Source organism: Coffea arabica, chromosome 11e (genome assembly GCF_036785885.1).
Source record: "Coffea arabica cultivar ET-39 chromosome 11e, Coffea Arabica ET-39 HiFi, whole genome shotgun sequence".
Taxonomy (NCBI): domain Eukaryota; kingdom Viridiplantae; phylum Streptophyta; class Magnoliopsida; order Gentianales; family Rubiaceae; genus Coffea; species Coffea arabica.
Genome location: NC_092331.1, coordinates 49,070,123 through 49,126,287, shown reverse-complemented (window position 1 = coordinate 49,126,287; position 56,165 = coordinate 49,070,123). Strand labels below are relative to the sequence as shown.

Genomic DNA, 56,165 nt, shown 5'->3' with positions numbered 1-56,165 from the left:
GCCATCAGATATGTACAGCACTGATACAATTTCGGGAAACATGCTACATGATGTGCTTCGTGGACTGCCCATTGCAAGCCTATACCCAGATCCCCCTCCATATGCTACGTATGAGGAGTTTGTGTGCAGCAGGCTAATGAGACCAATGACTTCCTCCACGTTGGCACCCAGTGGGAAGGAGTGCGTAATTCATATATGTGACCAGTTGCCACTAAGTGAGGCCACAACACCGTCACTGAAACATCCAATTAATTACCCTCCCTGGTCTGTGTTGTGCATACAAACTGATGGATCACTGGAGCAAGAGGGCATTCACAGAGTTGGTGGCGATGTAATAGGGTTGCCTCTTCCATGTGCTGTTGGTGATGTGGTATGGCATTCTTCGCCCTGTACTTCACCCGCCATTTAATTTGCGCAATTTGTGTACAATTAATACAGCCATCTGTGTTGTTTCCGCTTAGGTGCCTAGACACTGGTACGAGGACCTGCTTGTTCAGTGCATGGGCCTGAGAAAGAAAGTCTTAGAAAAAAGTGCAGAAATATTTCGTTTGGCATCCAATGTGTCGGACAACACACAAGTGGTGGACCAAAGGCTACATCAAATACAGGTAATTTTGGAAAGTGCATTGAAGCTCCAAAAGGGGACAGGGAAACGCTGCCTTCGCGGTGAACTTGGTGGCCGGAAATCCTGTGTTTGTAAGCGTCCCAACACAAGTGCCGGGACGCAGACATTTACGGATGAGCTTGGTAGAGCCAAAGCTCACGAAAGTCAGGGAATTCATAATGCCAAAGACTGAGCACCCATGGCCCCAAACCGCAAACAAGGTTGTGTAGCCGGAGGAATGAGTATGCAAACTTCTTGGTACTGCCCACCAACAAAGCTAAGCTGTGAGCAATCGCCACGTGTGTTGCGTAATTCTGATACAATTTTAAACTTGAACACGGAAAATGTTAACAGTTGACAGATAATTCCCACAACTAATTTATAGCCCTGTTCTTATATTTCGTCTGTCCCAGATTGTTCTTCACCTACAATTCAAGTTTGCAGTGAAATTAAATATTTACAACAAAACAATTTAAATGGAAGTTGTTGTTATTATAAATCTATCACATTTAATGCATTACAATTTTCGAACTTATTTATATGAAATGACGGAAAAGCCTTTTGTATGAATGCAACTCCAACACAAGAATATGAGTTCAAGTTTGTGCAAACTAGTTACTTGAAATATTGTACTCCATTCGAAATGTACAAATGGTGTAAAAAAAATTAATCGTTTTCAGCTCTGTTTCGTTACTTTGTGCACAAGACACATTTCCCTTTTTCTTTCACTTCAACAACTTCCTCTGCAAATTTCCGAGACTAAGCTCCTACTGCAGCAACATCCCTATCTATAATTACATAATATATATAATTACTAATTAACTAATATTTTACACAGTTATAACGTATATAAGATTAAATTAAATCATTTTGCAACCTTATATGCATAATAATAAACATATTTATTATTATATGAATTATTAATCTTACATACACATATATATTGTAAGGGCTAATTTCAGAAACATCCCCTGAATTAGCTTGTGGAAAAATGGGAAAACGGATGATTTATGGAGAAAAGGCATAAAGAGCTGGTGTTTTAGTGCAGACCTGGAGTACTTTTTTTACCCGATACATAAGCAGGGTCAAAAATTCACTGCGCTAGTTAACCAATTTTTCATATATAAACAAATTTACTAAAATTAAAATAGCGTGTTTCAAAGTTGCGCTTCTATTTCAAAGTCAACTACTCTTAAACAGCTTTTACTAAAATTAAAATAGCGTGTTTCAAAGTTGCGCTTCTATTTCGAAGTCAACTACTCTTAAACAGCTACTGCTTAATTCATATAATGGAACAAACCCGTAAAGAACTGGTATATTATAGCAAACAATTTTTGTTGTTTACTTTAAAATATTTCATTTACATTAAATAATTCAAAAAATGCTAGTTTTCCTTTCGTAAAGATGTTTCTGTAACGGCTTTTGAATTTTATTTGCAAATTTTTATGAAAATTAAATGATTTATAATAAAAGGTTCATACAAAACGTGGTACTTCATTCATGTAATACAGAGAAGGCATAAAGAGTTGGTACTTTATGGGATATTTCCTTTTTAAACTATTCTGAACATATATTACGTAGATAACCTACCATTTTTTTTTACATAACAAATTACTGTACCATTTTTTGAATGGCATTTCAAAAACATTTCTAACTGAAACAGCACCCACAATAATGGCACAAAAAAGGTGCCTTACTCCCTAATCCAGCTTTACTTCATGTATTACTCTCACAGTTTGTGTTATTGTTGTTAGGCTTCATTAATCACTGTACATTCCTTTTTCTCCGACTAAACGGTAATAATAAACCCCAACATCAGTAATAAATCCCAAGTTCATACCATATATTTGTAATTTTGGCCTTCATGATGTCAGCTAAGGGACCCAATAACTCAAAGGCAAGGGAGGTCAGTCAAATTTTGACAACTTCAGGGGGTGCCAGTGAAAGTGTCACAAATCTCAGGGGAGGTTTCTTAAATTATCCCTAATAAATATATTACAAACCACATTGTAATTGATAGTTATTGGCTAATTAAATATGTTGGTACAAATGTATTACTAAAGTTACTCGAACTAATTAATAATTTCTATTAGTAAATATGTATAATTAGTAGTATAATTCATAATATTAATTATATTACATAAATTAATGTACATATATAATACATATAACTAATAATACCATTGTTATTGGTGCACTGAAGAGACGCATAAGCATTGTGAGCAATGAAAATAGATGGGGAGAAACAGAAGTTACTGTTCCTACACATGAATGGAACGATGGGCAAAAGAAAAGGCGTTGGGCCTTATGGTCATTGGTTAGGATAGCAAGCCGAGGAACAAACAGCCCAATCGTAAAAGCAGTTTATAGCAGCAGCGTACGGCACCAGTTTACAAAAGCTGGGCAACTGAAGCTGATTCCCAGGTAGCCACTTCGGAAAACGTCTATCCCACGAAGAGATTTTGCGCAACATACGATTCCACTTAATTTCGTATTTACAAAAAAAGGAACAAGTTTGGCTCGTCTAATAAACAATTTGTCAACTACTTACTCTCCTATTAACCAAGTGCAGTAGCGGTATTTGCTACAGCAGTGCTTACGACGCAACCTTGACAGTCATGCATCTTGTGATCCTTCTGTGCATGACCCCTTCGGTGGAACTACAATGACTTACCCATCTACACCTAGCAACCTTGAATAATCTTCACCCCACCGATACATAACAAAACACAATCCCTAAAGCCGGTGTTGCTCTATAACCTGTCTGTCGTCACGGCTGCTACTTCCATGCACAACCATACCATCTCTTTCAACCTCTGCATTTCACACCTAGAAGAATATATAATAGGATTTACACACGCAACGGCAGTGAAATAAGAACAACAAAGCCATTTACCAACAGGTACTGCATCAGTACAATGACTGTTTACAACCTTTCAGTGGCTGTGGTGATAACAGCTTACAATGGCCCATGACACATTCAAACTTACATTATTTACACTTCAATGGTAACGGAATCAAATTTTTTTAAACAATATACCCAGCTTTCCCCGCATTCACGAATACCTTGTAGCCTTCTCATGCTCAAGACAAATTAATGCGAAGGAAAGATACAAACCCTTCCCCTTCTACAATTTCGTACTTGTTTCATGGAAAGACTACTCTTGCACCTCGACTCACCAAAACCTGCCTTATTTATTGCGTAACTGCAAACCGAAGCATCACAACAGTAGTGCCTCATCTTTCTCCTGGACTTCTTTGTTGGCCACCTGTGTCCCTTCCACCGCTACCGAATGGTTGTGGTACAAATGCTTGTCCTCTCCATTCGCCTGAGTCGCTGCAGCCCGTACCAATTTCAAATGATTTTTCCAGCGAGTCATCCAAACAGTTTTCCATATAATCATCATCAACTGCTGTGTTGTGCGAATTCTTTTTGTATGGGCATGTTCGTTGGTTGTGGCCTGCCTGCAATCTTCAACCCATATATCACATGTCAAATCATTTGTGACTGCAAGTAATCACGTTAACCGAGCACAGTGCTAACATTACACCACTTCAACTTTCTTGCATTGCCAATAACTTTGTATACTTTGTATGCACTTTTAATTATGTGTTTATTTACTACTGTTGTTAATAAGAACGAAAAATACCCACTTCTTCATTATTACCTTCGCTGTCCACTTCATGTATTTTATCAATTAACTACTGTATAACTACGTATGCAATTCCGATAGTACCTGCAATGACCACACTTTCTTTTCTTCTTTGCTTCTGCATGCTTGTGATCACCTTTACACCGGGACACCCTAGGATCTAACAGCCCGAATGTTCTTCTACTTCTATCGTTCCTCACTCTTGAATCCATTGCAAATCCATCTCCCCCATATCCCCTATCAATCCACTTCTCCTTTAGGTCCACAGAATGCTTGTCAAACATCTGTTGCAGGTCATTAAACGCATCATCCATGTAGGAGGCATAGTAACACATAGTATTACAGCTGGACTTTAAAGTGCCATATCTGGCCATTTGTGTCAGCTGTTCGTCTGCAACAAATTCTTTCATTCCATTATTACTACAGTGAACTCCCTTTGTCCACCGCTTCGAAATGCATGCTTCTGGGATCCTGTTCATTCCTTCTACCACCATCACGCGAAACATGTGAGCACAAGGAATCCCCTTTGACTCGAATTTCATGCAAGAGCAGATTAGCTTCTCCATTGACCTATCATAATCCACCCTCCAACTTATTTCGTGTCCACCATATTTCGAGTAATAATATGTACGATTCCCTCCATCCTCGCTCCAGCCCTCAGAAATTAGAAGTCCTTGCCTGTTCAAATGCTTCCTCACCATGAAGAACACATTCCTTGTAAACACCTCCGCTGCGCTCCCCTCTAATTCGGGCAGGATTGTGGTTAAGACTGGTTTTGTGTTTTCGCTTGTGTGAACTGCTTTGCTCTCGGTATGTCGAAGCCATGCTATTGCCAAATCAAAACTTCTAACGAATTCATATAGTCGCATTTTTTCATTCAAGTACTCGTTCAAAAAAGCATTCATTTTCTCACACCTTTGAGTACTTCTCATACCTGCAAAAAAATGACCGCGTAAATAGGCCTCTGCCCATAACCTTCTCCTACGGTACAATTTCTTCACCCACTCATTCTCTACCACCCCACATTCATTAACCAACCTAGCCCACCGATCCTCAAACTCAAGAGTGCTACACTTTCTCGCCATCAGGTTATAGAACCTGTTATTAAACTCCTCGCAGCGAATATTACTCCGTGCATTTCTATGCAAGTGCCACGAACATAGCCTGTGACAAGCATCCGGGAGAAGATTCTTTATAGCTCTTCTCATTGCACTGTCCCCATCTGTCATCACTGCTACTGGCTTTCTACCTTTCATAGCCTCTACAAATGTACTTAGCACCCATTCATATGTTTCAATCCTCTCATCTGATAGCAGTGCACAGCCAAAAACAGTACTGTTCAAATGGTTGTTTACCCCTGCAAGTACAACTAGTGGCTTGCGGTATTTATTTGTTTTGTATGTTGTATCAAACACCAATACATCTCCAAATACACTGAAGTCCGCACGAGATTTAGAATCTGCCCAAAACAACATTGCCAATCTTCCTTCGTTATCTACATGATATTTATAAAAGAACATGTCATCGGCATCCTTCTTCGCTGCCAAGAACCCAAGTGCCCCTTCTGCATCGCCATTAAAAATATCTTTTCTACGTTCCTCGTCCATTCGGTTATACAAATCCTTAATGCAAAATCCCACGTTACTATACCCTCCGGCTTTGATAACAAAATGTTTCATTATCTGGCATATTCTGGCCCCAACCAACTTTAGACTTTTTGCCTGCGCATATTCTGCATCGCTCACTTTTCTATGCGACCTAATGTGTTGCACACTTGCCTCTGATGCCAGCGGGTGATTGTGCTCCATAATGAAACGTGTCACCACATACTTTACCGATTCTATGTCATATTTCACGCGAAAGCAAGCCCCACACCCGGTTCTTGTGATTGGTTTTGCTTCTCTTTTCCGGTCTTCATAATTAAACCACTTTTCATTCCTGTAACCTTCACAGCAACATACCCATTTTCTAAATCTTGAAATGCCATCTGCATCTCGTTTGGCATTACTTTTACGAATCCCAAATCCGCTTAGTTTCGCATACAAATTATAGAATTCCCCAGCTTCTTCTTCCGTGTCAAATGTTAATTTCATTACGTCATCCACGCCTATTGCGCCCACCAATTCATCTGCCTCCTCATCTTCGTGTCCTCCTATTGAACCACCGCTTTCTTCAATGAATGTGTCTCGGTCACACTCAGGTTCTTGGTTAAGGTCAAATGACCTTAACCTGCCGCAAACATCCAACGCCATTTGATTAATTCTCTGTTTCCTGCACCATGTCATGAGTTGAGTTTTAAGCGCCCCATCCTGCCCCATAGTTACAACCCCTGTGTGGTTGTTCAATGTTTTTTCTAACCATGGTCGCTTAACATTTTCTTTTCAGCCTCCCCATATGCTTTCGTTTGTAACATAAATACTGCTCGTCTACTAATGGAACAAAACATATATACACGATCATTTCAGTTAACAAACCATACTTTACCTCACAACTTTCACAAAATGCACCCGATAAACATTACTCTCACATTCATATACACAGTTTTTATAAGTGTGGCTGATGCAATTATATCAACCTTTAGCATAAAATACCACTATCGACATGCATTTTCATTAACACCCACAAACTCAACCTCTACTGTGTGTTTCTTTAATTCTTTTCACATAAGCATTCGCAATGCAGTATGGGGGCCATTATCCATGTCCACACGGCCATCCAAATCACTCTGTTTTAAGACTTTAGTCCTGTTACAACGTCTTCTTCACGTCTTCACTCATTTCTGCTTAATTTCCTTTACACAATTTAATACAAATTAGAGGACCAACATTTCTTACGTACGTACACAAAGCTCAGTGCACAAACAAACTACGATAATATCCCGGTTTCGTTTCATCTTTGTTCGAAGACGCAGGGTCTTACACCCCGTATTTCGTATTCCTTATTCCTCTATCATTTCCTCTTACAACAACTGTAGAAATCACCCTACTAGACGTACTTTACTCGTTATTCTAATCCATTTTTCAAAGTTGTGGACAAAAGTACTCACCTTTGATTTCTCTGCTTCTGTTCCACGCCGCTGCAGTCTGTCACCACAGCTTCGGAAGGGCCTTCCTCAGATGTATCTACCGTCACCGCCTGCGCCTGAATTTACGCCAGTAGACACCACCTCTTTACCAAATTTTTGCCTACCATTCCGACCTCGCCACCTGTCTTCAAACACACGCATCACCGCGGGCCCCAACATGGCTCTGTGTTTAGTATCTAATACGCTTCCTCTTCGGTGGCCCCACCATGGCTTTGTTTAGTACCGCTTACGCTTCGTCTTCGGTGTTTCATACAACAGAACCGACACCGCAATTTTTATGCTTTCCGATAAATTATTTTTTTTTCAAGGAAATTGGGTTCTCCTAACTGTGTGATGGACGAAAGCCGTAAAGAGCTGGTCGTTTATAAGACAACCGTTTTAACTACATTTTATCCCATAACCCAACATTTGTATTTAAGGCACGTTGGGTACTCTGTCATTGTAATGGTTGAAAGGCACAAAGAGCTGGTCTTTTACTCACCAACGGGTTTAATTGCATTTCATCCGATAAATCAGTCTGTCTTTATGGCACCTTGGGTATTATGTTGTTGTAATGGAAAAAAGCCAAGGGGAGATGAAACTTTTGAACTGAGACACACGTTTGAATATAATAATGGTCCTCAAAATGGATTTAATCTTTAGTTGTAGTCCAGGAAAGCCGTAAAGAGTTGGCTGTTTATTCAAAAATGCATTTAAATATGATATTCCGTTGTTAAAATGCATTTAAAATGCAATCGCTAACATTTGTATTCAACGAAAATGGGTTATTCCGTTGTTATTATGGACGAAAGAGTTGAAAATTGGGGTTGTTTTAATAAAGTTACGGGTTTATTTTTACTCCTTAGCCCATTATATTTATGTTAATTCCGTTTCACCCCAATGCATTTCCAGCTTGTGCAGTACGCTACATTTCCAATGTCCAAACCGCGGTTAAAGGTCATCACTTCCTTTTCTGGAATTATTCCCTTTCGGGTCCGTACTTGTCAGCCTGCAACGTGGAGGCTTCTTTGCCATATTATCTGCTTTCCACACGTATCTTCTCCCTTTGTGAATGCACTACAGAAATTACCTCAAATCATATCATGAAATAGCTAAAATCACCGAAATAGACGTGTGTGTTCATATATCGATTTAGATTTCCTTTTTATAGTTGGCCCCATCAAACTTGCTCTGGTTAAGTAAAACATAGATCAGAGCACCTTTTGAAGAGTTAATTTGAAAGTGTATGAAGCAGTTAGTGAAATTAGTTTGTATGTATAACCCCTTTTGAAGTCCAAAGTCCAGACTTGAAGGTTCTTGTTGCATTTCTTTTCTTTTCTTTTTTTCTAAATTCTCAGTCTGTATGCATGACTTTCTCAAATGAAATTTGGTTCTTGATCTTAGAAATGCATATGATTTTTATTCTTGAGCTAGTTTCTCAATCGTGAATTTGCCAATGGAAAAATTTTTCAGAAAATAAGGAGCATCTCAACCTTAGCCACAGATTAATGTGCCTTTAGTCAATAAACAGGTTTAGTAAGCACATGCTAGTGCTGTCAGTGCCTTAAAGTGTTAAGTTTACAATAAAAATTTAGATCCATTTAAAATTAGTGGGCTGTTTTGGGTGGGTTATTAGTGGGTGGGTATGGACGAATTTACGTAATTGGGCTGTGATTGACACTTTCCTCCATCAAACTTGTTCTGGTTCAATAAGACATAGAACAGAGCATCTGCAAAAGAAAAAAAAAAAGGGCAGTCTTCATTAAGTTAATATTGAAGTGTATGAAGCACAAAAGATGAAGTTAGTCAAATTAGTAAAGCGTGGATAACACCTTTCAAAGTCCAAAGTCCACACTTGAAGGTGCAGCGTGCATTTATTTTTTTCTTCTAAATTCTCAGTTTGTATGCATATTTTTCTCAAATGAAATTTGATTCTTGATCTCAGAAATGCATGCCTGAAAAATATAATATTATTCTTGAACTAGTTTCTCAATTTTGTATTTACAAATGAAAAAGTTTTCAGAAAATAAGGGATTTTGCCCATCTTAACCTTAACTGCACTAGAGATTAATGCCTTTAGTCAATAAACAGGCTTAGTAATCATATGTAAGTGCCTTCGGTCCCTGGAATAGAAACATATATAATGCAAGAAAACAAGCGAAATATATTTCTTGACTGTTAGCGTCAACAGAAAGCATGCAAAATAGGATCATAAAGGAAGGATAGCTCAAGTATTATTTCACATAATATTACGCTTGTATTATAAACACATTTCCCAACCTACCTTTGATATTTTTAACTACCTTTTTATCTCACATACATCACATCACAAAAAGTGTTACAGTAATTATTCCAATTAATATTTCAAATAATACTCTATCCAAACACACTAACTATTCAAGCTTATTTACAACTTATTATTTTCTATTGAAGTGAAATTAGAGTCACCGTTTCTCCAAAAAAAAAAAACTACAGTCACCTTACTCAAAGGAAATTATAATACGTTGCTTGCATCTTTGATCTTTCTTGATTTGTACTCATGCATAGGTTTTTTCTATCAAACAAAAAAATTGCATATAATTTCATCCATGCCATTGAAAGAACTTGATAAACAATATGTAAATAAAAATTTCATCTATGCCATTGAAAGCATAAGAGAATATTTATTCTTACTAGAAAAGTGCATGTGCTCCGAACTTGTCCAAGTGACGATTAATTAGAATGATTCAAAATATAATGAATAAATAATGACATTGTAGGCCAAAAAAAAAAAGGCAAAATTGATAGAGTGACATAGTACGAACTATGGTTTGATTGAGTAAGGTGTTCTCATGGCTTCTACTTTTGCAATCCTCTAGGAAATTATTTTGACTATATGATCATTACTTTTCATGTTTTGGTATTTACGTGGTCTTTTGAGTTTTTGCCTTCATCACCTTTGATTTCTCTTCGCTCTTCCTGTGTTTGATATGTTTTGTTTTTGGATGCAAATTGTTGTTTCCTTTGGTTGTTTGTTTTAGCTGTACTTCTGCAACAACGGCCAACTATACTTGTTATGGTGCTTGTGTTCTTTATCTGATTTTACCCCAAAGGGCCAAGCAATCTGATGTTTTACAAAATTGAATTTGAATCCTCCCTCGATTTTGGAAGTAAATAACTCTTAAGCAATTCTTTGTGATTTTCAATAGGAGCTACCTTAATCTTGCCATTATCACAACACAGAAACTTGACAGGGTCGCAATGAACACTGTTTGGAACATGTTTCATTTCATGCGATTCAGATACCTCAGTAACATCTTAAATCCTACTTGTAACATTACCCTACTTGTAACATCTTAAATCCATATGTTTTTCCTTGAGAGAATTTTTTTTTAAGCAAATGAGGACCATTTAGTCTAATGAAGTAAATTCGCTCGGAACTTCATTTATACAAAATTAATACTTAATATAATACATAGCAATTTGTACAAAGATCTTATTGGCTAGAAAAAAACTATCATGTTAATCTTGATTGTACGGTAGTTATGAACAAATCTATTACCCTCCGTATGATGAAATGCCTAGTAATATTTTTCTTTTAGTATCATGAAATGCTTAGTAGACAAAAATTTGAAATTTAGAATATGGATTTCTTTGGTAGGTTTTACAAGTGGTGGAAACATCTTATTATATTCTAGAATAATCAACCATTTTGTTATATTCAAAATAATTTATTTGGGCAATTAGTGGAAAAAAATAGGGGTAGGATATTAATCTGAATTGATTTTTTTTAGTGGAGCATACTTGAAGAAAGAAGGGATGTAATACCTGTAAATGATTTGGAGATATTAGTTTGTTCATTTTGTTTTCTCTTAGTCCTAGTTAGTAGGCATTTGTAGTGTGCTTATATAATGCTCGTTCTCACGTATCATACAACAAACTCCACATTTCCTAGATTTCAAAAATACTTAGAAAAATACTCATACTTTTCAATTAACTCTATGAAACACGTAATAAATTTTTGCCATGTATTATACTTCGTGAATTATATTTCAATTTTTTTAAAAAAATAAAATTTAATGATAATGACATGGTCGTGAGTTATACACAAAATAAGAACACATATAATATAACAATTACAGATTTATACATATTTAAATAATATGGTAAAATTTTTTAATAAATTTAACATCTCATACATTAAAATAAGTTTAAGATTGGTATAGAAGTGGCATATTCTTTGAAAACTATTGTAAATTTATCTAAATTTTTAGTTCCATAATTTTCAAATATGTTCGTACTATACACGTACAAATTTATATGAGTAATTTTGCCGAACCCGCCGAATTTTAATTATGTCCTTGGGATGAATATTTAAGGGTTTGAAGTTGGTTTAATCCGAAATGCACATTAGTTAGCTCAAAACACCACCTGCCCCAACAAAAATTAATGAGCAAGAAATTCAAAAAAAAAAGAAAAAGAAAAAAGAGACCCTTAAAAATGAGAGATTTATGGCTAAATCCATCCTCATCCATAGATTGTGCCAAAAAAATTAATAGATCTCTTGATTGACTCCATTGACTAGTTTCTTTATTTATTTTTATTTTTTTTGTCAATTGGAATCCCTACTCCTACACCTACTTTAACTACGGGGGAGGCTCAACTGAGCCTACGGGGGACCGATGGGGACAGAACCACCACTGGACCAGACGGGTGCACAACGCATCCGTCTGGATTTGAAGCAGAGCCACAAGAGTGGCATTTTGGTAGGAGACAAGGTTCAAAGCCTTAAGGGCTTGGTGGTGGCCACCGGCCCAAGAGTTGGTGGTTGTTGACTAGTTCCTGAATTGTAGTGTCTAAGCAAACTGTGTCTATTACTTATATTAATTGTATTATTTTTATTAAATGCCTATGAATACAGGCTTCCATCAGTATATGATGAAATATAAACAAAATGTTGTTCTTTTCATTTTTTTTTTCTCGTGGTATCGATGCAAATGAAGAGATTCTGTCACATTGTTTAACATTTAGTGCTAAGTTTATGCTTTTTTTTTTTGGTTCACTTCAACATTTCGTTCGTCAGCGCTTACTTCAGGTTTGGTCATCACCGATTCAGGGAAGAAATCCTACCGCTAAATCTCCCATATGAGTAGTTTCACAAGGGGAAAATCGTTCAAAACATCCATCACATTTTACAAGATGACTTTTTTCGTCCTTTATTTTTAAAAGTGTAAGTTTACGTCCCTTACAAATTCACATTAACCAAATTTGGTCCCTACCTAGGTTTCCGACTAGTTTTTGGCCGGAATCCACCACGTGACTTACATGTGATCATTTTTTAAGGGCAAAATTGTTAAATCAAATTTTTACATAATCTGATTCATAGTCCCTCACATTTCACAAAATGAATTTTTTCGTCTCTTACATTTTACAAAATGAGTTGTTTCGTTCCTCACATTTGAAAAAATGAATATTTCTATCCTTCATATTTTTCAAAATGAATTTTTTTATCCCTCATTGATTATGTATACGAATAGTTTTTTTTTCTATAAACCCACGTATATGTCTATTTGATTTTACCTGAACAGTATGAATAACATGCAATTTATCTCTATTGGATTTCATCTAAACATGCTAATCGTAGTAATACAAATGCTATTCAATAGATATATATAGGGGTTTAAAACTAATAATTTTGTTTGAAACCCATGTATATATTTATATGATTTCACCATTTGAACCTATTCAATATTTGTGACATTTCTCTTTTAGTAATAATTTATTTATTGAGTTGTATAATAAGGTCATCTAATTAATTAATGGGTCCTAACTCGAATTCTATAATTGTGCTAACAAGTTTAAATCTGAAATTTCTATTTGACACTTTTAAGACCAACAATTGAATTATTTGCCTTATGATTTTGTTAAAATTTGAAAGTGCCAATCACTTATTTCTTTTTGTCCTACTTTTCTTTTGTTTACTTTTTCTATCCAAATTTAATTCGATATAAACACTCAATAATATTTAGGATTAAATGCCTTCTTTATTTTCAAATTTCGAGTAAAAGAAAATGAATATAAGTGAAAAACTAACAATTTTTTTAAACCCATATATATATATATATATATCTATTTGATTTCACTTGAGCAATACAAATAGTGTGTAATATATCTCCATTTGATTTCACATGTTATTCATACTGTTCAGGTGAAATCAAATAAATATATACATGGATTTAAAAAAAATTATTCACACACATGATCAATAAAAGATGAAAAAATTCATTTTGAAAAATGTAAAGAATAAAAAAATTCATTTTGTGAAATGTGAAGGAGGAAAAAATTTATGTTATAAAATGTGAGGGATTATAAATCGAATTATATAACATTTGATTTGACAAATTTGCCCTTAAAATATGATTACGTGCAAGACACGTGGTGAATTCCGACAAAAATTAGTCGAAAACCTAAGTAGGGACTAAATTTGACCAATGTGAATTTGTAAGGGATGTAAAATTACACTTTTAAAAGCGAGGGACGAAAAAAATTATTTTGCAAAATGTGAGAAACGTTTTGAACAATTTTACCTTTCACAAGCACATTCAATTGACTTTGAGCTTTCTCTTTCGCAATTGCCAAGCACCCCTATACATTGCGCATCTTGGCCAATAAGAATCCGTTAGTGCCCTGATTTTTTGGGAAACCTCGTGAGAATGTTCAACTGTCTAATCTTCCATTGATTAATCCTTGGAGCATTTTAGAAATTTCAGAAGCCAATAGAGCATCAAAAGGAAACTGCAGCGACAGGATTGCTTGCCAGTTTCAGTACTTTTTCCTCTATAAATTAACCGTGCACGAAGCTGCAGCCTATAGGCAGATTTCTGCATCTGTTCAGCTCATCAATTTACGGTTTCCATCCAATTTTGCAGCAGTAGTCTACTATCCTAGACTTGGAAATGGATGTGAAAAGCAAGATTTTGATCATTGGCGGCACTGGAAACATCGGGAAATATTTAGTGGAAGCGAGCGCAAAAGCAGGGCACCCAACGTTTGCACTGGTCCGAGAAAGCACAATTTCAGATCTTAAGAGGGCAGCCATCATCGAGAGTTTCAAGAGTTTGGGAGTCATATTTCTTCATGTGTGCTGTTATTTCTTTCTTCGTCGTCTAAATAGTGTTTCAATTTTTTTTCAAGAAATTATAGAAACTGACATGTACGTATGGACTGAACAGGGAGATCTACACAATCATCAGCAGTTGGTAAATGCAATCAAACAAGTTGACATAGTGATCTCTGCAGTCGGGGGAGATTTGGTAGCTCATCAAGTTAAGATTATTGAAGCAATTAAAGAAGCTGGAAACATCAAAGTAAGCACAATACAGTGTTACAAATTCTTTCTTGATTTTTATTTTTTGCGTTTGTCCCTTTGTGAGTTGTGACTTCCATATTCCTAAAGAACGAGCTGTATTTGGTTTCAGAGATTTTTACCTTCTGAATTTGGGGTTGATGTGGATCGTGCGCACGCTGTTGAACCAGCTGCTAGCTTAAACAGGACCAAGGTTGAGATCCGCAGAGCTATTGAGGCAGAAGGGATACCTTACACTTATTTAGTATCTAACGGATTTGCTGGTTACTTGAATTATATCCTCAACAACTTTGGAGACTCTTTCTCTGCAAGCCCTCCCAGAGACAAAATTGTCATTCTTGGCGATGGAAATCCAAAAGGTATCCGAAAGGGGCTTGTCTGCTGCATATCTTGATTGGTTTAGTATCATCGTTCACAATTTTTTGTTCAATTTCATGTTTCGTTGCAGTTGTTTTCACCAAGGAAGAAGACATTGCTGCATACACCATCAAAGCAGCAGATGACCCAAGGACTCTGAACAAGAGTGTGTACATTACACCCCCTGCCAACACCTTGTCCTACAACGGAATAGTATCATTGTGGGAAAAGAAAATTGGCAAGACCCTCGAAAAGATCTACGTTCCAGGGGACGAAGTTCTTAAGAAAATTCAAGGTCATCTAACAATAAGAAAAAGTGCACAAGTTGCTAATTTTTAATACAATAGCATCTACTATTCCACGTTCTAATCAAATTGCTTTCTTTTCTTGTATCTTTCGCAGAGGCTTCAATGCCATTAAAATTGCTCCTGTCTTTGGCATACACATTTTTCGTGAAGGGAGAAATTGCCAACTTTGAGATCGAGGCTTCTTTTGGCATGGAGGCAACGGAGCTCTATCCTGATGTTAAATACACCACACTTGATGAGTACCTCATCCGGTTTGTATCAAATTAGCTTAGATGCTTTCAGATTAGCTCTACCAGATTTTTGCAGCAGTTTCTTGTGTACTACTAGATTTTGTTCTTCTTCCAGATGAGGATTGTCATGAAGATAGAAATAAAATCTGTCCTTGATTTGTATCCTGTCTTTGCGTCAATAGCTTCAATATGGAAATGAACATGCTCCTCTACCTCGAGTTGAAGACTATTGTCTAATACAATGTTGGGAACAAAACAAGATTCCTTCTTCATCTCCTTCCTATAAGAAGAATCATCTTCCTTCTTCCCCTCCCAAAGAGGGGTAGCAGAATGCTCCTCCTCCTCAAGTGGTGAAGTGGTGAACACGCTCAACCTAGCACAATGTGGTGGTTTTTGCCCCACAGTTGCGAGCCAAAGGGTAGCAAACTTAATTGGGCCAATCCGCTGTAGGGGCATTGGACTATGACCATGATATTGAGGAGAAAAAAAATGGAAGCCTCCTAAACCAAAAATTAGGGATCCACAGGAACCAAAAGTTACCTCTAAGCCTAAAGCTGGCATTTAATTCTCGATTTTCCGAGCGCGGAGTTTACCACCACAACTACCACCAGCAGTCTGTGATAAGTTGCCTACATACCAAACCAACTCAAATTCTCTGCCAAACCGACTACATACCAAAATTGGTACATAGTTTAAGTTCTTCGTTTTTTTGGTCAAATTCATGTTTTAATCCTCTGTGAATAGAGGAAGCACAATCATATTTTGTTTGCTTTTCAAGTTAATTAATGAACAATATGTCCTCTATTCTTAGTGCATTTTGATACTTTTTTTTCTAAACATGATTTCAGTAATTTTGATACTCATAGATAACCAAATAATATTTTGCTCCGCTATCTACCTTAATGGGGAAGTTAAGACACCATAATATCTACATGTTTTTATTGTAAGTACCGAATTACAATATCTTTCTTATTCTTTCATCACTTTTGTGATAAAAAAAAGAATTGTTTGTTGTTCTTCTCCAGTTCTCACACCGTACAACAATATAGGGCTGTTGAAATAAACAATAGGCAGTAAAACAACACGAGTTCTTAAAACTTGTACGACTTTTTTAGAGCACATTCTGTTCATGCACTCACAATTAATTTTCTAATGAAATGAAGCTATCTGTTAGTTTTAAATCCCATTTCATCTCTTCTCTGCCTTCTAATATTTTGGATTGCACAATTTTTCTCCAGCAATTCTTTGTAACTTGCAATCCACCAAATCTTGCCTTGAACTCTACTCTTGTATTAAGAAGCCAAAACTTTCACAGATACACACCTCTCACATAAACTATTTGTAGCAAACTGGGTGGGTACACAGAAAATTTTTGCTAAAGGTTTTTTTTTTTTTAAGAAGAGGGGGGGGTTGAGAGTTTATGCGTATGGGCAGTAATAGAGCCTTACACAAACTCAAACTAGGCTAAATAAGTATGTCACAGGGATGGAGCTATCATAAGGTATTTTCTTTACCCTTGCCCTTCTATTAACTTCTCATTCCCTTTCTTTATAGTAACATATTTTTTTTTAACTAAACTTGTTCATATTATTTCATGCATACAAGTCATATTACCTATTCTTGCAGACAAATTCCCACCCTCTTCATTTTCTTTGTAGATTTACAGGTACTTATATATATATATATATATATATATATATATATATATATATATATATATATATATATATATTTGAGGGATTTGCAGGTACGTAGTTATACATTATAATTTGCATTATTTGTAGAAGCATGTGTATAAACTAAAATACCAGACTTAAACTATTATCAGGTTCTCCAAAGTCATCGGCCGCATCTTTCCTCTCCATACTGCTGCCAAGTTCCTCGTCCGTACTTACTGATATTCTCATCCCTTTAGCTGACATATTCGCATCCAAACTTTCAAAACCTACAGCATTTAGACCACTCAAAGATCTGAAATACTGCAAAGAGTATTTAACCATATAACTGGTCAACATCTCACAAAACATAAATGTGACTTAACTTGAATTAACATCTCACATGTAAGAAAATGTACTGCAGTTAGGTAACAAGACACTAAGCTGATTACTACACTTTACACCCTCTAGATGCAAGCAGGCTTTCCCATTGAGATAGTTCATATATATGAAATTGGATGAACCGATCAGATCAACTAAACCCCAAAAAAAGGTATGACGGTGAAAAATATCATTCATGCTGATGCACAAGTTCGGTTGCATAAGTATATAAAAGCCAAAGGCAATTGTCTTCAATAAGTGGATTTCTTTTTTTTTTTTTCTTTTTTTCTTTCAATAAGTGGATTTCATTTAACTGCAATTTCCCTGCTAACAATCACATCAAACAATTATGTCAGAATTGCTCCCAAACTCGAGTATTCTGCCACTAGACCATCTGTTGTACAATCAATTTCTGATTTATCCTTTTGCTAATTGTCACTCTTTTAAACAAGATTTCATAAATTAATACAGCTATTAAGATGGAACCTAATTAGAAAAAAAGTTCTAATGCAAGATGCATTCTTCTAAAATCAAAAGTGCTAAAAGTCAATCAGATTTTGTACAAATTAATGGAAAAACAAACCGTCAAGAATGACGATAGATCACCATCATTTTTTATACTAAAACTAATGATTCACTGCACTCGTAGCATGAGCCTCTTCCAGTTGTTATCTACCACTTCTGTATATATCTCATTTTTCAGTCATTTAAAGATTTAATTTTAATAACTTTTCCAGTGATATATTGTCCCTTTTTAATGCCAACATTTTTTTAAATTGTAGTTGACACTCAGAATTAAAAAAAAAAACAAACAGCATATGAATTTATGAGGAAATAGAACATGATGCTTCGTCAGTTTGATTGAGCATGTATTTGGGACCGAGAGCATCCATTGACTGAGTCGTCCGATTGACGATCAATGTGCTTGTACAGGGAAATCCACTTGCAAAAATTACTTGGGAAACTTTTGACCATGGACCATGGAGACTATTTCATTGTCACAACCATTCCTTTTTACATTGACCATTTGCCACTGTGAACTCTTGGCCTGTCGGCTTAGGATAAGAATCCAAGACCTTCAATGGTTGGTTAAAAGAAATCCGTGAATTATTTATTTCTCTTGTTATATTAGGAATTGGTTAGTACAAAGATTATTCTTATTTGAAAAGATTATTTTTATAACTCATTACATAATTGATCAATGACCAATATTGAAAAAATATACAAAGAAAACAAAAAACTGCCTTTTTCATTAATTGTGACTTGCGAGCTTTCGACAATAATTGTACTATCAAAGTGCCAAGTAAAACTCATCGTCTATACGACCAAAAAAAAATGCATATGTTCCCAAATTCATATCATTCTTGAATAGCTACTCTGTCAAATTCATAAAATTCTAGAATTTGATTGCTCATATAAACCCATCCTGTGTACCACAAAAGAAAGAAAAGAAAAAAAGAAAGACAGCATATTTTCTGAATTTTGGAACAACTCTCAAAATTTCCTTGATAAGAAAACCGACTCTTGAGAAATTTGATTGAGCATCATGGCAGAGAGTGTCGTAGGTATTTTGATTGAACAGCTCTCAACCTTGCTTTCCCAAGAGATCACACTTTTGGGGGGGCTTAAATCAGATGTTCAATTCATCAAAGATGAACTCGAGAGCATGAAGGCTTTCCTCAGAGAAGCTGAAGCAAAGGAAGACAATGATTCTCAACTCCAAGCATGGCTAAAGCAGGTTCGAGAAGTTGCTTATGATACAGAGGATGTTCTCGATGATTTTACCTTCCGCTTTGCTCGTGGTTACATGGATGGATTCCGTGGCAAGGTTGGAAAGATCTATAACTCAATAAAGAATCTGAAAGCTCGCCATCAAATTTCTTTGGAGATAAAAGAGATCAAGGCCAGATTTGGAGAGATCTCAGAAAGGCATCGGAGGTACCTGTCCCAATATGGTACTCAAGAGAGAGGCTTCAGCTCTTCCCGACAGGCGAATGCAGATTTTGACACTCGTGCTCAATCACTCTTCATTGAAGAAGCTCAACTTGTTGGGATTGATAAGCCAAAAGCAGAGCTCATCTCAAAAATCCTTGATGACCATTCCCAATTGAAAGTAGTTTCGGTTAAGGGAATGGGGGGACTCGGCAAGACTACCCTGGTGAAAAAAGTCTACGATGACGCTGCAGTGAAGAAACAATTTCAGAGCCATGCCTGGATAACTGTTTCTCAAACTTTTCAATTCAGTGACATCATCAAGAACCTGATCCAACAGTTGTACAATGAAATCAGACGGCCGGTCCCTCGCCGAGTGGAATCCATGGATGATATTATGCTGAGTGAATTTGTCAGAGACTTCCTCCGAGAAAGAAGGTACATCCTTGTCCTTGATGATGTGTGGAGTATAGATGCCTGGGAAGCTATCAAATGTGTATTGTCTGACTGCACTACTGCTAGTCGTGTTGTATTGACAACACGAATAGTCGATGTAGCTTCTGCGTCCTGTTTAGGATCACTTGACTTCATCTATAAGATGGAGCCTCTTTCTGATAAAGAGTCTTGGACTCTGTTTTGCAATAGAACATTTCAGAGCAATAACTGTCCTCCAAATCTAGAAGAAGTTGCTAAAAAAATACTGAAAAAATGTGAGGGCCTACCGCTTGCAATTGTTGCAATAGGTGGTGTTTTGGCTCTGAAGGACAACGAAAAGACACATGAATGGGAGATGATTCTTCATGGTTTTGGTGGCGAGGCAAATGGCAGTGGTAAGCTTGACAGAATCAAAAGGGTACTCTTACTTAGCTACAATGATTTGTCTCACTATCTTAAAAGCTGCCTATTGTATCTAAGCATCTACCCTGAAGATTATCCAATTGATGTGGTATCTATACTTCTGAAATGGATTGCACTAGGATTTGTAGAAGAGAGAGAAAGAATAACATCCACCGATATTGCTATGAGTTATATTAAAGAACTCATCAACATAAGCTTAATCCAAGTTAAATCCACATTGAACGATGGCAGATTGAATAAATGTGGTCTCCACGATTTTCTGCGTGAAATCCTTGTTTCAAAATCCAAAGAGCAGGACTTCACGACTGTAGCCACCAGGTATTACACAAGATGGCCTGAAAAAGTTCGACACCTAGCAATCCACAACTTCACTGATAATCCACAAGAATTTAGTAGCTTGAAGTGTCTTCGATCTGTGGTAATATTTGGGTATAAAGATCCTCTTACAACTACATTTTTATCCAAGTTCTTAAGTGGTGATCCCAAGTTGCTGAAGGCGTTGGATTTGGATGGAGCTAAATTGGACAACATCCCAAAGCAAGTCTTCAAACTATTTCATCTCAGGTATCTTAGTTTTGCAAGAACTGGAGTTAAAATTATTCCAAAATCTATTGGGAAGCTTCAAAACCTTGAAGCTATAAATCTGAGACGGACCAATGTAACAGAGTTGCCTGTGGAAGTTCTAAAGCTAAGAAAACTCCGTTTTCTTAGGTTTGGCGGATGGGGAGATTATTCAAATGACTATGCAGTTTGGGGCTGTAAATGTCCACTTGGAATTGGAAAGCTTATTTGTTTGGAGGAGCTGTATGGTATAGAAGCAGATAGTGATAAAATAGTAAGAGAGATTGGAAACCTAATGCAATTGCGGCGATTAGACATCACAGGGCTCAGAAGAGAAGATGGAAAGGAGTTGCTCTCCTCCCTCTTGAGGCTGACCAACCTTCGAGATTTGATCATCTCCTGTATTGAAGAAGATGAGACCCTTGATCTCCAACATTCCGTCTCTCCAAAACTTGAATTCCTCACATCTCTGTTATTGAATGGGCGTTTAGAGAGAGTGCCGCAATGGATGACATCACTTCAATCCTTGAGAACCTTACGGTTGTTTAACAGTAGGTTGAGAGAAGATGAGAATGTAATAGGCTCCCTCGAACATTTGCCCAATCTGGTATCACTTAGTCTCTATGGTGCTTATGAAGGAGAGACATTATGTTTCAAGGTTGGAGGATTTCAAAAACTCCAGTGCTTAGAGCTTGCACAATTGAAAAGACTGAAATGGGTGAGAGTGGAAGAGGAATCAATGCCTAGTCTCAGAAGTCTACAATTAGTTGGTTGTAAACTGATGCAGGAGTTGCCTTCAGGCACCCAAAACTTGACCGGACTTCAATTTCTTGGGTTCCTTGATATGTCTGATGAGCTGATGCACAAAGTACAGAATTTGGATAAACAAAGTGAAGATTATCAGACAATTTCTCATATCCCTCAAGTTTTCACTGGTCACTGGATTAACGGTCGGTGGGAACCCAAGTTCCTCTAAGAGAAGAGAAGCTGAAAGACAACTCTTGCCGTTCTCAATGCTAACTGGTATCCAGTTAACTCATCTCTTCAAAGTACGACGTCGCTTTTCCTTGTGTTTCGTTGAGTTCTCGTTTGCTTTTCCCCTTCTACTGCTTGTCATATTTGTATCAAATCATTGACAGGTGCCGAACCTGTGCAATAATAATTACCTACTCAAGAAAAATACAGATTTTGTATATAGCGGCGAGCAGGGTCGAATCCACAGGGACTGGGGATAATTCGTTTCTTCTAGAGTCCAGAGTATGGGAGGTTCTTGGATTAAATGCTAACTAAATAAATCAAGTGCAGAAAATAATTGATTAAAAGAAATAATTCAGAGAAACTCTAGCCAAGGGTACACTTCAGAAATGGTTCAGGCACTGATCATTGATGCAGAAATAATTCCAACATTTAGCAATAGATTAGTTATAGTTGTCATGCACGCGATAAACAACCAACCCTTCCTTAATTTCTCGATAGCTAAGGTACGACCGTTAGCTATTTCTCTAACCCAAAAATAACCCTAGGTACGACCGTAGGATTTAATTTCTAGATTGCATTAATAATTAGAAAGGCCCAATCCTAACCAACAAACACGCTACGAGGGTTTGTTTAAATTAGATCATATGCTCCCCTGACATAAACCCAATTACGCCAGTTGCTACTGAGGTAGAGATAACGAACAATTACGGATTCAATTACCCCTATTTAGCAAAAATAGCCTATATGAATAATTAATTATTGCGCACTAATCAATCATACACAAGGCCATAGCAATTAAAATCAAGAAACATATAAATACCAATAAATGAAGAAAATAATTAAAACAGATTCGATCTCACAGTAATTGTCGAACCAAATCGTCAGTTGTGCCCTTGACTAGAAAAGCTTAACCACGCCTCATGAGAAAATCTCCCCGTTGGGGAATATTGTCGAATACCTGGCGTGTGTCAGAGGCCAGTCCAAATAAAGAAAACTAGAACTAAACTAAAAAACTAAAACTAAAGCCCTAGATATCTTTTGCTTCTGTACGTTGTCCCCTTTTAAAGCAACAAAAGAAAGATGACTAAAAGCTATCTAGGTGGTCCCCACACATGTGGACAAAGCCTCCCAAGTACTTCTTGTTCCAAGTCTCTCTACGTTGCTTTCTTTGAAGCCCAAATGACCAAATGCCTTTCACTAGCTTGTGGTCCCCACCAATTCAATGGCCCAAGGATTGAAGCCCTTAGAAGTCTCCATATTTTTCACAAAGTCCCTCCTTTTTGGTAGTTTTCTGCTTCATTCCTGAAATTGATTCCAAATACCAAATATGAGTAAATATCAGCAATTAACACAATATTTGTCAGGGATAGAAGGGAAAATTAATAATAAAAATACTAACAAATTATACCCTATCAATTCCCCCCACACCTGAATCATGCTTGCCCTCAAGCATGGGAGCAGCAATTGAACACCAAAATTTTGACAATGGCTATCGCTCTAACTACCTAATTGCCAAGATACCAAGAAAAATAATAATCAAGCATCAATGGTCAAGTCCAAGAAACATCACTCCGGTTAGCTTCTAAACCACAAACTCCTCCAATTTCAGGTTAACTAATCTAAGAAAAAAAAGGAATGACGCATAACATTTATCAGCAAATGGTCCAACTATTAACCAAAATCTCAATATTAAATCCATAATTCGGCAAGCTGACTTTTATTACACACTAACACAACCTTCACTTTATTATTTTTTTTCTTTCACATTTTTTTCCTACTTTTCTCTCTTCCTTTTTTTTTTTTTTTTTTTGAATCTTCTTTCTTCAATAGTAACAAAAGACTTAGTCGCTAGCCATTTGAGCCTTTTGACGCGAACTCCAACATTGGCCAGATGAAGGAGCCCGGTTACTCAGCTTCTATCGCCATGTGACCACGTACTCATAGCAATTACTACTTTTTGACGCGAGAATCGACACTTTTAGGTGCAGATCCCCGGTTACTCAGTAGTAACTAATAGCGGAGTACAGTCAAGTTTATTTATAGTTAAAAATCACAAAAACTCAATATAACACAAGAACAAAAAAAAAAAAACTTGCATCAGCTAGCCTCATTTTCAAACATGGAGAACTAAAGTTAATAACCGGACCAATTCACATGAAAATGCCAATAATCATTCCCTATGCCTAGGAAAGTTAACCAAAAATTATAAGAGTAAAACAATCATCGATATTCACCAAAAAGATATTTTTGGATTCAAGCACATTAACTTGATACCCTTTTATTATTAAAATTGGCAATAGTAGAAATAGAGACAATAATCCAACATCAAACCTTGGCATGCACTTACGAGCTAATCACTAAAAAGAAGAAAAAGAAAATGAACGAAAGACACTAGCACCATAATTGCTCCCCCCACACCTAAATCCTACATTGTCCTCAATGGAGGGAATAAAGCAATTAAAGCGAAAAGAGCAACGAAACTTCCCTCACGAGTGGCGAAAGGGTAGACGGGAACGGTGCACGGAAACCGATGTGATAGAAGTACGCGGCCAAGGTCTGAGACATCTCAACTCAATTCAACCAGCAAATGCAAAACTCTGTCCACCCAAAATCTCAAAAAAAATGGCTCCAGTTGGCCAGTTAATGCCTTAACTTAAAATCAGCAATTTCAACAATGACAACTTAGATATTTGACAATAATAACTCAGCCAACCAAATAGAGGTACCAAATTCAATTGAAAATATTTCCACCAGTACCACTGGGGTAAAACGTAGTCCAAAATCAATGAAATTGCTATAGCAGAGTAGAGCAGTTGTAAAGCAATAGCCCCAAGTATGTACTTAAACCACCAGGTGGGAATCCCGGCCACTGAAGTCACAGACAATGGTCTTCAGAATAGCAATATTAACCAATCACCAAGATGTCCCCAACAATTAAACGAAATGCTATCACCCCCAACAAGCTAGTTAAGCAGCACAGGCTCCCAATCCAACAAATAAAAGCATGAATGATTAACTCAAAGTCCCAACAGAAAGCTCAAGGAGTTGAGCAATTGACATCGACCGGCATAGTATTCGAAAGCAAAGAAACCAAGTAAAAATGTCACACTCAACCCAATAAGCCCTGTGGTTTCTCAAACGGGTAATCAACAACAACCCCAATAGCCGGGAACTCCACCAAACAATGTCAATTAATTTAAGTAGATAACGCAGCCACGGAGTTCTCCAATTCAGCCCAGCAAATAAATCCAAGAAATAGTGCTGTAAGCAATTGGGTAGAAGTGTTCTAGGGGTGAATACCTCCACCTGGTATGGAAGAGAGAGAGCGCAACGCCAGGGAAAGGATGTGCGGCTGGCGGCGGATGAGCTGGAGAAGAAGAGGAGAGCTCGCGCAAGGTGGTGGTGGAAAGCAGCGGCGGTCACGCGGGCAAGTGGCCGGCGTGCGTCGCGCTTGGCCAGCGGGACAGAGGCTGCTGCCGCGCCTGTGGGCTTGTGGCCGCGTGAGGAGGGAGCTGCGTGGGGAGGCTGCGGCGGCGTGATTGCTAGAGTGGCGATGTAGAGCTCGGCGTATGGTGGAGCTGGTGGACTGGGCAGTGGCGGACAGAGAGAGAATGGTGCGGGCAGGGGAAAAGGCGGCGGCGCGCGGCTCTTGTGGCAGTGGTGAGAGGCGGCGCGCGGGCTAGTGACGGTTGGTGGAGCTTCGTGCGCAGAGCAGCTGGGTTGCGCGCGAGGCAGAGCTCGGGTGGAGGTGGCGGCGGGCCACAGCTTCGGGCGACACAGAGGAACAGGGGAGAAGGAAGAAAGAAAGAAGAAGAAAGAAAGAAAGAAAAAGAAAGAAAAGAAAGAAAAGAAAAGAAGAAAAAGAAAAAGAGAGAAATTGCTGTTTTTTTTCAAAAATGTTTCTTTTTTTTTCTTCCAATTATGAGGCTCTTTGAGCCACGGAAATAATTTTTCGTTCTTTTTTTTTTTTTTTTTTTTGGAAATTGATTTCGACTTTTTGAATAAAATTTTTTCTTTTTTTTTTTTGAAATTTGGAAACTAAAGCTACGGTGATAAGAAATGTTTATTCTATTTTTTTTTCTTTTTTTTTTCTTTTTTTTTTTTTTGAATCCTTACCTTTCCCGCGAACGTGACGCGGGCACGTCATGAGGGTAAGAGAGCTCCCAGAAGTTTCTGATGTTTCTGATTGTGAGCTTCCTGCACATCACCACGCGGGCACGTCGTGAGGGCAAGAGAGCTCCCAAAAGTTTCTGATCGTGAGCTTCCTGCACATCACCACGCGGGCGCGTCATGACTGAAGGGCACCTATAAATCAGCAAAAACGAAAATTGAAACCCAAAATCAGTCGAATTCAAGGAGAATACATCTAAACTACCACACGAAAATGAACAAACAATTAAAAGGAACAATTGGGTTGCCTCCCAAGGAGCGCCTTTCTTTAATGTCTTTGGCTAGACATTATCATGTTTTGCTCATGGAGGATAAAATCTTGTGGCTCGTCTTACTGCTTCATCCTCTATATAGTCCTGATAACCCTCGTAAATAGAATAATCCTTGAGCATACGAGCTACGGGCTTCCATGGACTAGTGAATGGCGCCAAACGAGTCGATGATAATTTACATTCTCCATTCACTCCTCCCTCACTTGCATTCATTGGTTCAAGATATTTTGCCATCTCCACTCTTAACTTATTTCTGTCATGAAATTCAAAATTGTCTGGTATAATAAAGTCAATTTCAGTAACAGGAATTGAAGAATAGGAGTCAGGAAAATATTGATTAAGGAGTGGAGAAGATGTCACCGCATTTGGAGATTGTTCACTGGATTCATTCACTTGAACGAGTTGATCTTGGAGTCTCATTTCTTGCACTTCAGCTTCCTTTTCAACTGCATCTTTAAATCCGTTTTCTTGAAACTCTTGCAGTTCCATGTCATTTGGCCGGATAATTGCACTCTCATCTTCCTCAAGATTGATATTGGTTTGTGCGGGCAATTCTTCCATTTGAGGAGCCAATCGATTTATTCTGGATGTCAATAGACATAGTTGATCTGCCAGATCACGAAGGCTCGCTTGTGTCTCCTGATGAAATCGATTTAGGCTCGCTTGTGTCTCCTGATGAAATCGATTTGTATTAGCAATTAGTAATTCCATCATTTCTTCAAGAGACATGCCTAACACGGAGGATGATTGCTGAGACTCTTGCTGTTGAAAATCCATTGGCCCGGTCGCATAATCAAAATTGGAATTATCCCACCATCCTTGATCATACCCGTTTGAATAAGGGTCATGCTGCGTTTGATATTGGGGTGAAAAATCTCCAAAAGTATCAATTGGAGCACTTAGATTATCTTGAAATGCGGGGCATGTGTCAGTTGAATAACCTGAGTCAAAATAAGTTCCACAATTTGCAACAGCCCATTGATCATTAGGAAAAACATGAGTCTCATCACCCCATTCAGGAACAAAGTCCAGTCTATCATCAAAATATGGAATGTTAGCAGCCATAAACTATAAAAAAAATAAGAGAAAATAAATTAAAAATGAGAACAAGGTGAACTCAAAAAGAAACAAATTAATCTGACACCAGTCCCCGGCAACGGCGCCAAAATTGACAGGTGCCGAACCTGTGCAATAATAATTACCTACTCAAGAAAAATATAGATTTTGTATATAGCGGCGAGCAGGGTCGAATCCACAGGGATTGGGGATAATTCGTTTCTTCTAGAGTCCAGAGTATGGGAGGTTCTTGGATTAAATGCTAACTAAATAAATCAAGTGCAGAAAATAATTGATTAAAAGAAATAATTCAGAGAAACTCTAGCCAAGGGTACACTTCAGAAATGGTTCAGGCACTGATCATTGATGCAGAAATAATTCCAACATTTAGCAATAGATTAGTTATAGTTGTCATGCACGCGATAAACAACCAACCCTTCCTTAATTTCTCGATAGCTAAGGTACGACTGTTAGCTATTTCTCTAACCCAAAAATAACCCTAGGTACGACCGTAGGATTTAATTTCTAGATTGCATTAATAATTAGAAAGGCTCAATCCTAACCAACAAACACGCTACGAGGGTTTGTTTAAATTAGATCATATGCTCCCCTGACATAAACCCAATTACGCCAGTTGCTACTGAGGTAGAGATAACGAACAATTACGGATTCAATTACCCCTATTTAGCAAAAATAGCCTATATGAATAATTAATTATTGTGCACTAATCAATCATACACAAGGCCATAGCAATTAAAATCAAGGAACATATAAATACCAATAAATGAAGAAAATAATTAAAACAGATTCGATCTCACAGTAATTGTCGAACCAAATCGTCAGTTGTCCCCTTGACTAGAAAAGCTTAACCACGCCTCATGAGAAAATCTCCCCGTTGGGGAATATTGTCGAATACCTGGCGTGTGTCAGAGGCCAGTCCAAAGAAAGAAAACTAGAACTAAACTAAAAAACTAAAACTAAAGCCCTAGATATCTTTTGCTTCTGTACGTTGTCCCCTTTTAAAGCAACAAAAAAAAGATGACTAAAAGCTATCTAGGTGGTCCCCACACATGTGGACAAAGCCTCCCAAGTACTTCTTGTTCCAAGTCTCTCTACGTTGCTTTCTTTGAAGCCCAAATGACCAAATGCCTTTCACTAGCTTGTGGTCCCCACCAATTCAAGGGCCCAAGGATTGAAGCCCTTAGAAGTCTCCATATTTTTCACAAAGTCCCTCCTTTTTGGTAGTTTTTTGCTTCATTCCTGAAATTGATTCCAAATACCAAATATGAGTAAATATCAGCAATTAACACAATATTTGTCAGGGATAGAAGGGAAAATTAATAATAAAAATACTAACAAATTATACCCTATCAATCATATCGTGAAATATCAATTCCTCAAAAACGTGTATGTGTACATATATAGATTTAGATATTTACCAAAAAAAAAGAAAAAGAAAATAGATTTAGAATTTCTTTTCAAAGTTACTTCCATCAAACATAGAGCAGGTCTTTATTCCAAGTCCTATATAATGCGCTGTTGGAACAGTTTACTTATAATAGTTAGGGAAGAGCCAGAGAAGAGTTTTTAGAGTTTTTTCCATTGAATTTAATGCAGGTTTTGGATCTAGTCATTTTATCGGCTTCGGCTGTTAATTTTCTTCATTTTCATTTTAGAAATTTTCCTCTCCAAGATTTGAAACCCAAACTTTTTTGCCAGAAAGAAACAATTAGTCACTACTACTAGTAAGGTGTTCTTGTCCTAAATGTGGGATGGTCTCTCAAGTTTTGATAAGTCAAAAAGAGAGTAGTAAATAAATAATAAATTGAAACACTACATTCATCTCGTACATCAAACGATTTAAGCACAAAAAATTAAACCTCTATTTTTAAGTTCAATATATGATTGGGATTGATACACATACATCTCGCATATCTTATAAATTACTTCTTTGCTTTTGGGTCAATCCACATTTTTGTTTCTTCTTTCTTTTGCAAGTGTGGTCCAAGAAGGGGGAGTCAAGTAGTACTAATTCTTGTACTACTATTCTTTTGTACTATATTAGCCAATAATGAAAATCATGTAACTGAGTTTAAAGATCATGAAAAATCATATAATTGAGTAACTTTAACCATTAAATTTGGGTTAAAGAACTGGGGTGAGTAAAAGGGAGGCTTGCAGGGATGGGATAGGCTTAGCCTCTTTATATTGGCCAAAGATAACCGATAGAAGTCTTATAACTCATACGGTAATACAAATGATCTACAAGTAGTGATATAGATTATCTACGATGATCTACAAGTAGTGACATAGATGACCTACAAGTACCAAGCAAATATTTAAATATTGATCTGTCTAACGGATGCTCATAGTGCACTCGTTAAGATATAATAAGATATATTTCAGGTGTTATATTTTTAATAATATAATATTAATTTGGAAAAATAAATAAATATAAGGGGTAGTAGGCAAGATTAAATAGAAAAATTATATAAATATAAAAGAGAATAATAATTGTTAGTATATATATATATATATATATATATATATATATATATATATATATATATGGTAGGTTAGGTGAATGCTACGTGTCGTTCGAAAAACCCTAATGTAGGACTTGGAATGAACGAAATAGAGCAGGTCTTTATTAAGAAGGCAGTCTTCATTAAGTTAATACTGAAGTGTACGAAGCATAAAAGATGAAGTTAATGAAATTAGTGAAGCTTCGATAACACCTTTTCAAAGTCCAAACTTGAAGGTTCAGTTGCATTTTTTTTCCTTCTAAATTCTAGGTTTGTATGCATATTTTTCTCAAATGCTTGACTATAGAATATATATGATTCTATTCTTCAGCTAGTTTCTCAATTGTGGATTTGCAAATGAAATAATTTTTCAAAAAAAAAAAAAGGGATATGTCAATAGAAAAACATGCAAAATAATCATAAAACTGTTTAAACTTATTTACAACTTATTGCTTTCTAATGAAGTGAAATTACAGTCACCTTACTCAAAGGAAATTATAACACTTTTCTCTATCACACAAAAAGTTGCGATCAAGAAACATAATAAAAAATAATAATAAGACCACCGACTTGAAAAGAGAAATATAGAAAACAAAACAAAACCCAAAGCAAAAAAAGAAGGAAGAAAGTGAAGGGTTTCATGTAGACGATCATGTTCTTGTATCAAATTTTGCCATGATTTATCCATTTTTCGTTGGCAATTTAAATGTGCCAAATTCGTACACTTCAAGATTGTAAGAATTTGATTGTCATTCTCATGACAATCTCAAGATTGTCTTTCCATCCCAACTTTCTCCTCTGCCGCTGGTTTTATTTAGCCTCATAGCTATAATTTTTAGAGACAATTAATTGGAACAACACAAAATGGAATTCAGAATTACCAAAGAATGTATTGTTGGATTGTCTGTGAGAGATACCTTTCTTTTTTTCCAACATAGCAAACCAAAATTTCATCTATGTCATTCAAAGCATAACAGGATATTTATTCTTATTTAGAAAGTGCACGTGCTCCAAACTTGTCTGAATTATGATCAACTAAGATTAGCTATTTTGATTTTATGAAATCAAAGTATAATGAATAAATAATAACATTACAAGTGTAAAAAAACAAAAACAAATTTCATGGAATTAAAAGATGATAAACCAAAATTGATGGAATGACATTGCCCGAGCTATGGTTTGATTGAGTAAGGTGTCCTCATGGCTTCTACTTTTTAATCCTCCTAACAATTATTGTTACATTTTAATTGTCATCGAGGATTTTTCTTAGTGATTTTATGAAATGTAAAGGATGAAAAAATTCATTGTGTTAAATGTGAAGGACTATCAATCAGATTATGTGAAATATGATTTGACAATTTTTTCCCTCAAACATGATCACATGCAGGACACGTGGTGAATTCTGAAAAAAATTAGTTGGAAACCTAGGTAGGGACAAAATTTAATTGATATGAATTTATAAAAGACGTAAAATCAATTTTTTAGAATGCGAGACGGAAAAAATCATTTTACAAAAATGTGAGTAACGATTTCAACGATTTTCCCTATCAATTATATTAATTGCATTGTCCGGATTCGTTGTACCCAAATGCCTATGAGTACAGGCTTCTACCAGTATACGATGAATATATAAAAAGAAAAATAATGTTGTTCTTTTCATTTTTTCCTAGCACATTGTAATGTTTCCTATATATTTAAAAAGGAGTTTGTAAGTGATTGTTGAAAAATTTTCATCTATTATCTTTAGAGATAATTTAGGTAGGAAAAAAATCAAATACAAGTGATTAAGCCAAACGTGCAACATTATAATGTATAGTTGAGTTGGGTTTGATTATTGTGTCCTCCCATTTACAATTGGCTTATATTCCACATGATTATCAAGCATTTAAGTGGTGTTTAAACCACTTACAAATGTAATTGCAATACTCTCCATCTTCTTTTATAATTGTTGGGTAACTTTTATAACAACAATAATAGAGGGTCTTAATGCTAAAGATGGTTGGTTCAGGAAGCATTTAATAATGAACATGATTGATTTTGGTTCATATTTTCAATCCATTACAAGTATAATTGTAGTGCTCTTCAACTTGATAATAATGGAGGCTTTTACTACTGAAGAATATTGCTTCAAGTGCATGTGCTCAATTTTTTGTTGTGGGTGTTTAGACAGGTATGCTCATTTACTTTCTCTCTTTTTGGAGTTTTGAATGTTTAGCTGATATAATAAAAACTGAGAGTTTTCTACTACAATATTTTCTCAATAGCTATTGTGTGAATATGAAAATTTCATTATGGAATACTTGATACATACATATGAATATCCATAGGAAACTTTTTACATCTTCTAACTATATTTCCAAAATCCGATGTTTGTGGCTGCAGGTGGTTAAACTGCGACTAAAGATTATCTATTGACTACAATTTCATGACCAAGGTAGGATCTAAATTTAACCTTATAATTTAAGCATGTTAATTGTTGATTGAATATGGCTATGATTGTATTATAATGGTATAGGGACAAGGATAATGATATTATTGTTATTGTTATTGTGGTATGGTGTGATTATCTACTACATGTATGTATGGACTGAACAGGGAGATCTACACAATCATCAGCAGTTGGTAAATGCAATCAAACAAGTTGACATAGTGATCTCTGCAGTCGGGGGAGATCTGGTAGCTCATCAAGTTAAGATTATTGCAGCAATTAAAGAAGCTGGAAACATCAAAGTAAGCACAATACAGGGTTACAAATTCTTTCTTGATTTTTCTTTTTTGCGTTTATCCCTTTGTGTTTTGTGACTTCCATATTCCAAAAGAAGGAGCAGTATTTGGTTTCAGAGATTTTTACCTTCTGAATTTGGGGTTGATATGGATCGTGTGCATGCTATCGAGCCTGCTGCTAGCTTATGCAGGACCAAGGTTGAGATCCGCAGAGCTATTGAGGCAGAAGGGATACCTTACACTTACTTAGTATCTAACGGATTTGCTGGTTACTTGAATTATATCCTCAACAACTTTGGAGACTCTAGCTCTGCAAGTCCTCCCAAAGACAAAATTGTCATTCTTGGTGATGCAAATCCAAAAGGTGTCCGAAAGGAGCTTGTCTGCTGCATTTCTTGGTTGGTTTAGTATCATGTTTTAGAGTTCATCGTTCTTAATTTTATGTTTCGTTGCATTTGTTTTCACCAAGGAAGAAGACATTGCTGCATACACCATCAAAGCAGCAGATGACCTAAGGACTCTGAACAAGAGTGTGTACGTTACACCCCCTACCAACACTTTGTCCTACAACGAAACAGTATCATTGTGGGAAAAGAAAATTGGCAAGACCGTCGAAAAGATCTACGTTCCAGGGGACGAAGTTCTTAAGAAAATTCAAGGTCATCTAACAATAAGAAAAAAGTGCACAAGTTGCTAATTTTAATACAATAGCACCTACTATTATTAAGACCTATTCCGCGTTCTAATCAAATTGCTCTCTTTTCTTGTATCTTTCCCAGAGGCTTCAATGCCATTAAAATTGCTCCTGTCTTTGGCATACACATTTTTCGTGAAGGGAGAAATAGCCAACTTTGAGATCAAGGCTTCTTTTGGCATGGAGGCAACGGAGCTCTATCCTGATGTTAAATACACCACACTTGATGAGTACCTCAGCCAGTTTGTATCAAATTAGCTTAGATACTTTCAGATTAGCTCTACCAGATGTTTGCAGCAGTTTCTTGTGTACTACTAGATTTTGTTCTTCTTCCAAATGAGGATTGTCATGAATGTGATTGAAATAAAATCTGCCCTTAATTTGTATCCTGTCTTTTGTGTACTTGGGTTGAATTCTTCCAACTTGAAATCATCATCTGGTTGCCTCCGAGCATCCTTTCTTGATACTTACAACTACATAGTCGAGAAAGTTGGATAACGGTGCTAAATTCCGGACAATGTAAGACAAATCATCTACTCCTCGTCTCCTTGGTCCTGGCCTAGGATCCGGAATTTCAGAAAATATTGAGATACACAGGCATAATTCTGCTCATCTGATTGAGCTCTTTTGAGACCTGAGTTTTCAGGAAGTGGACCATTTCTTATCTAAACAGTTGCCTAAGGCCAAATTACTAAGACTTCTATTCTAGTGTTTTCACAAGAAGCTCATAGAAAACAAATCTGTAGCTATTTTGATAAACTTCCGAATTTGAGTCAAAAGTCTTGTGCTTGTAGATTTGATCTTGATGTTTCTCCACCCTTGTTCAACAACTTTAATGAGAGTCATGTTTCTTCACAGTCGCGATTTGATTTGGATTTCATTGTTTTTATATATAAATTTTGAGATTGTATGTTATATAAAAAGATCAACATGAAACATGTTCGGAGGTTGTAACTTATTTGTTTAGATATTAAGATTTCATCAGCAAAATAAAAAAGAATATGTCATTACTAAGCTATTAAAGTCATGATTAAGCTTGCCATCACCTAGAAAATGATATATGAAAAATAATTTGAGAGCATGTGTATTCGTTTTGTGCTGATAAAAACAACTGAAAATGAGTTTTGAATCCCGACCAAAAAAAAATTGCAAAAGATGGGCTAATTACTTAGAATATTGGCAAAAAAATGAAAAGTCGTACACTTAAGAGTTCTGACAGGAATGTGGTATCAAACTATTGGCTGGCTGGCAGGAGTGCGGTATCAAACTTAGAGTCTTGTGTCGCACACTTAGAGCCCGCCCGGCAGCCAGTCAAAGAAAAACTTTTGACTGGCTACCGGGCTCTATCAGCCCGGCACCTGACTGTCAGGGAATTAATATTTCGCCCAAATTGTACCAAACGATACCATTTTCATTCAATTGTGCAAATTAGGTTGGATAGGGCAGAATAAGTGTGACGACGTCGCATAGCTGGGAATTAAAAGGAACGACGCCGTAGGAAGCATTAACAGATTCAGTTACAAGAATTAATTGAGTCGGTTGGCTGTCCTATTTGTAGGCTCTTGTTTGGCCAAAAAAGCATCCAACAAATTTAACAGAATTTTCATTATCTTCCTCCTACTTTCTCTCTCTATTTTTCCCTCGCTCTCTCCTTCATCTCTTTTCTCTTTCTCTCTGAAATCTTCTTCCCCCAAATTTCTGAATCAATTCTCCAATCCGGTACATAAATGGAGTCTGTAGCCTGACAATTGGTATCAGAGTAGGCAGGATTCTTGGACAACATCAGGAGGCTATGGCGGAAAGCACCAGGTTCAAGACACTAGAGGAGCAAATCAGAAAGCAAGAAATCAGAATCCAAGTAGTAGTAGAAAGTCTACAGTCTTCGCAGTCGCAACAGCAGCAACTACAGACTGAGTTCCGTACGGAGCTAGAAGTGATAGGTTGCAATTTTATCATTTATTTTATTATTAATTTTCCCTATTACCTGACCTAATGTGGATTAATTGCTAGATTCTACTCACTTTTGATATTTTGCATTTATTTCAGGGAGTAGAACGAAAATATAACAACAGGTGCTAATTTGGCAAGAAAAGAGTTCAAATGATAGAGTTTGTCCTAGGGGCATTTTTGGAACAACAAATGCTGAGCCCTTGTTGGGCAAATTGGGCCGAAGTCTTCATTTTTCCGCACAGGAGCCGCCGCAAGGAGCACTACTTTATATAGGAAAATTGCGCAGGAAAAAGGAGGTCTTCTTCTTCCTCTGGGAAGGAGAGCCGCCGCGCAGAGCTTCTCAAAAGAGGACATTAGATAGGAATAGAGCAAACAATGGCAGACAACTCTTTAGCTTAGTCTTTTGACTTTTCCTTGTGGGCTCCAAGTAGTTTTTCCTTTTCCTTCTCGTATGATTGAACAAGTAGAAACCATAGAATCAATTGCTGTAGCTTTGCTATCTTTTCAAACATTGGAACCGAATTGAATTTCCCCAATTTCAAGGGACAATGGCTGCGGCTCTCTTTACAATTTCTGGTGGGTTTAGTTCATCAATTATGAGCTAATTTCCTTTTTCTAGTCAAGGAGCAACGGATGTTTTGATTCGTCTAAAACTTGTGAGATCGACTTAATTTTATCTTTTTCTTTTATTTATTAGTATTCGCATATTCCTTATTTGCAATGCTTGTGATTATTTAATTAATTAATTGTCTTGGATCCAGATAATTAGTTGATTGAGTAATCTATTGTCAATTAGGACATTAAATCCGTAATTGTTTAATTGTCCTAAAATAGTGACAACTGGCATGATTAGGTTTGTGTCAGGGGAATACGCGGGCTAATCTAAAATAACCCTGGTAGTGCGTTATTTGGTTAGAATAGGGCTTCTCTAATACGTAAGGCAATTGGGGAATTAAATTCTATAGGCGTACCTAGGATTATTTCTCAATTAGAGCAGTGATTAACGGGCGTACCTTGATCACCGACACAGTAAGGAGGGGTTGACTGCCATCGCTTGTTTGGAAGTTATAACCTATTTATTGATGAATAATTGGAATTGCCTTTGCTTCAATGATCAACTAGATGAACCATTGCTGAAGTTATTTCTTGGCTAGATCCTTAATTATCACTCATTTGATTTTAGTAATTGGTTATTTAATTTTTAGTAGTTTCTTAGATTTTATTTGAATTCCTTTGAGTGTCACCTTCTGCACAAGAACACCCCCCTTTGTCACTGTGAGTTTGAAAAGAAACAATTACTCCCAGTCCCTGTGGATTCGACCCTGCTCACCGCTATCTACAGAAATTACTTTTAGTTTGAGCAGGTTTTATTATTGCACAGGCTGACAACCTGTCAATTTTTGGCGCCGTTGCCGGGGACTGGTGCCAGATTAATTTGTTTCTTTTTGAGTTTATTTTGTTTTCATTTTTTTTTAATTTATTTTTCTCTTATTTTTTTTTTAATTTATTTTATTTTTTTTTATGGCTGCTAACATTCCATATTTTGATGATAGACTGGACTTTGTTCCTGAATGGGGTTATGAGACTCATGTTTTTCCTAACGATCAATGGGCTGTTGCAAATTGTGGAACTTATTTTGACTCAGGTTATTCAACTGACACATACCCCGTATTTCAAGATAATCTAAGTTCTCCACTTGATACTTTTGGAGATTTTTCACCCCAATATCAAACGCAGTATGACCCTTATTCAAACGGGTATGATCAAGAATGGTGGGATAATTCCAATTTTGATTATGCGAACGGGCCAATGGATTTTCAACAGCAAGAGTCTCAACAACCATCGTCCCTGTCAGGTATGTCTTTTCAGGAATTGGGTGAATTATTTATTAATACATACAAATTCCAACAGGAGACACAAATGAGGAATGAGATGACGAAAGATGCAATGAGTTATCTGGCAGATCAACTATGCCTATTGACGTCCAGAATGAATCAATTGGCTTCTCAAATGGAAGAATTGCCCTCGAAAACCATTGTTGATCTAGAAGAAAATGAGAGTGCACTTTGCTTGACTAGTGATGAGGAGATGCAAGAGTGTCAAAATGAGAAATCTACAGATGCAGTTGAAAAAGAAGTTGAAAAGGAAGAAATGGAACCCCAACCGCAACCCATTCAAGTGAAAGAATCCAGTGAACAATCTCCAAATGCGGTGACATCTCCTCCACTCCTTCATCAATATTCTCCTGACTCTTACTCTTCAATTCCTGTTAACGAAATTGACTTTATTATACCAGACAATTTTGAATTTCATGACAGGAATAAATTAAGAGTGGCAATGGCGAGATATCTTGAACCAATAAATGTAAGTGGGGGAGGAGTGAATGGAGAATGCAAATTATCATCGACTCGTTTGGCGCCATTCACTAGTCCATGGAAGCCCGTAGCTCGTATGCTCAAGGATTATTCTATTTACGAGGGTTATCAGGACTATATAGAGGATGAAACAGTAAGACGAGCCACAAGATTTTATCCTCCATGAGCAAAACATGATAATGTCTAGCCAAAGACATTAAAGAAAGGCGCTCCTTGGGAGGCAACCCAATTGTTCCTTTTAATTGTTTGTTCATTTTCGTGTGGTAGTTTAGATGTGCTCTCCTTGAATTCGACTGATTTTGGGTTTCAGTTTTCGTTTTTGCTGATTTATAGGTGCCCTTCAGTCATGACGAGCCCGCGTGGTGACGTGCATGAAGCTCACGATCAGAAACTTCTGGGAGCTCTCTTGCCCTCATGACGCGCTCGCGTGGTGATGTGCCGGAAGCTCACGACCAGAAACTTCTGGGAGCTCTCTTGCTCTCTTGACGTGCCCGCGTCACGTTCGCGGGAAAGGTAAGTATTCAAAGAAACTCAAGAACGATTATTGATTTCCTGTTAATCACTACTTTTGAATTTCAAAAATAAATTTTGTCAATAAAAAAAAGATGATATATGAAAAAATTTTCCACCAAAAAAAAAAGGGGGAGTCTTGCCCTGAAAAAAAAATCTAAAATGAAAAAAAAATGAAAAAGCAAAAAAAAAAAAAAAAAAAAAAATCTTTTTCCTTCTTTTTCTTTTCTTTCTTTTCTTTCTTTCTTCTTCTTTCTTTCTTTCTCTTTTCTTCCTCTTCTTCCCCGCTGCCTTGTTCCTCTTTTTCCTTCTTCTTTTCTTCTTCGGCCGCCATCTCTCCATCGCGCGCCGCTAGCGACGACCGCCGCAACTACCTCCTACTCTCCCGACCACCTCCACCTCAGCTCCACCTGGCGCGACCCTCTCTCTCTCTCATCTGCAGCCGCACGCAGCTGCCCACAAGCCCGCAGCCTCCACGCCGTGCGCCAACAGCTCCTTCCCCAGCCCGTTCGCCGCTTCCTCCACCTCGTCACGACCGCCGCTGCCTGCGATCTCGCCGTCGCCAGGTGCACGGCTGCAGTGCCTCGCGCCCAAGCAGAAGGGTGCCGCCGCCCCTCAGTCGACATCGCATCCACCGCGCGCGCCTTCTCTCCTCCTCGCCAGTGAGCTCTCCACCCGCGACTCCACCAGCAGCTCACGCCTTTCTCCCTCTCGATCTCACCCTCCACCCGCAGCTACTACCGTCGAGCTCCACTACTGCCACCCAGGCTCCACCTGCGCTCAGTTCCACTCCAGCAGTCAACCAGCCGCGCGTCTTCTCTTCCCCGATCTCACTCCAGCGACTGTCACCACCTTCCCCCACATCGCAGCGCGACCTCTTCCTCGCAAGCCACCAGCGAAGCCGCGCCTCCCACAGTCGTTGTTTCTCCCTCACGCATGCACGCCAGGAGTCGTGCCTATCCCACTTCTTTCGACCATCAAACAATTGAGGTATTTGACATTCGTTCCCCAACTCCTCAGTAGTATTTTGAGCGGGACGCGGAGTTGTTTTTCTTTTACCGAGGAATCCACCAATGGTACTGGTAGGGTAAATTGGACGTGAATTTGGTACCTTCATTTGGTTGTCTGAGTTATTATTGTCAAATTTCTAAACTGTTATCATTGAGATTGCTAATTTTAAGTTAAAACTTTAACTGGCCAACTGGAGCCATTTGTTGAGAATTTGGGTGAGCTGAAATATTGCACTTGTTTGTTAAATTGGGAGGCTTGTATACCATTTACATTGCTTATTCCAGTTCAGTGCATCTAGTTGAAATGCTGGGGTTCATTATTAGATTTGACTGAGAATCCTGTGGATACATTGCTTGTTGTGCGAATTGAGCTACATTATTTGGGGGATCTCACTACTGTGGGTTAGCCGTTGAACTTGTTTCATCCACTGTTTGGATATTTTGGCTTCACTGGGTCACTTCTACTCTTTTGGCTGACTGTTGGAGGCTGGGCACTTGGAATTACTCTGCTACTGTCGAATTTATGAGTTATTATTGATTGCATTGTTATTTCTTGGGGCTGTTTGATTGGGTTGTGCATTCCATTTTCCGCCAGTGGTACTGGTTGGAGTATTTTCACTTCAATTTGATGCTTCTTTTGGGTTGGTTAACATTGTGCGGTTAATTGTCAAATTGGGACCATTTGTTGGGATTCTGGTTTACCTTTGTCTACTTTCACCTGTAAATTTGGGAGCCGTTGTTGCCTGATGAATTGGGAGACATAGATGACTATTGCTCTGCCCTGATATTGCTTGGTTGCTTGCGCAGTCGCTATCTTATGATTGGTTTAATACTTGGGGCTGTCGATTTACTACTGCTTTGCTCTGCTATAGCAATTTCTCTCATTTTGGACTGTGATTTGCACCAGTGGTACTGGTGCGAGTATTTGTTAGCTCTATTTGATTCGACATCCGATTGATTGCCACGGGCCTGTGACTGTGTGGCTATTGCTCAATTTCTGCACTCATATCGCTGGGGTTAACATATTATTTTTGACTGACTGAATTGGGTAGTCCCTGTGCTTATTGATGTGCCTTTGCTAGTAACCAGTTGTTGGTTGCTAGTTTCCAGTTGGTTGCCACACACCAGTGCCTATGGATTTGCATTTGTTGGTGATTGTTATCTTTGTTGGATATTCTGTCTTTTGTTGTTTGGGGTGATAATTGGCGTCAATGGTGAGTGGCGCCACTTACAAGCACAGGTTCACAACGTAGATGAACGAATGACGAACATCACCCGCCAAGTGGCAAGGATGTCTCAGAACTCGGCTTCCCTCCACTGTTCCCTCCTATCCCTTAGCTGTTCAACAGGGAAGTTTCATTGTTCTCTTCGCTTTCATTACTTTATTACCTCCATTGAGGACAATGTAAGATTTAGGTGTGGGGGGAGCAGTTATGGTGCTAGTGTCTTTCGTTCATTTTCTTTTTCTTCTTTTTAGTGATTAGCTCGTATGTGATGCCAAGTTTGATGTTGGATTATTGCCTCTATTTCTACTTTTGCCAAGTTTTAATAATAAAAGGGTGTCAAGTTAATGTGGTTGAATCAAGAACATCTCTTTGGTGAATATCGATGATTGTTTTACTCTTATAATTTTTGGTTAACTTTCCTAGGCATAGGGAATGATTATTGACATTTTCATGTGAATTGGTCCGGTTATTAACTTTAGTTCTCCATGTTTGAAAATGAGGCTAGCTGATGCAAGTTTTCTTTTGGTTCTTATGTTATATTGAATTTTTTTGATTTTTAGCTATGAATAAACTTGACTGTACTCCGCTATTAGTTACTACTGAGTAACCGGGGATCTGCACCTAAAAGTGTTGATTCTCGTGTCAAAAGGTAGTAATTCCTATGAGTACGTGGTCACGTGGCGATAGAAGCTGAGTAACCGGGCTCCTTCATCTGGCCAATGTTGGAGTTCGCGTCAAAAGGCTCTAATGGCTAGCGACTAAGTCTTTTGTTACTATTGAGAAAAGAAAAAAAAAAGAAAAAAAAGAAAGAAAAAAGTGGAAGTTAGAAAAATGTGAAAAAAAAGAAGTGAATGTTGTGTTAGTGTATAATAAAAGTCAGCTTGCCGATTTATGGATTTAATGTTGAGATTTTGGTTAATAGTTGGACCATTTGTTGATAAATGTTGTGCATCATTCCTTTTTCTTAGATTAGTTAACCTGAAATTAGAGGAGTTTGTGGTTTAGAAGCTAACCGGAGTGATATTTCTTGGATTTGACCATTGATGCTTGATTATTATTTTTCTTGGTATCTTGGCAATTTGTTGGATAGAGCAATAGCCACTATCAAATTTTGGTGTTCGTTTATTATTCTTATGCTTGAGAACAAGCATGGTTTAGGTGTGGGGGGAATTGATAGGTTGCAATTTTATCATTTATTTTATTATTAATTTTCCCTATTACCTGACCTAATGTGGATTAATTGCTAGATTCTACTCACTTTTGATATTTTGCATTTATTTCAGGGAGTAGAACGAAAATATAACAACAGGTGCTAATTTGGCAAGAAAAGAGTTCAGATGATAGAGTTTGTCCTAGGGGCATTTTTGGAACAACAAATGCTGAGCCCTTGTTGGGCAAATTGGGCCGAAGTCTTCATTTTTCCGCACAGGAGCCGCCGCAAGGAGCACTACTTTATATAGGAAAATTGCGCAGGAAAAAGGAGGTCTTCTTCTTCCTCTGCGGAAGGAGAGCCGCCGCGCAGAGCTTCTCAAAAGAGGACATTAGATAGGAATAGAGCAAACAATGGCAGACAACTCTTTAGCTTAGTCTTTTGACTTTTCCTTGTGGGCTCCAAGTAGTTTTTCCTTTTCCTTCTTGTATGATTGGACAAGTAGAAACCATAGAATCAATTGCTGTAGCTTTGCTATCTTTTCAAACATTGGAACCGAATTGAATTTCCCCAATTTCAAGGGACAATGGCTGCGGCTCTCTTTACAATTTCTGGTGGGTTTAGTTCATCAATTATGAGCTAATTTCCTTTTTCTAGTCAAGGAGCAACGGATGTTTTGATTCGTCTAAAACTTGTGAGATCGACTTAATTTTATCTTTTTCTTTTATTTATTAGTATTCGCATATTCCTTATTTGCAATGCTTGTGATTATTTAATTAATTAATTGTCTTGGATCCAGATAATTAGTTGATTGGGTAATCTATTGTCAATTAGGACATTAAATCCGTAATTGTTTAATTGTCCTAAAATAGTGACAACTGGCATGATTAGGTTTGTGTCAGGGGAATACGCGGGCTAATCTAAAATAACCCTGGTAGTGCGTTATTTAGTTAGAATAGGGCTTCTCTAATACGTAAGGCAATTGGGGAATTAAATTCTATGGGCGTACCTAGGATTATTTCTCAATTAGAGCAGTGATTAACGGGCGTACCTTGATCACCGACACAGTAAGGAGGGGTTGACTGCCATCGCTTGTTTGGTAGTTATAACCTATTTATTGATGAATAATTGGAATTGCCTTTGCTTCAATGATCAACTAGATGAACCATTGCTGAAGTTATTTCTTGGCTAGATCCTTAATTATCACTCATTTGATTTTAGTAATTGGTTATTTAATTTTTAGTAGTTTCTTAGATTTTATTTGAATTCCTTTGAGTGTCACCTTCTGCACAAGAACACCCCCCTTTGTCACTGTGAGTTTGAAAAGAAACAATTACTCCCAGTCCCTGTGGATTCGACCCTGCTCACCGCTATCTACAGAAATTACTTTTAGTTTGAGCAGGTTTTATTATTGCACAGGCTGACAACCTGTCAAGAAGAAAACAACAAGAGGATGGAAGGCTTGCTAGCGGAGATGAAGCAAGAGTTCAGTGCCTTCATGAGAGCAATGATCAGTAAAGATAAGGCTATTTCTGAGGAGGACAGAACAAGAATGGAGCAGGCTCCTCTGTTACCAACGCCTCCACTAAATCAGAGGCTGCCTGTAGGAACTGACTTCAACAAGACCGTCAGGAAGGAAACAAGTAAGATCTCAATACCAAATCCTCCTAGAATTGATTTACCCATGTTTGCTGGTGAGAACCCTAGAGAATGGATTCGAAAATGTAATAAATACTGCCTGAGTTACCAGATCCCTGAGGATCAGAAAGTAGAAGTAATAGAAATGTATCTGGAAGGGAGGGCTGATAACTGGTTTCAGGGAATTAAATTGGAACGACCAGGAATAACTTGGAGAACTTTTGAGGATCTGCTGTATAAGAGGTTTGATAGTAGAAATGGGAGGGATGTAGTGGAGGAATTCAATAAGCTGAGGCAATCTAGCAAAGTAGAGGAATACCAGGAAAAGTTTGAGGAACTTAAGACTCTCATGATAATTAGGAATCAGCACCTAGATGAGGAATATTTTGTGTCTAGCTTCATCAGTGGGCTTAAGGAAGAAATCAAAACTATGATACGGATGCTGAAACCTGCCACTCTGTCAGAAGCCTTTGAATTGGCTGCCCTTCAAGAAGAGGCATTAAGGTTACAAACCAGGACCTTCAGAGAGGGAGGAAAGATTATGCACGAAGACAGGTTGGGCATTGCCAGGAATTCTTCTCAACACCAGAACCACAATTTTCACTACAAAGTGCCCTCTACCAGTAGCTTCGGGAACACTCCTTTCAAAGGAAGCACAGTTCCCACTCCTGGATCTGAGTCTAGGAGAATCTTAGCACAAGAGTTACAATATAGAAGGGATAAAGGACTTTGTTTCAAGTGTGGAGAGAAGTTCGGACAAGGGCATCAGTGTAAAGCTGGTCATTTAAACCTTCTGGTGACTGAGAATGAAGAGGAACCTGAGTTTGAAGATGCTGTAGGGGAGCAAGATGAATCCACTGGTAATCCAGGTCAAATCATGGAAATGTCTTTGTATGCATTGTCAGAAGCCATGAAGAGGAAGACAATAACATTGGTAGGGAAGATGGATGGAGAAGAAATGCTCATTTTAGTGGATACTGGGAGTTCTGATAGTTATATCAGCAGGGAGAAGGTGATTACATTTGACAAACCATACCAATTGGTGGAACCATTTTCTGTGATTGTAGGCAATGGAGCCTGTGTGACTAGCAAGGCCATCTGCCCCAAAGCTTCCTGGGAAGTTGGCCAGCATAAGTTCTGCTTTAATCTCAAAGTTATGGACCTGAGTGGGTGGGATATTATACTGGGGGTAGACTGGATGCCTCACTTCAGCCCCATTACATTTGACTTCCATCAGTTGACTATCTTCCTGCATAACCAAGGGGAAGTAGTGCAACTGAGAGGACAGGCAGAAGATTGTGACTTGGATCTAATCAGAGGTAGTGACCTGAGACATTTCATTGAGTATAAGAAACAGATGTGCTTAGCTGGGACAACAAAAGTTATCTGAGGAATTTGCTATGCCTGCTGAGGTACAGCAGATCATTGAAGAATTTGATGATGTATTCCAGACCCCCACTGAGTTGCCCCCCACAAGAACAGTAGACCATGAGATTCCCTTAAAGCCTAACTCCTAAGCTTTTAAAATGAAACCTTACAGATATCCTCACTCCCAAAAAGGCGAAATAGAGAAACAAGTTAGTGAGATGCTGCAGCATGGGATCATTATCCATAGCAATAGCCCTTTTGCATCACTAGTATTACTGGTTAAAAAGAAAGAAGGAACATGGCGTTTCTGTGTGGATTATAGGTGTTTGAATGAGATGACTATTAAGGACAGGTATCCTATACCAAATGTAGACGAGCTGATCAATGAGTTGGCAGGGTCAAAGTACAAAACCAAACTGGATCTCACCTCTGATTATCACTAGATTAGGGTCAAACCCAAGGATGCTCATAAAACTGCTTTTCAAACTCACTGTGGTCATTATGAGTTCTTAGTAATGCCATTCGGCCTCACCAATGCACCTGCAACATTTCAATCCCTTATGAATCAGATATTTCAACCTTACTTAAGGAAATTTGTCTTGGTATTCTTTGACGATATCTTGATTTACAGTCCCACATTGGAGTTGCATTTAGATCACCTGAAAACAGTGTTATCTATCCTGAGACAGCACCAGCTTTTTGCCAAGAGATCCAAATGCTCCTTTGCACAGGAAAAGATAGATTATCTGGGCCATACTATAACTGAAAATGAGGTTTACATGGATCAAGCTAAGATTGAGAGTATCATGAACTGGCCCATACCTAAGACAGTGAAATATCTGAGGGGTTTTTTGGGTTTGACTGGATATTACAGGAGATTCATTCAACACTATGGGATCATCTGCAAACCACTCACAGAACTACTTAAGAAGGATAAATTTGCTTGGAATAGTGAAGCAAAAGAGGCTTTTAAGTCATTGAAATGCATCATGTGTAAGGCTCCTGTGCTCACACCGCCAGATTTTCACAAAGTTTTCACTATCGAGACTGATGCTAGTGGAGGGGGAATTGGAGCAGTCTTGATGCAGGAGGGCCATCCTATAGCCTTCCTGAGCAAGGCATTATCACCAAAGAATTTGGGACTGTCAGCTTATGAAAAAGAGCTATTGGCATTAGTGATAGCAATGACCAAGTGGAGGCATTACTTGATAGGGTATCATTTCATTATTAAGACAGATCATCAATCCCTGAAGTACCTGCTAGACCAGAAACTCACCACTACCCTGCAACATAAGTGGTTGGCCAAATTATTGGGACTGGATTATGAGATTCAGTACAAAAAAGGAGCTGAAAATAGAGTAGCTGATGTACTGTCCAAATTGCATGCAAGGAACACAGATCAAACAGGACAACAAGGATCCTGTTTGGCCATCACTACCGCTAAACCATTATGGATAAAGGAACTTCAGGAGAGTTATAACTCTGATTCTCAGTGCCAGAGCATCATTTCCCAACTATTGCTAGATCAGGCTGCTCAACCCCAGTATGAATGGAACAATGGACTATTAAAGTACGGGGGCAGACTTTATGTGGGATCCAGCAATGGATTGAGAGGCAAGCTGATTCAAACTCTGCATGATTCTTCACTTGGGGGGCATTCTGGACAAAGAGGGTACTGGCAGAGATTGAAGAGTTTGTTCTACTGGCCTAACATGAAGCAAGAGGTCGTAAGGTATATTCAAGAATGTGACATATGTCAGAGATTTAAGTCAGAGCATGTTTCCTCCCCTGGACTGCTACAACCATTACCTGTTCCTCGAATGGCTTGGACTCACATCACTATGGACTTCATAGAGAGTCTACCACCATCTCAGGGATATGATACAGTGGTGGTGGTGATCGTTAGGCTGTCCAAGGTGGGTCATTTCCTGGCCTTACATCACCCCTTTATTGCCAAGCAGGTGGCTCAACTCTTCCTTGACAATATTTTTAAACTGCATGGCCTACCTAAATTTATTATCACTGACAGAGACAGAATTTTCACTAGTGCCTTCTGGTAAGAATTGTTCAAACTAGCAGGGACAGAATTAAGATACAGTTATGCTTATCATCCGCAATCAGATGGACAAAGCGAGAGACTTAATCAATGTGTAGAGAATTACTTGAGGTGCATGTCTGGGGAATTTCCCCACAACTGGCACAAATGGCTACCTCTAGCAGAATGGTGGTACAATTCCTCTTATCACTCCAGCCTACAAATGACTCCTTTTGAAGGTTTGTATGGTTACAAACCTACCCCTTTACCCTTAGGTCCCCACCATGATACCATTATACCAGCAGCCTCACAACTTCTCCAGGAAAGGCTGCGAATTTCCAGTAGCATTAAAGACCACTTAGCAAAAGCTCAGCAAAGGATGAAACATTTCGCAGATCAGAAACGCACGGAAAGGACTTTCGAAGTGGGTGATTGGGTATTCCTAAAACTGCAGCCTTATAGGCAGCAGACAGTTGCTATAAGAAGGTGTCTCAAACTCTCTGCCAGATTCTATGGGCCATTCCAGATTGAAGCAAAGGTCGGATCAGTTGCTTATCGTCTCAAATTACCTGCAGGGGCGCGCATTCATCCAGTGTTTCATGTTTCGTTGCTCAAAAAGAAGTTAGGGCCACTGCATTCCATTGCAGCTACTTTGCCTGAACCTGACTTAGATGATCAGTGTGTACTGATTCCAGAGCGCATTTTAAGCAGGAAGGTGATCATGAGAAAGGGCCGAACTGTGATTCAGTACTTGATCAAATGGTGTCAGTTAAGTGAAGATGAGGCTTCGTGAGAAGATCAAGACTTCATCCAAACTCAGTTTCCTCAGTTCCAGTCTTGAGGACAAGACTGTTTAAAGGGGGCAGCAATGTCAGGGAATTAATATTTCGCCCAAATTGTACCAAACGATACCGTTTTCATTCAATTGTGCAAATTAGGTCGGATAGGGCAGAATAAGTGTGACGACGTCGCATAGCTCGGAATTAAAAGGAACGACGTTGTAGGAAGCATTAACATATTCAGTTACAAGAATTAATTGAGTCGGTTGGCTATCCTATTTGTAGGCTCTTGATTGGCCAGAAAAGCATCCAACAGATTTAACAGAATTTTCATTATCTTCCTCCTACTTTCTCTCTCTATTTTTTCCTCGCTCTCTCCTTCATCTCTTTTCTCTTTCTCTCTGAAATCTTCTTCCCCCAAATTTCTGAATCAATTCTCCAATCCAGTACATAAATGGAGTCCGTAGCCTGACAGGAAATGAAAAGTGGGCTAATTACTTAGAATATTGGCAAAAAAATAAAAAGTCGTACACTTAAGAGTTCTAACAGGAATGTGATATCAAACTATTGGCTGGCTGCCAGGAGTGTGGTATCAAACTTAGAGTCTTGTGTCGCACACTTAGAGCCCGCCCGACAGCCAGTCAAAGAAAAACTTTTGATTGGCTGCCGGGCTCTATCAGCCCGACACCTGAAACAATTTCTTTTTTTTTTAGGCCAGTCAAAGAAAAGCCCGGCAGAGAGTCGAAAGTTTTTCTTTGACTGGCTGCCGGACGGGCTCCCACCTACAAAAAGTTTAAAAAAAAAAAAAGAAATTTGGTCTAGCTACATAAGTCGACAAAAAGGAAAAGGTTGGCGGAATCTGACTCAAGTGAATATGCTTCAGCATCCCATGGCCTAGCTACATAAGTCGACCAAAAAAAAAAGGCTAGCAGAATGTGACTAAAGTGAATTTGCTTCAGCATCCCCGCAGAATCAGGCACTCCTGAATCTGGCGGAACTTTGGCCAATTCTATCGGTCAGTGAAGTGAATTTATTGAAAGGGAGATAGAGATGGGAGAGTTCAGAAATCAGGAAATGAGATGGTGCGGGGTGAAGTTTGCTGCTTGGTTTGTTTATATAGACCCTCGGTGGAAATCTAGCCATTCAAATGAACGGCTAGATTACAAAGTTGAATTTTTTTTTTAACTTACCATACTACCGGGCTGAGACTCCCGGTAGGGGACAACCCGTGAAAAACATCTGCTCACGGGATGTTGAAGCAAATTCACTTTAGTCACACCTTTTTTTTTGGTCGACTTATGTAGCTAGGCCACAGGATGCTGAAGCATATTCACTTTAGTCTGATTTCGCTAGCCTTTTCCTTTTTTTGTCGACTTACATAGCTAGGCCAGAATTTTTTTTTTTTTTTTTTTACTTTTTGCAGGTGGGTTGCCGGGTTCTATCCTTTTTTTTAAAAAAAAAAAAAAAAATTGTCCCGGAACCAATAGTTTGATATCACACCCCTATCAGAACCCTAAGTGTCTGACTTTTCTTCTTTTTTTTTGCCAATATTCTAAGTAATTAGCCCAAAAGGTGATCCTTATACATTCCCTGTGGTTAACCACTTTTAAAGATACACTATTTGTAGCTACACATCCTCATGCTTATTCTTGTCATCTACCTCTGTTTGAGTAAATACTACAGCAACAGGGTCAATAAAGAAATTAGCATGCTCCACAGGCTTGATCTCAAGTCACTCATCTAGTTCCTTGTTAGCAGAAAAACCTGTTCCTTTGGTATACTAAACAGCAAAAATAGTAAAGATGTTTAGTATGCACAGTATGGTTGATTCGGAAGTCCTTTGGTACACTAAACAACAAATGATCAAACATCCGAGTTCATCAATTTCCCAAATGCCAACCATGAATATGTGCAATTTCAGAACTGAACTCAAACAACCTTCCTCACCACGGACCACTACATATGCACATCTGCTTCTGATTGAGGCAATACTACATCAATAGCGTCAATATAGAAATAAACATGCTCCTCTACCTCGAGTTCAAGACTTTTGTCTAATTCAATGTTGGGAACAAAACAAGATTCCTTCTTCATCTTCTTCCTATATAGAAGTATCATTTTCCTTCTTCCCCTCCCGAAGAGGGGCAGCAGAATGCTCCTCCTCATCGGGTGAAGTGGTGAACACACTCAACCTAGCACAATGTGGTGGTTTTTGCCCCACAGTTGCGAGGCAAAGGGTAGCAAACTTATTTGGGCCAATTCGCTATAAGGGCATTGGACTATGACCATGATATTGAGGAGGAAAAAAGTGGCCAGGCAATCCCTCAACTTTACCATAGAAAGGAGCAAGTCCTTGAAATAAACTCATGTCAAATACACGACAGGCAAAAACACTGATGCCGAAATTTGTGAACAAGTAATTCCCTTCCACACAAAAGGGATAATAATGAACCAATCGCGATCGTCGACAAACCTTGAACACTTTGTCAACCTCCAATTCGTAACACATAAGAACAACTTGATCCCCAGCACCGATAGGAAACAGGACATAGTGCTGAGAGTCAAATTTTTGATCCAAGGGAGGGAGGGAGAGATACTTCAATGGGAGGTTCACCAACAGGAAATTTACAACTCAGAGGATGCCGCTATGGTTGGCTAAATGACTGATCCAAATACTTGCCCCATGGATTGCCTACCTCATTTCCTAAGGACATAGATTCTACTACCCCTGATTTTTGAATCACCCGTTCTCAAGCTTGGAAGGGCTTGGAGGTGCCGTAAAAGTACACTGTGCAATCCTCTTCATCATCAGGCTTCATGACATAATTAGAACCATCTTCAGTAGGGTGAAAATAGAATCCTCCTAAACCATAAATTAGGGATCCACAGGAACCAAAACTCACCTCTAAGCCTAAAGCTGGCATTTGGTTCTCGAGTTTCCGAGCGCAGAGTTTACCACCACCACCACCAACCTGTGATAAGTTGACTACATACCAAACCAACTCAAATTCTCTGCCAGACCGACTACATACCAAAATTGGTACATAATTTAAGTTCTTTGTTTTTCTGGTCAAATTTATGTTTTAATCCTCTGCGAAAAGAAGAAGCACAATCATATTTTGTTAGCTTTTCAAGTTAACCTGCTTTTATATTTATGAACTTTTTTTCTTACGGTACAAAATATTGCATATCTTCTATATATTGTTTCTGTTTTATTTTCAAAGAAAACAATGCAAAGCTTCCATATAATTAGGGTGAATTTTTCCTTTACCCATATGAGATAAATACTCGAGCTTAAGCTGACTATGTATCCATATGCCTCTTCAAATTCAAAGAAAATGGTAACTCATTCATATACACACACTGGAAAGCTATAGGTGAAAAAGAACTTAACCAGCGTTGCATTGTGGATGACGAAACATGTCATTTACTCAAGAAGGCACAGCAGACTTAAGCGGAGTCACTTGATTGAACCAAGTGACAAATGACAGAGTGTGAGCAAAGCAAGGTGAATAAGACATGTAAACAAGGAATACACCATATTAATCTGTGACCTAGCAATGCACCAATTACAAATAAATGGCTGAAGTGGAAGATCATAAGCAAAAAAATTTAAAGCCAGCAACTAGACTCAGATGTTAATAACCTATTGGCACGATAATTGACATCTTATCCTTCTGTTTGTCCGCCAACTGAAATCGTAATCAAGTTTAGAACCCAAAATTGACAAACGTTTTTTCCTAAACTAAGTTCAACAGATGGAAACAGTGTTGACTGCATTCTTTTGCCATTTTTCTCACAAATGAAGGCCATTAGCATTACACTTCATTTCCATACATTTACCACATTTAAAACAGAAAACAACTTTTGTTTGTTTGTTTTTTCCCCTCCCTTAATACCTAATGCATTTGAACAACAGAACATGCCTGCACCTACCTTCTGCATTGCTCACTCAGTTCTCCAAACTTCATGAATTTTATCTATTATTAGTCGCCATTCCATTTGCTGTTTACTTATGCTTAATCATTCAAACATCTATTCCATAACATTGCTACTGTTCATATTAAACCAAAACAATAACAGCTGCAAACACATTATACCGGTAATTCAAGCCCGCTATGGTCTTATTCACTTACAACAACCCCAAGTTCCCAACCTTGCCAAGAAATTAAGAATCCCACCAAACCAACTTCAGTAAACCAATTCAACTGTTCTGATTCTCAAGTCAGCATGAATTTTCTTTATGTCTAAAATTTCCTTATTTTGACATTATTCCCGAGAACTGACAAGAAACAAAACCAGCAGAATTCATTACCTTTTCAAGAATTGACATGGCTTCTTTTGTTGCACTCTTCTCCCTCCCTACATAAACAAAGGAAGCAATTTTATCAATTCACCACACTACCCAGACTAACCCAAACAATTAAATTGAAAATTTTCAAAAACCCAGATGCAAATTACATTAAAAAATGCGAATAAAGCACAAAAATAACAAAACAGAAGAGTAAAAAAGAACATAACTTTCTGCACAGGAGATGAGAAGAGGGGCCTTACTTCAGCTCCTGCTTGGTGTTCAGCTCCAATTTCATTGCTTCTTCTGCCAATTCTTTTGCTTTTTCTTCTGTTTTCGGCGTCCCGAGTATTATTGAGTTAGAACAGTAGTATCGTCACAGAGGTCCATAACACTAGTTTGGGAGTTGAGATTCCAACGGAATCGAACAGAAAGTGAATTTTATTTCGTTTGGGACTTTCAATTGAGGTGAAAAAGAAAAGAAAAGAAACAAACGGATTTTGAAGGATGCCAAGTGCTATTTACAGTGCAAATTTTTTTTTCTGACCAAAAACGGGCGGAAAGCAAAAGAAAACTGATGGAAGCTTATAAAACTTTTTAAAATTATCTATTTTATCCTCACAAAATTATTGAATAAAATTTTATTGATATATATATCCAAAATCATTCAACTTCCTTCTAAGATTTTCAAACAACATTAAAATCTCATCTTCCTTGCTATTCTTTTCTTTTTCTTTGATAACTTAACATTTCCCATCTTTTCTTTTCTAAGCTAAATATCCAAACTGGCTATAAATGTCACAGACTTCTCTTGTAATTAGTAATACTACTATTTTTTTAATGTTTCCATAACAGTACTCTAATATTTAATATTATAGTAATTTGCACAAAACAAGCTAAAACTAGCTATTGATGTTTCCTTTGATCAAAACAAAACAACGGCAGCCTTTTATACAACCTACCTGGTGATTCATTCGATCAAAAAAACTTATATCTGAATGGCATTAGACTTCGAATTTTTTTTTTTTTGGTATCTCATTAATGGTCTAATTTTTCCATTAGAATTTGAATACATTGAGAATTAACACCAAACGTTGTACTGAAGACATTAGTAACTTTGAACAAAAATTCTAGTTTGTGCATCTTCTCAAGCAATTCCCTGGATCTTCTTTTTCAAAGATATATGCACTTCGCTCAGCAATTCTACAAACCTGGTTGTCAAAAGAATAATTACATTTACTTTTCATTTGAGGTACAAATGATTGAATATAATACGATTGTTAAGGAAGAAGGCAAAATCAAAACAAATGAGTCGAATCTATATAAACCATCAAAATTCAATCTAAGGAAAGGAAATACTCAAACTTGGAAAAGGTTCAGTATCCCCTTTGTCATTAGGAGTTTGATTGTATTTGGGAGCAACTCTCCTACACCACAAATAAAAACAAAATTTTTATACAAATTTTCCATTTACAACATGAATCTAAGAAAGCTCTAGTGACAAGTAAACAAATAATATGTTGTACTCTTACTAATGGTATCCGAAAGGTAACTTTGACACCAATTTCTGTGGATGAATATGATGATAAATGAGTTAAATGACTAATTGCGAAACAAAACTTTGAGCATCAGTTTCTATGGACGAATATGATGATTGATAAGATGAGGCCACGTGTTGAGGACAAGAAAATGCCGGATTATCCTTATTTGGCGGCATTTTATCCTGTTTGTATTTTAAATAAAAGACTTTTAAGTCTGAAAACAATAATAGTCATAAATGAAATGCTAAAACTCAAGCATATTAACCATCAAATTTGGTAAATTTGAGTAATTTTCCAAAGTAGGATAAAATGCCGAGGTAGCTAATTTTTTGACTGAAGCACTTGATTTCTAATTTACATATGACAAGAATCAAACAAATATGTAGTTAGCCGTGTAAAAACTATGTTAATTTATTTCTTAAAAAAGTAACATTGCTCAACTTAATATTAGTGCTTGCTCTTTCGGCATTGTGATTAAAGACGAATTAAAGACGACCCATTGTTGAAAACAACAAGAATTAATTGGTCTTTTCAGCAATTATATTATGTCACCGGAGACACAAGTTGCAAGTTGGCTTACTAATGCAATGTGTGGGATAGGTTGTCGTAACTTCCAATGGTCATGTTTTCCATTGAGTTAATGGATTGTAATTTGTATGGCAAATGTATTGTAAAACTAATAAACTACTATAGTATAAATGGAGATATTAGAGAAAGATGTAGATAAATGGAGAGTGATATTCTTATTATTCCAACTAATACAAAAGTCCTTACAATGGGTGTCAATGTACATCTATATATAGGTACTACGAGATTAAAGGTACATTAATCCTATTAAACACCCACTACTACAAGAATATGAAGAAACCTATGAAACGGTTTCTCCACTACATGATTAGATTTATGGATTATAACTTCTATACATAATGTAGCCATAAATAAAGAATTAATCCCCTTGAAAATACAAAGGGACATCCACATTTTTTGTTATTTCATAACATTCCCCCTTGGATGTTCATTACACAAACAAATATGCCTCGTTAAAACCTTACTAGGGAAAAATCCATCAGGACAAAAACCCTAGTTAAGGAAAAAGAGTACACTATTCTTGTGTATTAATTTCTACCCCTGATGCAAACATTATTTGAGATCTTTTAATCGTCGCATTCCAATATTCTTCGCCAATTGCACTGAAATATGGTACTTCAGGACCAAGTATCTCTTCATCTTCCTCTTGCGATCTAAAAGGATCCTTTTTAGGATCTAATGATCTGACGACCATTAGAGTACTTAATATATGTGCCTTATCCATATAAAACCGCTTTAATACCTTCCGAGTATATGCAGTTTGGTGGATAAAAATTTCACTTTTCAAATGCTTAATTTGTAAATCAATGCAGAATTTTGTCTTTCCAAAATTTTTGATCTCAAATTCTTTCTTCAAACATTCAATACTATTTTGAATCTCTTCAGGAGTTCCAATCAAATTTAGATCATCAACATATACAGCAATTATCACAAAATTTGATCCTTTTTTCTTGATAAAAACACATGGACATATTGGATCATTGGTATCCAAATATTTGTAAAAATTCTTGGGCTACTTGCTTTACACCTTCAGGTGTTTGGACTACAAGTCCAAAAACTTTTCTTTTAACCAATAAATCCAATTCAGATTGGATCGTATCTTTCCACTTTGAACAATCATTTCTATACCGACATTCATCAACCAATATAGATTTATGATCCTCATCAACTTCTATAATATCAAGTGCTACATTTCATTAGGCTCCAATTAAATTTTCTATGATTTCATTCTCTTCAGGAGAGACCTCTTCAGGAGCGACCTCTTCAAGAGGTTGAATTTTGTCATGACATTTATTTAATCTCCAGAGATATTTGAAATCAATTTATACCTAATTTAGGTAGGCTGGCCTTAAATTTATTTGTAGCACTTGTGCATGTCCTTCAGGGACATCAATTTTAATGAGAGTATTTCCTGCAGGAATAGTTGATTTAATGACTCTTCTGGAGTCGGTAATATATCTGACAATTGGTTTGCAGTTTTCTGCAAATGAATAATTTTTTGAACTTCTAGTTCACATTATTTTGTATGAGAATCGAGGAAATCCAATTTTTCAGATGATTTCCTTTCGATTGATTTTTTCCTCCCCCTAATGTCGGGAATCATAGCTCATCAGAATAAATAAATCATCCAATAGATCACCCATCCATATTTTACAATATTTAATCGTAAAAGGTGATTCATACCCAACATAAATTTTAAATTTCTTTCGGAGCCATATATAGTATAAAGGGGTATGTATAAATACTTGTCGGATCTCAAACATTATCACTTTTGCTATTCATTGGGATCAATAAACTTCTGGTTTACTGCAGGTGATAATTATAAATCAAATAAGAATGAAGACAACTATATCGATAATCATTTCTCTCTCGAATGATTATTATGATATAATTAACCTTTATCTCACTTGATTTCTAAACATGATCTCTATTATTGTCTCATGTAGTGTCTCAATTTGATATCCATTTCGACGGATATTCAAATTCAATAATTCTTCGAGACATGGTAAAAAAATAGTGCTTTATTCATGATAACCTTTTCTCCTACAGGGAGAAATATAGCGATGGCTCTTCTGGAGTTTTCAATCACTTAAACACTACAACTAATTGTGTTTGTCTCTTTTGTTGGAAAATAGTATATATGCTAACATTTATTAATGAGACACATATTATTGTCACCATAATTCTTATGGGACAAATATCATCACCATAATCCTTTGATCCCAAATATTTAACATCCATTTCTTCTTCAGGAAGAAAAGTCAATTACTATCATAAATTAAATCAATCATCATACACCTTCAGGGCGTTTAAAGAAATTGGCCATGTGAAAATGCT

The 56,165-nt window shown here is 37.4% G+C and overlaps 4 protein-coding genes across 4 annotated transcripts; 3 read left to right on the top strand and 1 right to left on the bottom strand.

Moving 5' to 3' along the window:
- Nucleotides 1-3,167: 3,167 nt before the first annotated feature.
- Nucleotides 3,168-7,044, bottom strand: LOC113718377 (protein FAR1-RELATED SEQUENCE 5-like). Its single transcript, XM_072072980.1, has 2 exons — nucleotides 4,342-7,044; nucleotides 3,168-4,076 (listed from the first exon to the last, which is right to left on the bottom strand). The coding sequence occupies exons 1-2, from the start codon at nucleotides 6,573-6,575 to the stop codon at nucleotides 3,842-3,844; spliced, it is 2,469 nt and encodes an 822-aa protein (XP_071929081.1). The 5' UTR covers nucleotides 6,576-7,044; the 3' UTR covers nucleotides 3,168-3,841.
- A 7,096-nt stretch (nucleotides 7,045-14,140) lies between these two features.
- Nucleotides 14,141-15,726, top strand: LOC113718027 (phenylcoumaran benzylic ether reductase POP1-like). The gene is made up of 5 exons (XM_027242929.2): nucleotides 14,141-14,439; nucleotides 14,533-14,667; nucleotides 14,779-15,025; nucleotides 15,115-15,318; nucleotides 15,426-15,726. The coding sequence occupies exons 1-5, from the start codon at nucleotides 14,257-14,259 to the stop codon at nucleotides 15,596-15,598; spliced, it is 942 nt and encodes a 313-aa protein (XP_027098730.2). The 5' UTR covers nucleotides 14,141-14,256; the 3' UTR covers nucleotides 15,599-15,726.
- Nucleotides 15,727-18,925: 3,199 nt separating this feature from the next.
- LOC113715796 (disease resistance protein RPM1-like) lies at nucleotides 18,926-22,141 on the top strand. Its single transcript, XM_027240099.2, has one exon. It carries the CDS (start codon nucleotides 19,144-19,146, stop codon nucleotides 21,922-21,924), a length of 2,781 nt encoding a protein of 926 aa, XP_027095900.2. The 5' UTR covers nucleotides 18,926-19,143; the 3' UTR covers nucleotides 21,925-22,141.
- Nucleotides 22,142-32,045: 9,904 nt separating this feature from the next.
- LOC113718375 (phenylcoumaran benzylic ether reductase Pyrc5-like) lies at nucleotides 32,046-33,756 on the top strand. Its single transcript, XM_027243284.2, has 6 exons — nucleotides 32,046-32,119; nucleotides 32,465-32,501; nucleotides 32,545-32,679; nucleotides 32,791-33,054; nucleotides 33,143-33,332; nucleotides 33,453-33,756. The coding sequence occupies exons 1-6, from the start codon at nucleotides 32,046-32,048 to the stop codon at nucleotides 33,623-33,625; spliced, it is 873 nt and encodes a 290-aa protein (XP_027099085.1). The 3' UTR covers nucleotides 33,626-33,756.
- Nucleotides 33,757-56,165: the final 22,409 nt, after the last annotated feature.

What these genes read in the sequence shown, in the direction of transcription:
- LOC113718377 (XM_072072980.1), bottom strand. Translation starts at nt 6,575, where the DNA reads ATGGGGCAGGATGGGGCGCTTAAAACTCAACTCATGACATGGTGCAGG. An exon ending in AGAAAGTGTGGTCATTGCAG is followed by an intron (nt 4,077 to 4,341) that starts GTACTATCGGAA and finishes TATGGGTTGAAG; the next exon opens with ATTGCAGGCAGGCCACAACC.
- LOC113718027 (XM_027242929.2), top strand. Translation starts at nt 14,257, where the DNA reads ATGGATGTGAAAAGCAAGATTTTGATCATTGGCGGCACTGGAAACATC. An exon ending in AAGAAGCTGGAAACATCAAA is followed by an intron (nt 14,668 to 14,778) that starts GTAAGCACAATA and finishes ATTTGGTTTCAG; the next exon opens with AGATTTTTACCTTCTGAATT. An exon ending in AGTTCTTAAGAAAATTCAAG is followed by an intron (nt 15,319 to 15,425) that starts GTCATCTAACAA and finishes TATCTTTCGCAG; the next exon opens with AGGCTTCAATGCCATTAAAA.
- LOC113715796 (XM_027240099.2), top strand. Translation starts at nt 19,144, where the DNA reads ATGGCAGAGAGTGTCGTAGGTATTTTGATTGAACAGCTCTCAACCTTG.
- LOC113718375 (XM_027243284.2), top strand. Translation starts at nt 32,046, where the DNA reads ATGGAGGCTTTTACTACTGAAGAATATTGCTTCAAGTGCATGTGCTCA. An exon ending in TGTTGTGGGTGTTTAGACAG is followed by an intron (nt 32,120 to 32,464) that starts GTATGCTCATTT and finishes ATAATGGTATAG; the next exon opens with GGACAAGGATAATGATATTA. An exon ending in TTATTGTTATTGTTATTGTG is followed by an intron (nt 32,502 to 32,544) that starts GTATGGTGTGAT and finishes TGGACTGAACAG; the next exon opens with GGAGATCTACACAATCATCA.